This window comes from Schistocerca piceifrons, chromosome 2 (genome assembly GCF_021461385.2).
Source record: "Schistocerca piceifrons isolate TAMUIC-IGC-003096 chromosome 2, iqSchPice1.1, whole genome shotgun sequence".
Taxonomy (NCBI): domain Eukaryota; kingdom Metazoa; phylum Arthropoda; class Insecta; order Orthoptera; family Acrididae; genus Schistocerca; species Schistocerca piceifrons.
Window position 1 is genome coordinate 251,874,426 of NC_060139.1, and position 72,089 is coordinate 251,946,514.

General features: G+C 43.3%; 1 protein-coding gene across 1 annotated transcript; it reads right to left on the reverse strand.

The window, feature by feature from the left end:
• Positions 1 to 7,970: 7,970 nt before the first annotated feature.
• Positions 7,971 to 60,488, reverse strand: LOC124775298. The gene is made up of 4 exons (XM_047250135.1): positions 60,048 to 60,488; positions 52,733 to 52,834; positions 31,148 to 31,303; positions 7,971 to 8,045 (listed from the first exon to the last, which is right to left on the reverse strand). The coding sequence occupies exons 1-4, from the start codon at positions 60,486 to 60,488 to the stop codon at positions 7,971 to 7,973; spliced, it is 774 nt and encodes a 257-aa protein (XP_047106091.1).
• Between the last annotated feature and the right edge of the window lie 11,601 nt (positions 60,489 to 72,089).

Sequence of the window (72,089 nt, forward strand, 5' to 3'; positions counted from 1 at the left end):
TAACATTTGCCTACATATTTTGGTAATGCCCAAATATAACTCCACAATGCAAATGTACATGGCTAAAGATAATAGTGACACAAGCTTTCACACAGAGAGTTGATTCTTCAATATATCTTTGCACCACCGAGCTCTGATAGTGAACAAAAATTCCATTTTTGCACCAAAATAAAATTTCTTGCCAAAATAAATAATATTTTGAGCGCAAAACGCACGTGGCATTTCTTAACTTGACTGTTGTGTAAGATTTAAAAAATACACATAGCTTGCGTATTGCCACCACTGATAAAATTTACAGGTTAAGACACACTGACGCTCACCAAAGTTTGATTATTTTACCACACTGTGCAAGCACAATGGACCTTAAAATTAAACATTTCTATATCTAAATTGTATATATTACTTATCAAAGTACATATAGCTCACTTATTGACAACAATGAAATAAATTATAGTTTATTTGACGAGCTGAAGTCGATCTATGTACTATGTATTAAATAAACCAATATACACAAAAACATTTCTCGCAACAGTGGCATTGACAACATCTTGTGCTAGCTCACCACTCATTCGTACATTTCCCCACACTTGGAACGCATTTAGCACAGCAGTAAAATCGGAATGACTACCACCAGCGAATGCTGTATATACACACTTCAAACTACGATTGCTCGTACCAATAACGAAAACCTCTGGGAAAGTGGAGCCATTGGCAGACATGTTTGCTATTGCATCACTGCAAAAACCATGTTTCCCTGCGTCGTCACCTTACTCAATTTTTGATCAGTTCGTAACATAGAAGGAATCTAGTCCAACAGAGTAATTCTCTACGTAAGACTTCAGCTTCAATTACAGCATCAGTAGGTGGAGGCTAAATTGCCCTGCTAATATAATGTGTTATTGCTCCTAAATGTAGCAATTTTTCTGACAAAAACTCGTCTGAGTTCGGGTAAAGCTGATATCAAAGTCAACTAGACATTATATATTGACTCCATGCTAGGGTATTAACTTTACCTTGCAGTGCAAAACGTTTGACATATTCTATTGGCAATGCCAAATAAAGCTGTCACACAGTGGAGACTGCATGGCACGTTGATGAACAGTGGTAATACACATTCGTGTAGATATGGAACGAGGGTGGTTACGCTTCCTAATTATTTCTTAGACCCAGCCAAACTTTACAGTGATGAAATTTTAAGGTATTAATTTCATCTTAGTACAAAATGTGTGTCATTGGTTGCAATCACACAGTGGAAACATAAAGTTAAACGTAGAGATCAAAATCTTGATAACACAATGTATCTATTGGACCTATCAATGATTGGCTTCTGCAGGACATGACACATCTGAAGAAACTTTTAGACTATCTTTCTCGCTAAATTAAGGCCACTATCACAGCTGAAGACTCTGTTAAGTGGTATTAGCCTTATGTTTTGTGAGGCTGACTAATTTATTGTTCAGTGTCTTTTTATACATGAAAGTTTCTGTTGTTGCACTTGAGTGTTTATTTCAAGTAATTCTCTAACCTTTAAAAATCTTGAAGACACCTCAGTGTATGGTCCCAGTAGGGCAGAAATAAAACGCATTTAAATCTGAGGCCTCTAATCACGAAAATAAAGTGCTTCTCACACAGTATTTCTTTCCATTGTTATCATGGACTCAGGTAAGACGATTCCTCTAATTTTAAGTTCTTTTGGTAATACAAAAAGTTATGGAAAGGAACTCATCATAGTTTAATGGGTCATTAATGTTTGAAAAGTTGGTACATTCAGTGCCTCAAATCATGAATTAAATTGGCTTGCCCCATGGTTTTGGGTTGTCTTGCTGACGAATATAATAACTTTGCTCGTTTTAGCTTGCTCTTTTATTTATGTAAATAAGATTTAGGATTATCAGGTCACCTTACACATTTGGATGGTTTAACACAGCAGTAGTCAGTTTAAGACATGCAGCATCACATGTTTGTGGTACAGAGTTTATTTTCTTATGAATAAAGCTGAAATGTTTCACGTTCAGGATAACACTGACTGACTTCTATGTCTATCCAGAGAATTCATACTAAAGCAACATAGAACAGTCAAGGAACACAGGATAAGAATGCTCTACTCGAACAAATCAGGAATGCTGCCATCAGATTAATTCACACTCTCAATTTTTTCTACACCGCTAGTTTTGATGCAGATGAACTGACAACATTCGCTGTTGTTGCCTTCTGTCGCTCTTGAGTCTAGCGTTGATAGTAATGTTGGCTGTGGCGGGGCTCCTTAGCGGCTGTTGACCTGGCGAAACAGCGCGTAGCACGAGTAGGACGCATTCACAAGCTGCAACAGGCCACGACAAACCACTGCCTTAACTGAGAAGGAGCTAACGCACAAGAAAATAATACTATCTGCTAACGACATATCTGTAACATTTCACAAGTCTCTTAAAAAATCAACTTATCTACAGTCATTTAAGCTTTTCACCTATAGCACTGATAATATAGGTACGTTAAAACAAAATTTACTGTGTATTTACTTCATATTGTCAAGTAAGAAGAGTCCAGGTTTACAACTGTTACTACTCTGATGAGGCATTAAAGAGATAAATCTGTTTCGAGTTTCGTAAAAGAAATACACGGCAAATTCGTGAATATTTGTAAGACCATTTCCATCTTTTTTCTGTCCTCCCCCCCTCCCTCACTCCCTCCCCCCCCCCCTCTCTCTCTCTCTCTCTCTCTCTCTCTCTGTCTGTCTCTCTCTCTGTCTACATCTACATCTACATCCATACTCCGCAAAGCCACCTGACAGTGTGCGGCGGAGGGTACCTTGAGTACCTCTATCTGTTCTCCCTTCTATTCCAGTCTCGTACTGTTCGTGGAAAGAGGGATTGTCGGTATGCTTCTGTGTGAGCTCTAATCTCTCTGATTTTATCCTCATGGTCTCTTCGCGAGATATACGTAGGAGGGAGCAATATACTGCTTGACTCCTCGGTGAAGGTATGTTCTCGAAACTTCAACAAAAGCCCGTACCGAGCTACTGAGCGTCTCTCCTGCAGAGTCTTCCACTGGAGATTATCTATCGTCTCCGTAACGCTTTCGCGATTACTAAATGATCCTGTAACGAAGCGCGCTGCTCTCCATTGGATATTCTCTATCTCTTCTATCAACCCTATCTGGTACGGATCCCACACTACTGAGCAGTATTCAAGCAGTGGGTGAACAAGCGTTCTGTAACCTACTTCCTTTGTTTTCGGATTGCATTTCCATGGGATCCTTTCAATGAATCTCAATCTGGCATCTGCTTTACCGACGATCAACTTTATATGATCATTCCATTTTAAATCACTCCTAATGCCTACTCCCAGATAATTTATGGAATTAACTGCTTCTAGTTGCTTACCTGCTATATTGTAGCTAAATGATATGCGATCTTTCTTTCTATGTATTCGCAGCACATTACACTTGTCTACATTGAGATTCAATTGCCATTCCCTGCACCATGCGTCAATTCGCTGCAGATCCTCCTGCATTTCAGTACAATTTTCCATTGTTACAACCTCTCGATATACCACAGCATCATCCGCAAAAAGCCTCAGTGAACTTCCGATGTCATCCGCAAGGTCATTTATGTATATTGTGAATAGCAACGGTCCTACGACACTCCCCTGCGGCACAGCTGAAATCACTCTTACTTGAAGACTTCTCTCCATTGAGAATGACATGCTGCGTTTTGTATCTATCTCTCTCTCTCTCTCTCTCTCTCTCTCTCTCTCTCTCCCTCTCTCTCTCTCTCTCTCTCTCATTACAAAAAATTATGTATGTGTATGTATGTATGTTCCACATCTCCTCCTAAAACACAGGACCGATTTCAACCAAATTTGCTACACACATAACTTTCTGTCAAACAACAATCGCAGCAGGGGATAAGAACCACCTACCTATCATGGTTGAGGAGATATGTAAAAACTGCTGCATCACGCATGACGTTCAAATTTATTGCGTCTGTGCTTCTAACACCATTCACAATACATTTCCTAAACAATACCCACATATTCCGCTAAATGCATCTAAAAATTATATCATGATACCACACATAGTTGCGGAGATATGACGTCACAAACACTGAGATTGGTGAAAAACTGCCACATTGTGCATGACGTTTAAATTTATTACCTCTTTGCCATTAGTAATCACAAACTCCCTTTTTAAACATAAGAACATTCACCGGTATACTTGGGAAGGCAGGGGAACCAAATCTGTCATTGACTATATAATAACAGATCAGGAATTCAGGAAGGCTGTGAGGGACACACGTGTATTCAGGGGATTCTTTGATGACACTGATCATTATTTAATCTGCAGTGAAATTGGGATTGTGAGGCCGAAAGTGCAGGAGGTCAGGTCCATATGTAGGAGGATAAGAGTGGAGAAACTTCAGGATAAGGAAATCAGGCACAAGTACTTTTGTGGCGCTGTTCGTAGCGACAAACTATTCGCTGTAGAAACGGCTTACGAAGTCACCGCCACACTTTTAATAGCGGGCCGACCGGTCCGCTGGAACAGTGAACAGAAAGATGAAAACCCAAACACTCTGATTAAATAAAAGTCGGTACTTATCTTTATTGATGAAGATACAGAAACACAATAGTGAACTCCGTGTCTACAGAGATCTGTCTAGTTCGAGTCGGAGCGGCTAGGTCAGCGTCGGCTGACGACAACAACAACTCTGCTGCGATGAACACACAACTGACTAGCAAGTACACAATTCGGTGGCGAGTATACAACTGAGCGGCGAATACAGAACTCCTAGCGCTCGCGACTCCAGCGCTTAAGAAGCCAGAAGCCAGCGGTGGCGCGCGCAGACTTGCGGCGATTTGCTGTCTCGCTGGCGCTGCTTATGCGGACGGCGTCCGGACTTTGATGCTGCCAACCTTTTGGCAGCGGGCTCGGGTGGCATTACTGGCTAGGATATAACAAGTACATAACAGCGATCTCAGAAAGGTACCAGTTAGTTGAATGTAGTCAATTACAGTCATTGGAAAAGGAATGGACAAGGGACAGAGACACAGTACTAGAAGTGGCTAAAGAATGTCTTGGAACAGTAGTGTGTAAAAGTAGGATGAAGCAAACAGCTTGGTGGAATGATACAGTCAAGGCAGCCTGTAAAAGGAAAAAGAAGGCGCATCAAAAATGGCTACAAACCAGAACCCAGGTAGACAGAGAAAGTTATGTTGAAGAAAGAAACAAAGCCAAACAGATAATTGCAGCATCCAAGAAGAAATCGTGGGAAGACTTTGGAAACAGGTTGGAGACTATGGGTCAAGCTGCTGGAAAACCATTCTGGAGTGTAATTAGCAGTCTTCGAAAGGGAGGTAAGAAGGAAATGACAAGTATTTTGGACAGGTCAGTGCTGGTGAATCCTGTGGATGCCTTGGGCAGATGGAGGGAATATTTTGAAGAGTTGCTCAATGTAGGTGAAAATGCGATCAGTATTGTTTCAGATTTCGAGGTAGAATGGGATAGGAATGATGATGGAAATAGGATCACATTTGAGGAAGTGGAAAAAATGGTCAATAGATTGCAGTGCAATGAAGCGGCTGGGGTGGATGAAATTAAGTCGGAACTCATCAAATACAGTGGAATGTCAGGTCTTAAATGGCTACACAGGATAATTGAAATGGCCTGGGAGTCGGGACAGGTTCCATCAGACTGGACAAAAGCAGTAATCACACCAATCTTTAAACATGGAAACAGAAAAGATTGTAACAACTATAGAGGTATCTCTTTAATCAGCGTTGTGGGTAAAATCTTCTCAGGTATTGTTGAAAGGAAAGTGCGAGTATTAGTTGAGGACCAATTGGATGAAAATCAGTGTGGATTTAGGCCTCTTAGAGGTTGTCAGGACCAGATCTTTAGCTTACGGCAAATAATGGAGAAGTGTTATGAGTGGAACAGGGAATTGTATCTATGCTTTATAGATCTAGAAATGGCATATGACCGGGTTCCTAGGAGGAAGTTATTGTCTGTTCTACAAGATTATGGAATAGGAGGCAAACTTTTGCAAGCAATTAAAGGTCTTTACATGGATAGTCAGGCAGCAGTTAGAGTTGACGGTAAATTGAGTTCATGGTTCAGAGTAGTTTCAGGGGTAAGACAAGGCTGCAACCTGTCTCCACTGTTGTTCATATTATTTATGGATCATATGTTGAAAACAATAGACTGGCTGGGTGAGATTAAGATATGTGAACACAAAATAAGCAGTCTTGCATATGCGGATGACTTAGTTGTGATGGCAGATTCGATTGAAAGTTTGCAAAGTAATGCTTCAGAGCTAGATCAGAAATGTAAGGACTATGGTATGAAGATTAGCATCTCCAAAACGAAAGTAATGTCAGTGGGAAAGAAATATAAACGGATTGAGTGCCAAATAGGAGGAACAAAGTTAGAACAGGTGGACGGTTTCAAGTACTTAGGATGCATATTCTCACAGGATGGCAACATAGTGAAAGAACTGGAAGCGAGGTGTAGCAAAGCTAATGCAGTGAGTACTCAGCTACGATCTACTCTCTTCTGCAAGAAGGAAGTCAGTACCAAGACAAAGTTATCTGTGCACCGTTCAATCTTTCGACCAACTTTGTTGTATGGGAGCGAAAGCTGGATGGATTCAGGTTACCTTATCAACAAGGTTGAGATTACGGATATGAAAGTAGCTAGGATGATTGCAGGTACTAGTAGATGGGAACAATGGCAGGAGGGTGTCCACAATGAGGAAATCAAAGAAAAACTGGGAATGAACTGTATAGATGTAGCAGTCAGGGCGAACAGGCTTAGATGGTGGGGTCATGTTACACGCATGAGAGAAACAAGGTTACCCAAGAGACTCATGGATTCAGCAGTAAGGGGTAGGAGGAGTCGGGGCAGACTGAGGAGAAGGTACCTGTATTCGGTTAAGAATGATTTTGAAGTAATAGGTTTAACATCAGAAGAGGCACCAATGTTAGCACTGAATAGGGGATCATGGAGGAACTGTATAAGGGGGGCTATGCTCCAGACTGAACGCTGAAAGGCATAATCAGTCTTAAATGATGATGATGATGATTTGCCATTACCTCTGTTCGCAACACATTTTGCACACGCCGTCCACATATGCCGCTGAATGTACCTACAAAATTATATCATTACGACAAGTAGATCAGGAGATATTACGTCATAAATACTGAGATGCGTTAAAAATGGCCGCATCATGCATGAAGTTTTAATATACTAGACTTCACTTCTCTGACACTTCTACAGTCGAATAAACTTTATAATCTCTGTGTAGGTCCAAATAATTTCCCCTACCGTTTCTTCCAGTGCCAACTGAACTATCCCTGAATGCCATAGCTAAAATCTAAGTAATGTACCACATTGTGTGATAGTGGTTTCGCATTGACTTTTCGTATTATGGTATTTCCATAAAGCAGTTTGTCTTTCTACTGAATTGCCAAAGTTCTTTTGTTGCGCTACATTTCAAATTCTCCCAGTTTTTGCTCTGATCTCATCAGTAAACCAGTTTCAGTATCACAAAACGCTGTACTGCAAATTAACAGATTCAAAAGCTTCTTCCTCTATTCCTAATCTGTCTTAGTGCTCTATTGTGAGTAATTTTTTTCACCTGCGTCAGTATACTTCTGCTGTGCCTCGTACATCACCATCTCGTGTATTCCTGATTCCCGTATAAGCGAATTCGCTTTATCTGTCTTACCCATACACGTAGCTTAGCTAGATGCTGTTCTCCTCTGTCTGTGTTTTCATTAACTTAAACTCAAAGACTAAGTAAAAACTGTGAGCCCCATTCAGCAGTGTCCTGGAGTTCCATACTTGCAATCAGAATAGCTCTGTCGCCAGTGCACTTTTTCACTCGCATATGACTGCCCCGTACATTTATTCTTCTTCTGAAATTTCCTTTCGCCTCTTGCATTGAGTCCTCCACGACTACTTTACGATGACATTTAGCTGTTACCCTGCGTTACACCCTTCTTCACACGAACACCCATTTCTTGATTTTCATCTTCTATTCTGTCTACCTGTTTTTAGAGTATTTCGTTGATTACTTTTTCTGACACTTTTTGTTTGTTTCCAGCCTTCTCTAGAACGTCTTATTATCTTTTACTTTGTTTAAGTCTCTTTTCTTGATCCAAAAATTCGATGTAGGCTTCCTGATCTATTTTTATCCATCCTGCCACCCATAAGTGAGAGTATTTAATTATTGTAACTTAAAAGACCAGCTGGTTCGTTCCATAGGATGACAACAACACGGAGATTCTGGCTTGCACGTCCAGCTATTGGGATAGTGTTATCAAGGAAGCTGTTGAAATCAAACTATCAAGCAACCTTATTAACAGAGATGGTGGATTTTGTTTAAATGCTGCTTGGAAACCGGCTCTGTCTCTCATCAAAAAACAGAGGGACAGAATTAGTGCTACCTCACCTGTTGATTAACAGTAACTATCGATATTTCTGATGTTGGTTATCTTTGTGTTGACACTTGTTCTGTGTGTGGTATCTTCCTTGTTTCTCCACTGTGAACCGAGGTATTAAATTTCCTTGCACATTTCTTCCTCCTTGCATTTGTGCCTTGAGAATGGCAGGGTGTGCTCCTGTCGAAATATCGGCGGTGTTCGACGACGTCACCCAGCAGCAAACCCGTAACTTATTTGGACATGTAATGTGTGGTTTCCATGAGCAATAAAAAGGGCGGAAATGATGCTTACGTTGATCTCTATTCCAATTTCCGTACAGGTTCCGTAACTCTCGGAAACGAGGTTATGCAGAACTTTTTTGATGTGATGTGTGTACATCAGACTATCACTATCCTTCCGAGATAACATGCTGCGTCCTCCCTATCAAAGGGTCCTTATACCAGCCACAAATTATAGTATTTTTGGCAATAAGCGTTCCATAGCAAAAACATTGTTTGTAGAGTATGTAACGCTATTTTATACGAGCCAGAGCAACGTAAACATCATCTTCTCACTAAATTAATGGGACTGTCAGCATCTCAATGTAACTGTTTGCCAAGGAGTATTAGAACGAACCTGTTTTTCGTCACCAAAATTGTCCTTATACTGTGACTAGCTTCATCGAAAGTGCTCAGTTAAGTGGCAGTGAACGCTAATTTTTCTATAAAAGTGGTTCTTATTAACGTTTAAAATCCTGAAGCGACATTGATGACGCGGAGCCAAGTAATTTAACGTAAGACACACAGGGACGCAAATGTCGGGAAATGCTCCAAAAGTGGATGACTTAATGTTGAACATGTGACGTCGCCAGATGGCGTACCTCACCGCACGTGCAGCAGTTGAGCCTATCGGTGTGTCGCACCTGATCGTCCCTTCCCAAGTCCAGTATTCACGTCGGTGTGCTTCCGGGCGACTCGATAGCGTGCGGCTTAGGGTTCGAGTCTGCGGTATGACAGGCTGTATTACTTTCACTGCATTAGACAGTAATGGGTTTACATTGAGGTAAGATTTACAATTTTTTTCACCGGTCACGCGGCCTTCGCTGGTTTATTGCAGAGTACAGGAGATCAAAATCCAATGGTATTGCGTCACAAATAAAAGAGCATAAACTTCCGGAATGCGTCGCCACCAGTAAACGACCTTCGTTTTCTTTCGTAAATAAAGTCCGTAAGCAAAACAAGAAGGAACAAAAGAAAAGAAACATAAAATAGGAACAACTTTAGGCCGCCCGGTTAGCCGTGCGGTCTAAGGTACTGCTTTCCACGCGGAAAGGCGTGCCAGTCCCCGGCACGAAACCACCCGGCGGATTAGTGTCGAGGTCCGGTGTGCCGGCCAGTCTGCGGATGGTTTTTAAGGCGGTTTTCCATCTGCCTCGCCGAATGCGGGTTGGTTCCCCTTATTCCGCCTCAGTTACACTATGTCTGCGATTGCTGCGCAAATACAATCTTCACGTACATATACATCAGAATTACTGTACCACGCAAACAATGGGGTTACACTCGTCTGGTGTGAGATGTTCCCGGGGGCGTCCCCTGGGAGCCGAACCGCACAATAAACCTGGGTTCGGTGCGGGGTGGCGGTGGGGTGAATGGACTGCTGTAGCCTGTTGTGGGGTTGAGTACCACTGCGGGCTACGGCGGAGACGAAGTCTCTCTGCAGCAGATCACATCTACATAAGGTGTTAGCATTGCCCTCTACCGGCGAGGGTAAGATCCACGAGACCAGCCGCTGCGTGTGATCGAACTGCGTTTTCTTGTGACATTATAAGCTGAACACTTCTCATGCACTTTTGGGGTATTACCTGACATTCCCCCCATGAACCATCGACCTTGCCGTTGGTGGAGAGGCTTGCGTGCCTCACCGATACAAGTAGCAGTACTGTAGGTGCAACCACAATGGAGGGGTATCTATTGAGAGGCCAGACAAACGTGTGGTTCCTGAAGAGGGGCAGCAGCCTTTTCAGTAGTTGCAAGAAAAATAGTCTGGATGATTGACTGATCTGGCCTTGTAACATTAACCAAAACGGCCTTGCTGTGCTGGTAGTGCGAACGGCTGAAAGCAATGGGAAGCTACCGCCGTATTGTTTCCCGAGGGCATGCAGCTTTACTGTATGGTTAAATGATGATGGCATCCTCTTGGGTACGATATTTCAGAGGTAAAATAGTCCCCAGTTCGGATCTCTGGGCGGGGAATAGTCAGGAATACGTCATTATCGGGAGAAAAAAACTGGCGTTCTACGGATCGGAGCGTGGAATGTCAGATCCCTTAATCGGGAAAGTACGCTAGAAAATTTAAAAAGGGAAATGAATAGGTTAAAATTAGATATAGTGGGAATTAGAGAAGTTCGGTGGCAGGAAGAACAAATAAAAAATCAAATAGGGATAATGCAGGAGTAGGTTTAATAATGAATAAAAAAATAGGAGTGCGGGTAAGCTACTACGAACAGCATAGTGAACGCATCACTGTAGCCACTATAGACACGAAGCCCACACTTACCACAGAAGTACAAGTATATATGCCAACTAGCTCCGCAGATGACGAAGACATTGATGAAATGTATGATGAGATAGTGAAGGGAGACGAATATTTAATAGTCATGGGTGACTGGAATTCGATAGTAGGCAAAGGAAGAGAAGGAAAAGTAGTAGGTGAATATGGAATGGGGGTAAGGAATGAAAGAGGAAGAGGCCTGGTAGAATTTTGCACAGAGCATAACTTAATCGTAGCTAACACTTGGTTCAAGAATCATGAAAGAAGGCTGTACACATGGAAGAGGCATGGAGACACTGAAAGGTTTCAGACAGATTATATAATTGTAAGACAGAGATTTAGGAACCAGGTTTTAAATTATAAGACATTTACAAGGGCAGATGTGGACTCTGACCACAATCTATTGGTTATGAACTGTAGATTAAAACTGAAGAAACTGCCAAAAGTTTGGAATTTAAGGAGATGGGACCTGCATAAACTGTGTGAGAGTGTGGGTGCTATTCTGCCATTCTGCGCAATGGATTAATCTGAGATGTACTCTTGACCCTGTTGCTCCTGCAAGATGCAATTTCTACGCCCACACTACTACAGAAGTCAGACAGACGCTCCTAACGTTCTAAATAGAAATGCCTGAAAAACTTTCAGCAATAAATATCTTCTGGAGTCGTCCGCTGTAAGGAAATGATACAAAAATTCACAAAATTTCTTACGTAACTAGTGGGATGCTTGGGTACTGGAGTAATGTTAGTTAGTGTAAGAAAAACATGAAACTAACGAATAATACTTTTTTTTCTGCAAAAATTCTGAGAAATCACAATGGCACTTTTAGTTATGAACTAAACAAGTTATTTCTAGGTTCTTTTCAGAATGTGAAGTTACCTCTCAAAGATACGATTCGCTAATGAAATTTCTATACAAAGTTTATGACTGTTATTGACTTGGCAGAATGGCTGAGAGCCTTGCCTACTCAACTTGAATAATTATCCGTTAGAATATTGCTAGGTTTGGTCGAGGCTGTCGCGTGTGAAATGCAGTGAAGTGTACTGTTGCGGAGCAAATATGGCGCTCGCAAGAGCTGTAACGCACAATACCATAAGCTGCGATGACTGCTGTCTGTGCCGCTCGCTGCTGACAAATGAAGGTCAGGAGACCACGACGTCTTACAACTGAGAGAACCAGAGGTTGTAGAGAGTTCAGGGAGAGCATTAGGAAGGACTGACAACAATGGGGGAAAGAAATACAGTAGAAGAAGAATGGGTAGCTTTGAGAGATGAAATAGTGAAGGCAGTAGAGGATCAAGTAGGTAAAAAGACGAGGGCTAGTAGAAATCCTTAGGTAACAGAAGATATATTGAATGTAATTGATGAAAGGAGAAAATATAAAAATGCAGTAAATGAAGCAGACAAAAAGCAATACAAACGTCTCAAAAATGAGATCGACAGCAGGTGCAAAATGGCTAAGCAGGGATGCCTAGAGGACAAATGTAAGGTTGTAGAGGCATATATCACTAGGGGTAAGATAAATACTGCCTACAGGAAAATTAAAGAGACCTTTGGTGAAAAGTGAACGACTTGTATTAATATCATGAGCTCAGATGGAAAACCAGTTCTAAGCAAACAAGGGAAAGCAGAAAGGTGGAAGGAGTATATAGAGGGTCAATACAAGGGCGATGTACTTCAGGACAATATTATGGAAATGTAAGAGGATGTAGACGAAGATGAAATGGGGGATATAACACCGTGTGAGAGTTTGACAGAGCACTGAAAGACCTAAGTCGTAACAAGGCCCCAGGAGTAGACAACATTCCATTAGAACTACTAATAGCCTTGGGAGCGCCAATCCTGACAAAACTCTACCATTTGGTGAGCAAGATTTATGAGACAGGGGAAATACCCTCAGACTTCAAGAAAAATATAATAATTCCATTCCCAAAGAAAGCAGGTGTTGACAGATGTGAAAATTACCGAACTATCAGTTTAATAAGTCACGGCTGCAAAAAAATAATACGAATTGTTTACAGACGAATGGAAAAACTGGTAGAAGGCGACCTCGGGAAATATCAGTTTGGATTCTGCAGAAATGTTGGAACATGTGAGGCAATACTGACCCTACGACTTATCTTAGAAGATAGATTAAGGAAAGGCAAACCTACATTTCTAGCATTTGTAAACTTACAGAAAGCTTTTGACAATGTTACTGGAATGCTCTCTTTCAAATTCTGATGTTGGCAGGGGTCAAACACAGGGAGCGAAACGCTATTTACCATTTGTACAGAAACCAGGTGGCAGTTGTAAGAGTCGAGGGACATGAAAGGAAGCAGTGGTAGGGAATGGAGTGAGACAGGGTTGTAGCATATCCCCGATGTTATTCAATCTGTATATTGAGCAAGCAGTAAAGGAAACAAAAGAAAAATTCGGAGTAGGAATTAAAATCCATGCAAAAGAAATGAAAACTTTGAGGTTCGCCGATGACATCATAATTCTGTCAGAGACAGCAAAGGACCTGGAAGAGCAACTGAACGGAATGGACAGTGTCTTGAAAGGAGGATATAAGATGAACATCAACAAAAGCAAATCGAGGATAATGGAATGTAGACGAATTAAATCGGGTGATGCTGAGGGAATTAGATTAGGAAATGAGACACGTAAAGTAGTAGATGAGTTTTGCTAGTTGGCGAGCAAAATAACTGATGATGGTCGAAGTAGAGGGGATATAAAATGTAGACTCGTAATGGCAAGGAAAGTGTTTCTGAAGAAGTCAGTAATATATTAACATGAACAGCAAGGGTCCCATCGCACTTCCCTGGTGCACACCTAAAGTTTCTTCTACATCCGACGATGACTCTCCATCCAAGATAACACGCTGCGTCCTCCATATCAAAAAATCCTCACTCCAGTCACAAATTTCACTTGATACCCCATCTGATCGTTCTTTTGACAATAATTGTAGATGCGGTACTAAGTCAAATGCTTTTAGGAAATCGAGAAACACCGTATCTACCTGACTGCCTTGATCCAAAGCCTTCTGTATGTCAAGTGAGAAAAGTGAGAGTTGGTTTTCACATGATCGAAGTTTTCGGAACCCATGCTGGTTAACATTGAGGAGGTCACTCTGTTCAAGATATATCATTATGTTTGAGCTCAGAATATGTTCTAAGTTTCTCTACAACAAATCGATATCGAGGATACCGGACGGTAGTTCTGTGGATCACTTCTTGTAGACAGGTGTATGACCTGTGCTTTTTTCCAAGACGCTTATACGCTTTATTGTTTGATGGATCTACGATAGATTAGAAGGAGGAAGAAATTCATAGGGGATCTATATAAGGGAAACAAACTTGAAGAAAATAATATGTAATATTATAAAACGACGATAATGGAACTATCGAATTAAATCGGGGGTTCTGGTAGAATTAGATTAGAAAATGAGACACTAAAAGTAGTCGGCGAGTTTTGTTGTTTCGGCTGAAAAATACAGATGATGACCGAGGTAGGGAGGATATAAAATGCAGAGTAGCAATATCAAAAAAGCGTTTGTGGAAAAGAAGTATTTGTTATAGAAGTGCAATGTCGATGATAAGTTGTTCGGACAAGAAGAAAACGCTTTTCAAAAGTGGTGCTACAGAAAAATGTTGAAAATTAAATGGGTACATCTAACCGCTAATGAAGAGCTAATGAAAAAAACTGGGGAAAAAATAGGAATTTATGGCGTAACTTGACTAAAAGAGGAGATCGGTTGATATGACAGATCATGAGGCACCAAGGAACCGTCAGTTTGGTAGTGACTAGACGTGTATGTGTGAGTTTTTTGTGTGTGAAATGGGGGAGGGGGGAATAATTGTAGAGGGAGATCAAGGATTGATTACAATAACCAGTTTCAAACTGACACAGTTTGCAGTAGTTGAGCAGAGATGGAGAGGTTCTCACAGGACAGGTTATCATGGAGAGCTGCATCAGTCCAGTCTTCGGACTGAAGACCAGAACAACCACAATACATGATGAACGAAAACATTGTGACCACTGCCCAACACGAGACTGAATGGGTTTCGCTGAATTCCGGGCCAATGACACGGTAGGAATGACCCCTACGTGTTCCTGTGTTGACCCACCTACATCGTCAGTTATGATTCCAGTGGGCACAGTATAATCGAGTTTTCACCGCGGATTAAAAGAAACATGTCGCCTATCGAATATATTGCATTTTTTGTTTCACCATGTCGATGGTTTTGTCCCTACAAGCCGTCATCCAGGCGAATGGCTGCACGAAATACGCACCGCGCCACAGATGCAGGCCGGTGAGGGCAGAATTATGCTACGGGGTACACTTAGTTGGGCTACCAAGGGATCTGTGGCATTTGGTTGGTTGATTTGGGGGAGGACACCAAACTGCGAAGTCATCGGTCCCATCGGATTAGGGAAGGATAGGGACGGAAGTCGGCCGTGTCCTTTCAAAGGAACCATCCCGGCATTTGCCTGAAAGGATTTAGGGAATTCACGGAAAACCTAAATCAAGATGTCCGGACGCGGGTTTGAATCGTCGTCCTCCCGAATCCCAATCCAGTGTGCTAATGACTGCACCACCTCGCTCGGTATCTGTGCTAGTAACCGAAGGCATTATGACAACAGTTAGCTAGGTGAACATATTGCGGATCACCTGTTTCGCTTCATGCTTCCTCCTATGGCGATGATATCTTCCAGCAGGATAACTGCCCATGTTGCAAGGTCAGAATCGGGCTCCAGCAAATGTGCCACCGGAACACACATCGGGAGCTAGTTGCGTGCCCGTAAATCACCACGCCGTAGTTTGTGGGAATTGCTTGACCTGTGCGTAGACATGTGGTGCACATACTACTGGAATCCTGTCAAGGACTCGTAGAATCCATGCCAAGCAGAATCTCTGTTGTACTGTGTTTGACAAGAGAAACGACACGCTATTAAACAGTTGGTCATAACGTTTTGGATCATCGATTTATAAGCGGAGCAGCGACGAATGGGGAGCTGGTGTAGCGACGATGTAGGCCACATATAGGGAAATCCACCGACATAAGCGCCTTACGCAGAGGTGAGGTAGTTACGGCCCGGCGCCCGGGAAGGCCATCTCGGAAGTGGCTAAGCTGGTTGACTGTTTAGGTGTCACCGTCGTGAGAATCTGACGGTGAGAGCACGAGTAGGTGACCAGGTGTTGGACGTCCACGTGACTTAACAACCAGCTTCTCTCATTCGAAATGTTATTTATGAGAAGTGTGTAAATTTATTATCTTACAAGGTTATTCTGTTCAGCAATTGCGTCACCCGCACCTTACCTCCATGTCTTGAGTTACTTTATCGAATCACTGCCTTTTTTATTTACACAAATCAAAAGAAAACTTTTGCATCACCTCGTTTCCGAGAGTTCCGGATCCTGTACAGAAAATTGGAATAGAGATCAACATAAACATCACTTACGCCGTTTGTATTGCTCATGAAGACGACACATAGTATGTTGCACCACTATACAGCGAGACCTTCAGAGGTGGTGGTCCAGATTTCTGTACACACCGGTACCTCTAATACCCAGTAGCACGTCCTCTTGCATGAATGCCTGCCTGTATTCGCCGTTGCATACTATCCACACGTTTTTCAAGGCACTGTTGCTCCAGATTGTCCCACTCCTCAACGGTGATTCGGCGTAGATGCTTCAGAGTGGTTGGTGGATCATAAACAGCCATTTTCACATTATCCCAGGCATGTTCGATAGGATTCATGTCTGGAGAACATGCTGGCCACTCTAATCGAGCGATGTCGTTATCCTGAAGGAAGTCATTAACAAGATGTGCACGACGGGGGCGCGAATTGTCGTCCATAAAGACCAATGCATGGTCAATATGCTGCCGATATGGTTGCACTATCGGTCGGAGGATGGCACTCTTGTATCGTGCAGCCGTCACGGAGCCTTCCATGACAACCAGCGGCGTACGTCTAATTAATGCCACCCCAAAATAACAGGGAACCTCCACCTTGCTGCACTCGCTGGACAGTGTGTGTAAGGCGTTGAGCCTGACCGGTTCAAAAATGGTTCAAATGGCTCTGAGCACTATGGGACGTAACATCTATGGTCATCAGTCCCCTAGAACTTAGAACTACTTAAACATAACTAACCTCAGGACATCACACAACACCCAGTCATCACGAGGCAGAGAAAATCCCTGACCCCGCCGGGAATCGAACCCGGGAACCCGGGCGTGGGAAGGAGCCTGACCGGGGTGCCTCCAAACACGTCTCGGATGATGTCTGGTTGAAGGCATATGCCAGGCTCATCGGTGAAGTGAACGTGGTGCCAATCCTGAGCGGTCCATTCAGCATGTTGTTGGGCCCATCTGTACCGTGCTGTATGCTGTCGTGGTTGCAAAGATGGTCCTCGCCATGGACATAGAGAGTGGAGTTGAGCATCATCATCCTATTGTGCACAGTTTGAGTCGTAACACGACGTCCTGTGGCTGCACGAAAAGCATTATTCAATATGGTTGCGTTGCTGTCAGGGTTCCTCCGAACCATAATCCGTAGGTAGCAGACACTGCAGTAGCAGCCCTTGGGCGGCCTGAGCGAGGCATGTCACTGACAGTTCCTGTCTCTCTGTATCTCCTCCATGTCCGAACAACATCACTTTGGTTCACTCCGAGACGCCCGGACACTTCTCTTGTTAAGAGCCCTTCCTGGCACAAAGTAACAATGCGGACGTGATCGAACGGCGGTGTTGACCGTCTTGGCATGGTTGAACTATAGACAACACGATCCGTGTACCTCCTCCCTTGTGGAATGACTGAAACTAATCGGCTGTCGGACCCCCTCCGTCTAATAGGCGCTGCTTATGCACGTTTGTTTACATCTTTGGACGGATTTAGCGACATCTCTGAACAGTCAAAGGAACTGTGTCTGTGATAGAATCCACAGTCAACGTCTATCTTCAGGAGCTCTGAACCGGGGTGATGCAAAACTTTTTTGATGTGTGTATTTTCGTAGTCCATTAAACATTGCAAGTAAACGAAGTTGTTTTTTGTTTACCATAAAAGAAAACATGAAGTGTTAAGGAGACTGAACAATGGAGACAGTGCTACTAAATTATCACTCGAGTAGGGTGTCGGAATTGCATTAACATGGACACCCTGCGCCCGGAGCAATTCGGATTCAGGAACCACCACTCGACAACACAACTACGGAGAGTCGTAGAGTACATAACACACGGCTATAATACGAACAAAGCAACTGGGCAGGTGTTCCTTGACATCGAGAAAGCTTTCGATCGTCTATGGCACAATGGCCTCATCCGCAAACTCACGGACGCTGGGTTCCCCGACGGACTCGTATGTCTCGCACACTCATACCTCTCCAACAGATGTTTCAACACTGACATTAAGGGTAAACAATCGACACGACATATTATCCAAGCAGGGGTACCCCAAGGTAGCATCTTAGGGTCCCTCTACATTAATGATATTCCAACGACACAGAACACGACGGTTTCCATCTACACGGATGACACAGCCATCCTTGCGCAAGACTGGAAACTGTCAAACATTAATAACAGACTACAGACAGCACTCAGAACTGTCGATCCTTGGTTGGAGAAGTGGCGTATTAAAGTAAACGTTGGCAAGTGTGAGGCAGTTCTGTTCACTCGCAGGTCGAAATTACTGCGCAAACACCAAGACTTCAGACCAATAACACTATATGCAAGCCCAATACGCTTCACTTCGAAAGTCAGATACCTCGGTGTTTGGTTAGACCGGAAGCGTACACGGGGGGACCACATACAATACATGACCAACAGGGCAAACGCGAGGCTCAAACAACTCTATCCTATTCTCAACAGGAATAGTACACTGAATAGGAGGGTGTCTAGGACATTATACATGACACTGATTTGGCCGCTGATGACATACGCAGCGCCTGTCTGGGGATACGCGGCGTCCACACACCTGGACCGCCTCCAGAAAATACAGAACGTATCATAAGCAATGCTCCCCGATACACGCGGACAGCGGACCTTCACCGAGAATACCGACTGGAGACTCTCCAGGAGGTATTCAAAAAACTCGCCACCCGACTGTACAAGAAGTCAAGTCACTCGAACAATCCTCACATCCTACACCTGGGCAACTACGATCAGAACCATAGATGGAAACACAAGCGCCCAAAGACACTCCTTAGGGACTAACCATCTATGTAACTTCGTAACTACCAAACGACACAATGAGGCGAGCCCCTGCATAGCAGCCACTGACTAGCTTGCTAGCTGAGCCTCTGCCATGAGAATTGGCAATGGCAGGGAAGCCAAACACGACTCACAAACAAACTCCCAACACATATCACACTGCCAGTTCCTTTGAGGACCATCGAACAGACAAACCTACAACGACATGGCTATGTTACAGGAGCAGCAGCAGCAGCAGCAGCTGGCCCAGGAGACATCGTCAACCCAGCAGCAGCAGCGCTCACCTCCTCGACAGGACTGACCATTCTATGACAATCTGGCATTGCTTCTATGGTACTGATGCATGATACCCAACCACTAACATAACCTTACCTTGCACGATCTGTCGCAGATAGCAAGAAATCGCTACTGCCCTTACTGCCAGACCTGACACTGTCGCAGAGGTTTTTCTTTCCCTTGGCACTTGTATTCGCACTTTTTTCCCCTCTGCCCTTTAAACCGCTCTTCTTTCAAGCTTGATTCTGTCAAGCTTTTTCGACCACCTCGAACACCCAGATGCGCCTGTATTAATGGGTAATCTTACCCAGACGTATGGATAACATTTCAGTTCCTCCCTCCTGCGTTCTCCTCGATTCTAAATACTAACAATGCAGAGGTGATAGTAGACCTTTTGAGTTGGTCACCGTGCTTGTGCGAGCGTGGAGGGACTCACACTTAAAAGAAAAGAAAAAAAAGCGGTGTCGGAAAAGCAACGATTAGTAACTGAAAAAAAGTCGCGTTAAAATTGAGCAGTTTTGTTCTGCTTCAAATGAAATAACCCTCGAAAAGCGGCAAAAACCGACTGTGTTTTCGCATGACGAGGCCTTATTCTTGCGGTTCACTCAAAACAGACAGAAAGGAATCCCCATCACTGGTGCTTTGGTAAAAGAAAAGGCTTTTCAACTGAACAAGCTCATAGATAGTGACCGATCATTTTCAGCTGGCTGTGGTTTTTTTGGATCGTTGGAAGAAAAGACACGAAATTAGACAGCTCACTATTGTTTGGGAGTAGCTGTCAGCTGACAAAGAAGCAGCTGCAAATTACCTAAAAGAAAGAACTTGTTTCTTCTCAGAACTGTTCACCGCAGCAAATTTACAACACGACTGAAACCGGACTGAATTTTAAGGCTTTGCCTACCCAAAGTCTTGCGTCGCAAGAAGAGAAACGGGTCCCAAGGATTAAAATGGACAAATAATCTCTAACTGCCTTAGCTTGCAGCAACGCCTCGGCAACGAACAAACTTCCACTGATGGTAATAGTCAAATCGGCGAAAATCCGAGGGTCCAAAAACGTTAACATCAGCTCACTTCCTGTGTATTATAAGAATAAAAAAAATGCTCAGATAGAGCGCGACTTGTTCAAGGAATGGTTCGAGCACTGATTTAACCTTAAAGTGACTGCGTTCAATAGAGAAAATGGATTGCCTAATCATGCTCTGATGTTTATAGATGATGCTTCACCCTACCCAGAAGAAACGAAAGTTCCCAGAATGAGAATTTCACTCTGCAGTGGAGTGTGCGCTGATATGAAACTTCCTGGCAGATTAAAACTGTCTGCCGGACCGAGGCAGAAGCTCTCCTGCGTACCTTGCAAAACTAGCACTCGTGATAGAAAGGATATTGCGGAGACATGGCTTAGCCACAGCCTAGGGAATGTTTCCAGAATGAGTTGTTTGTGGAGACATTAAAGCACGTTTTCTGCCACCGAATGTAGCTTCAGTTCTTCAATTTATGGTCCAGGGTGTATTGCAGACCATTAAAAAAAATACAGAAAAATGCTGCTTCGCACATTACTAGTAGACGATCAAAATGAAATCTCAATCCTGTAGAAACTTAAGAAAATTACAATGAAAGATGTGATTTACTGATTGGCTGAAGCTTGGATTATCACCACTAAAGGCGAATTATAAAAATCATGGAAAAAATCTCTGACCTACATTGGAATTTGTTGAAAGAACTTTTACACCAGTGAAAGACTGGTATCTTCTTCTACTAGTCAAGAAAATCCCTAGCTGCGAAGACACAGAAGAAAGCCGTGTTGACGAGTGGACTGCTGTTAACGTCAACGGCACCAGGAGTACGGAAACGAAGACATCGCAGCAATGGTGCAGGGGTCATCGGTTCACATGTCCGCTTCCGGTAGCTGAATGGTCAGCGTGACGGACTGTCAATCTTCTGGGCCCGGGTTCGATTCCTGGCTGGATCGGGGAATTTTCTCCGCCCAAGGATTGGGTGTTGTGCTGTCCTCGTCATCATCCTATCATTCTTATCGACTGCAGGCCGCCGAAGTGGCGTCAAATTGAAAGACCGGCACCCGTCGAACGGCCTGCCCGGTGGGGGGCCCTAGCCATACGATTAAATAAATAAAATCGGTTCACATCGACTCTGAGGAAAGTGAGGGGGAGGTGAACGCTCGAACTGAACTCACATCAACACAGACGCGGCAAATGCTCTCGACCTCGCCTTACGCTACGTCGAACAGCACGCTTCATCAACACCAAATTATGTTACGTTCCAGCGGCGATGGCGGAATATTACATCCTCATGTCGATTCAGTGTTCTTCGTCAGACAGAAAGGACTGACTTCTTAAGTGTATGTAAATTGGTTGTTTTTTGTGTTTAGTAGTTATTAAAAATAATTCCACAGAACTGTATAAATGGATGCGACATGTACTGTATGTACTGTAGTGTAAGTAACGAGCTTTCATTACAATATAGTTTCAGGCGTTTTCATCAAACTTAGGGTCTATGTACGTCTTTATTTAACTTCTTTGTGTAATAATAAATGTACGATTTCTCCTGTTTTTAAGAAACCGGTGTGTACGGAATAGGCAGATTTTCGGAATAACGGGTTTCGGAACAGCGAGACTCTACTGTACGCCAACGGAGCTCATTCATCTTCCATAAGAAATTTCAGTAGTTCATGTTAGGCATCGCAAATGTAGTTCTTTCTAGATATGTGTCGACAGTGAAGGCATCATCGTAAATTACTGTTTCCTGCACATATACCGTCGATTTTCAGGATATTACATTGGGTGAGGCACAGATGATAAAAACATTTGTCCTGCACAAACCAACTCTATGAGATTCAACTTCAATACAGCTTAAGGTAGGTATGATGTTTGCGGTCGATGTTCTACTTCAAAACTGCGTTGTGCTACTTTCGAGTAATTCCTCCTTCCCCTTTCTCGTTGCGCTTTGCATAAGTGTAGCCGCCTTCGAAACATATAAGTTAAAGTCAGATTGCATTATTATTACGAGTCTTATTCAGTGAAACTCCCTGGAAGATTGAAACTGTGTGCCGGACCGAGAGTCGAACTCGGGATTTTTGCCTTTCCCGAGCAAGTGCTCTACCACCTACGCTACACAAGCACGAGTCACAACCCATCCTCACAGCTCTAATTCCACCAGTACCTCTTCTTCACAGAAGCTCTCCTGCAGACCATGCAGAAGTAGCACTCCTGGAAGAAAGGATATTACGGAGACATGGCTTGGCCACAGCCTGGGCGATGTTTCCAGAATGAATTTTCCCTCTGCAGCGGAGTGTGAGCTGATACGAAACCTCCTGTCAGATTAAAACTGTGGGTCGGACGTGAGGACGGGTCGTGAGTCGTACTTGGGTGGCTCAGATGGTAGAACACATGCTCGCGAAAGACAAATGACCCGAGTTCGAGTCTTGGTCCGACACACAATTTTAATCTGCCAGGAAGTTTCACATCAGCGCACACTCCGCTGCAGATTAAACATTCATCCTGTATTATTCAGTGCCTTGGGGTATATTTCAGGGCTGAAATCAGGTTCGTAATCACACGGGTTCAGAATCTTACATGAGCACTCTATGTTTTAGAGAAATCTATGACCATTTGGAATTCAGAGCTTGAAAATAAAGTAACATGTCCGGTGTACTTTGAAGATGACTTCGCGGTAATCTCGGAAAGTCCAGAGGAAGTGACCATCCAGGTCGACGTCCAAGAAAAGATTGCCAGCAGAACACGGGTGAGGATCTAGGCAGAAAAAATCGAATTCAACACTAAATATAAATATGAACCGAAATTCCTTGAAACATAGATAGTCCAGAGTACGAGGGCAAAGAAACTGAAGTACCTCTATGGGACCATACAGGAAAACAGATTGGAAAAATATGCGATTGGCGAACGGACCTCAAACGTGGAGAGATAATAAAAGCTAACTCAGAAGTTTTACGGCGAAAAACCGTATATTCGGCGACGCAAAACTATGACAGAAAGTCTGTACACCAGTGAATCTCTCTCGATGAACTACATTCTAGAAAAGTTGTATATCCTGGAAAGGAGAATACTACGAAAAATTAAGTCTGAGGCCGTCTGAAAATTTCGGAGCAATAAAGAATGTGTAGAGTGTCTAAGAGACCACTAGAAAAAGGAAGCTGATATTTCTTGGATACCGTAACGTGCCATGAAATATTTTGCGCAGTGGGTTACTGGTCAGTTGTCACTTCACCTCATTTCTGGCCGATCGAGGTGGCGCGTTATTTAGCACACTGGACTCGCATTCCGGAAGACCACGGTTCAAACCTACGTCCAGACATCCTGATTTATGTTTTCCGTGATTTCCTTTGAATGGGCATGGCCTACTTTTTCCCCATTTTTCGCTAATCCGGTGGGACCGATGACCTCGCTGTTTGCTCCTCTCCCCCAAATCAACCAACCAACCATTCTTAGGACAGCTTTATAGCCAAATGTGTAGCTGCAACTTGTGTATTATAGGACAGTTTATTATGATGTTATAGTTGTGTTGCCTGTATATTGTTGTATAGAAAGGTAGACCGTGTGGAGACTGGAAGCTACCGTCTCAGATGGAGCCACTGATTTTAGCCGTCCAGGATTGCTGCTGGCAAAGATGACGCACAACCAGCGTCTGGCCGCTATCCCACAGCGCAACGGCAGAGATGAAGAATTAAACTGTTGTTAGAAGTGAGCTATCGTTATTCATTTATGCAGAATAATGGCTCCAACTACTCTAATAAAGATACCTGGAGTCTACAGCATCAGCTGCGAGTGTGGCAAAAATGGTTCAAATGGCTCTGAGCACTATGGGACTAAACATCTGTGGTCATCAGTCCCCTAGAACTTAGAACTACTTAAACCTAACTAACCTAAGGACATCACACACATCCATGCCCGAGGCAGGATTCGAACCTGCGACTGCAGCGGTCACACGGTTCGAGACTGAAGCGCCTAGAACCGCACGGTCACACCGACCGGCGAGTGTGGCAAGCAGTACGTCGGCCAGAAGCAGCGATGTATGTTGCAGCGCTGCTCAGATCGCATAAGGAGCGTTCGCCTGGCCAAACGGAGAAATCTGCACTTGCGAAACGCAGCCTCAAGAAAATCCATATGTTTGATTTATAACAAACAAACCTATTGTGCAGGGCGAACGGGTTCTGGGATTCGATCTTTAAAGAGGCTGTCGAGATACGAGTCCATGATAACCTGGTCAACGGAAATAGCGGATTCGACCTTAGAACCGCAGTTCAAGTTTGCTCAGAGCTAAGTACGCATACGTCGCTCTGAACATAGTCGGTTTGGAGTGGTACTACCCTGCTCTGGCCAGTTTATAGCGAGGATTGAATTCCCACTGGAACTACTGATTCTATTATTGACAGTAGATAATTAGATAAGGTTTTATTCAGGTTCCAGAGGATATCGTCAGAAGAATAGTTCATTTAAAGTGTGGAACTTAGTGGCGGATCTTGTGCCACTTTGGAGCTATGCTAGGGTGTGTAGGGCTGGCTTAAATCCTAACTCGGTCTTTAAACGTGAAGCTGTATTATCGTGAATATTACGTGATTGTTTGAGGTTTGAATTGTTGCTTTTCGGAGTCGGCGTAGGTTCCGATTTTGGTCCAGTTTTCGAAACTAGTAACGTGCACAGAACAACCCACGCAGTGGAGAGGAGGTTCTGAATATTATGGGTTATAGTGTGTCGTAGCGCTGAGGTGTTGGGACGATTCATGTGCTAAATCTATTTAAATTTGTGGGACAGGCCCTAGATAAATAGTTCTGTCACTTCTGAAATTTGTGATACAGCATAGGTATCACGCTCCAAAGGAACCTGTAATGTGAATCACGGATAACGATAGTACTCACTTCAGAGATACCTGCGACAACTGTACATTTAATGGTAACAACTGGGGGAAGAAGAAAAGAGTAGGCGCCAGAGCACGAAGAGCCAGAGCTTCGATTAATCATGTTCATTTAGAGTCAAAGTGGATATGGCAATTAGGATTTTTTTGAATAAAATAATTTTAGGTGGCAGGTCGCGTCATTGTAAAACACTAAGGCAACTAAATTGACGACATTTCAACCGACTTACTGCGGTCCTTCTCAGAGCGTTTATCTGCACCGAGGAGTAACGTGGCAACTTGATAGAAACGTCTTCAGTTTAGTTGCCTTAGTCTTTTACAATGACGCCGCCTACCGCCCAAAATTATTTTATTCAAAACGACACTAGCAGTGGAAGCCTACGAACGTATATAGGTTCTCCGTTTTCTTCAGTATGCCAGTTTAGTACTAGTTTTTGTGGGATCCCAGGCACTCATCCGTAGTGGCGTGCTGTATGTATTTGTTTGTGGTAAATAAACAACATTCGTTATGGAAATTAAAAGAAAAAAGATAAAAATTGCAAACTTCAAATCTATTTGGAAATAAAAGGCCAGTTAACATAAGAAAAGTAATGGGAAAGAGTAAAGTACGATATTTCACTAAAAATGGCTACGTTTCGAAATGAAGCTTAATAGAGATATTCTTTAATACTGATATCCAAGTAGCACTAGGAGCTAATAATATTAAAGAAAATTAAAATCAAGAATAGCAGTGATAGATTTAAAATATTTATTTTGATCAGTGAAAAGAAGGATGAAGATAAGAGAAAAAATATATTTTCTTGATTTCACTGATAGAATACTTTTAAAAAAGTAATAAATTATTCCGATCAAAGAATTAGGAAAAGGGTTAATGCTACATCGCTGACTGAATATGGTTAGATCTTTGTTCCTGAGATTTAATTTTCTCGGAACAATGGACGGCATAGGGACCGGGAGTTGCTGACAGCAATAAGTACGAAATAGTAAGTAAATGTGAATGGTTTAGCACGTTTTTGACCATTAAGTAATGATCGATACTAACGAATTATATATACGTTGTTCGTGGAAGTTGCTGTATTCAGAGCCATAGCATCACAAGCGCAGTGCACTCTTTCGTTATTTATAAACCGAAAATATTTTACACTTTTTACAAAATAATGTCGTATTTAGATTTGAAAATAGAAGCTTATAGGATAATTAATTTAACACGAAGCTGCCTTATTGCCGCGCGGGGTAGGCGTGCGGTCTCAGGCGCCTTGCCACGATTCGTGCGGCTCCCCCCGTCGGAGGTTCGAGTCCTCCCTCGGGCATGGGTATGTGTGTTGTCCTTAGCGTAAGTTACTTTAAGTTAGACTAAGTAGTGTGTAAGGAACTTACCACAAATTTCCAAATTTGCTCCCTTGTTATTTATTAAAGTAAACATTCTCGAAAGTGTTAATTGTGCTTATTGATACATAAACTTGCACAGCTAACAGGTGTCCATTTGTACATTTGAACAAATAGCTCTAATTTATTGAAAGAAAATAAACTTTGGACACAACTTCATTAAAGTGGCTATCTGTACAGTACATATAAGAATATAATCATAAGAAAATAATACACAGTACAACATTGTTTTGAACGGCGGAAGGTTGTTCGTGGAATCGATATTAAGAACGGTGGCTGACAGCGTATTAAATATAAAGATTTTTACCTTTCTTGTGCAGTAATAATTCAAGCAGTTCACTCTAATAACACGAATGAGCAATGTTATGTAAAGATTCTGAAACCTAATAATTAGTCAATGTCAGCCTAGATTTCAAATCCATCTACATCAAAATAGATGCCTGCAAGTTGCCGTACGGTGCGTGGCGGAGGTCACCCTGTACCACTCACTACTAGTCAATTCCTTTCCTCTTCCTCCTCGGAAATAGAGTGGCTATCTTTACAGTACAGATATGAATATAATCATCAGAAAATAATACACAGTACAGCATTATTTTTAAAAACCGAAGGTTGATCGTGGAATCGATTTTAAGAACAGTGACTGTCTATATGCCTCCGTATGAACCCTAATTTCTCGAATCTTATCTTCGTGGTCCTCACACGTAGTGTATGTTGGCGGCAGTAGAATAGTTCAGTAGTCAGCTCCAAATGTTAGTTCTCTAAATTTTCTTAATACTGTTTCTCGAAATGAACGTCGGCTTTCCTCCAGGGATACACGTTTGAGTTCCCGAAGCACCTCCGTAATACTTACCTGTTATTCAAACCTATGAGTAACAAATCTAGCAGTCCGCCTCTGAATTGTTTCGATGTGTTCCTTCTATCTAACCCGGTACGGATCCCAAACAGTAGAGCAGTGCTCAAGAATAGGTCTCACCAGCGTCCTATATGCGGTCTCCTTTACAAATGGCTCTGAGCACTATGGGACTTAACATCTAAGGTCAGCAGTCCCCTAGAACTTAGAACTACTTAAACCTAGCTAACCTAAGGACAACACACACATCCATGCCCATGGCAGGATTCGAACCTGCGGCCGTAGCGGTCTCGTGGTTCCAGACTGAAGCGCCTAGAACCGCTCGGCCACACCGGCCGGCGGTCTCCTTTACAACTGAGTCACTCTGTCCTAAAATTCTCCCAATGAACTGAAGTCGACGATTCGCCTTCTCTACCACAGTTCTCACACGATCGTTCCATTTCACATCACTCTACAACGTTAGGCCCGGGTATTTAAACGACTTGACTACACTAAGTAGTATCCTATTAATACTGTAACGGAGGATAACAGGTTTGTTCTTCCTACTTATCCGCATTAGCTTACATTTTTCCACATTTAGAGCTAGCTGCCATTCATCACACCAACTAGAAATTGTATCTCCCTACAGTCACTCAACTTCGACACCACAGCATCATCAGCAAACAACAACTGCAGATTGCTGCCCACCCTGTCCTCCAAATATTTATGTTTATAGACAACAACGGCGATCCTATCACACTTCTCTGGGCATTCCTGACGATACCATTCTCTCTGATGAACATTCGCCATCTAGGACAATCAACTGGGTTCTATTATTTAAGAAATCTTCAAGGCACTCACATATCTGTGAACTTACTCCGTATGCTCGTACCTTCATTAACAAACTGCAATGGAGCACCGCGTCAAATATATCCGGGAATATAGAAATATGGAATCTGCTCGTTTCCCTTCATCCATAGTTCGCAGTATACCATATGAGAAAAGGGCAAGCAGAGTTTCACACGAGCGATGCTTTTTAAAACCATGCTGATGCGTGGACATAAGTTTCTTAGTGTCAACAAAGTTTATTATATTCGAACTGAGAATACGTTGAAGGATTTTCCAGCAAATCGAAGTTACGGGCATGGGTCTGTAATTTTGCGGGTCCGTTCTTTTACCCTTCTTATAAACTGGAGTCATCAGCACTTTTCTCCAGCCACTTGGGAATCTGTGCTGGGCGAGAGATTCACTACAAATTCAAGTTAGGTAAGGGGCCAGTGCCTGTATTGGACGAGAGATTCAGGATACATTCATGCTAAGTAAGGGGCCAGTGCCATAGAACATTCTTTGTAAAACCAAATGGGGATTCCATCTGGACCTGGTGATTTATTTGCTTTCACATCTTTCAGTGTTTCTCTGCGCCATGGATGCTTATTATTATGTCGTCCACACGAGAGTGTCCGATGGTCAGATGACGGTATGCTTGTGGGATTCTCCTGTGTGAACGATTTTTTGAACGTGAAATTTACAACTTCAGCTTTCGTTTTGCTATCTTCAACTGCCACCCCAGTGTGGTCAAAAAGGGGCTGAATGTAGGCGTTAGACCCGTTTGGCGATTACACACAGGACCACAATTTTCTCTGTTTCTCAATGGGAAAATTGGAAATAAGTTGTAAGTTCCTATGGGACGAAACTTTTGAGGTCATCGGTCCCTAAACTTGGACACTACTTACGCTAACTTAAACTAACTTACGCTAAGGACTACACACACACCCATGCCCGACGGAGGACTCGAACCTCCGAAGGGGGTAGCCGCGCGGACCGTGACAAGGCGCCTCATACCGTGCGACTACCCAGCGCGGAAGGTTTCCCAATAGATTGCTGTTATGTGCTGTTAAGTCCTACTGTATTGAGTAGGCGAGATGGTTATTTAAATAAGTTACAGGGCCTAAACTCTTAATATTTAATCACACTTTCCTCCACGGAAATCGGTTAGTGGTAGACACCTGACAGGAGGATTTCATCACCGATAGCTCGATTCTTAGACTGTCTGTACTCGCCACCTTCCGCACAATCCTTCCTCTTTCGACGCGTTATAAACAGCTGGACACAATGGATAAAAATGGACTATCCATACAAATATTTGATCACCTCTGCAACAAGAAGCAGACCGCGACGTGGATTGAAGTACACTAGTGGACATTACAATTGCTACACCAAGAAGAAATGCAGATGGTAAACGGGTATTCATTGAACAAATATATTATACTAGAACTGACATGTGGTTATATTTTCACGGAATTTGGGTGCATAGATCCTGAGAAACCAGTACGCAGAACAACCACGTCTGGCCGTAATAACGGCCATGATACCCCTGAGCATTGAGACAAACAGAGCTTGGATGGCGTGTACACCCCATGCAGCTTCAACACGACACCATAATTCATCAAGAGTAGTGACTGGTGTATTGTGACGAGCCAGTTCCTCTGCCACTATTGAGCAGACGTTTCCTTTTGGTGAGAGATCTGGAGAATGTGCTGGCCAGAAAGGCCTGTACAGGACCTGCAAAATGCGGTCGTGCATTATCCTGCTGAAATGTAGAGTTTCGCAGGGATCAAATGAAGGGTAGAGCCACGGGTCGTAACAGATCTGCAATGTAACGTCCGGCACCCCATACCATCACGCCGGGTGATATGTCAGTATGGCGATGACCAATACACGCTTCCGATGGGCGTTCACCGTGATGTCGCCAAACACGGATACGACCATCATGATGCTGTAAACAGAACCTGGAGTCATCCGAAAAAATGACGTTTTGCCATTCGTGCAACCAGGTTCGTCGTTGAGTACACCATCGCAGATGCTGCTGTCTGTGATGCAGCGTCAAGGGTAACAGCAGCAATGGTCTCCGAGCTGATAGTCCATGCTGCTGCAAACGTCGTCGAACTGTTCATGCAGATGGTTGTTGCCATCCAAACGTCCCCATCTGTTGACTCACGGATGGAGACGTGGCTGCACGATCGGCTACAGCCATGTGTATAAGATGCCTCTCATCTCGACTGCTAGTGATACGAGGCCGTTGGGATCCAGCACGGCGTTCCGTATTACCTTCCTGAACCCACCGATTCCATATTCTGCTAATAGTCATTGGATCTCGACCAACGCGAGCAGCAATGTCGCGATACGATTAACCGCAATCGCGGTAGGCTACAATCCGACCTTTATCAAAGTCGGAAACGTGATGGTACGCATTTCTCCTCCTTACACGAAGCATCACAACAACGTTTCACCAGGCAACGCCGGTCAACTGCTGTTTGTGTATGAGAAATCGGTTGGAAACTTTCCTCATGTCAGCACGTTGTAGGTGTCACCATCGGCGCCAACCTTGTGTGAATGCTCTGAAAAGCTAATGATTTGCGTATCGTAGCATCTTCTTGCTGTCGGTTAAATTTCGCGTCTGTAGCACGTCATCTTCGTGGTGTAGCAATTTTAATGGTCAGTAGTGTATTTTGATGTGGCTGCTTATCGTCATCACAACACAACCTTGTCGTCGGGCGTCAGAGAGTGAGGACCAGCGATGCTGTTTTGAGCGGTGCGGGGCGGCGCTCACCGAGAGGAAGGTGCCGCGGCTGATGGTGCACAGGCCGGCGGCGCTGAGCCTGCAGGGCGCGGCCGCGCGGCGCATCACCAGCAGCAGAGCACCGCGCAAGCGCCGGCTCGCAGACTCCCAGCCGCCGCAGTACACCGACAGCGACACCGCCTCGCTCTGCCGGCCGCGTGCAAACAACAACAACAGTGCCTGTTTACGTATCATCACTGGATTCTGCGTAGCTGCCGCACAACGCACGTCAGGGCTCCACACTAGCAAAAAACAATACCTGTCGTTTACTCACGTACCAATAATACAGGGTTTAACAAAAATGTGTGGTACAACTTTCACGGAAAATGCCTCACGGAAGGATGGGGAAAGAAGTCGCCCGTGCCCTTTGAAAGGAACCATCCCGGCATTTGCCTGGAGCGATTTAGGGAAATCTCGGAAAACCTAAATCAGGATGGCCGGACGCGGGATTGAACCGTCGTCCTCCCGAATGCGAGTCCAGTGTCTAACCACTGCGCCACCTCCCTCGGTAAAATGCCTCACGCCTAAAGAACGAGAATATGTTATATGGACGAGGGTCCGGAATCGCTTTGTTTCCATGTTACAGCTCAGTTTCTGTAGCTCTTCAGTACATTAATCGTGGCAAACACAAAGGAAAAGAACGTATCAGCACCTTATGAAACACTTTCTCGAAAATTTTTTTTGTTTATTTATAGACGCAATCACATTCCTATGACACAGTCATAACCGGTTTCGGCCATACAGAGACCATTTTCAGATTCTATAACATTACCAAAAAAAATTTACTTTAAAACCTAAAATAAATGCAGTATTTAACCAGGCTTATTAGTAATCTAACTGAATTTATGCGAAATACATATAGTTCATACGTAAAGGCGGCATACACTGAACACAGGTTCATGCGTTGTCAAACTAGCTATAAAATGTAAAACACCGGTCTTATACAGATACAAAATTTTTTTTAGATTTTGTTCACCTCTTTGCGCTAGATGCGCGCGTCCTCTATAAGATAGTCTTTATTTTTTAAAGCCTAAAATATGACAAATTTACTATTAATATTTAGGTAAAATGTATATAAAATTTAAAATTACAGAACAGATCGTTAAATCGGTGAAATAACATTTCAGAACAAGGAGGAAATATTGCTGTAGATGGAAATAGTAGTAGCACTTGTAGAATGTATTTCTGACGCCACAGGGCAATGATATTATGTACACATTTCGATATCCTACGGTGGTCTCTTAATGCTTAATGTTTTTCCTTATCGCTAAAGTGTACTTTCTGGATTGGTATGGATATCCACTATGTCTCTCTCTCTCTCTCTCTCTCTCTCTCTCTCTCTCTCTCTCTCTCTCTCTCTCTCTCTCTCTCACACACACACACACACACACACACACACACACTCATAAGCTTATTCATTAAAAACCTAGAGAATTTACTAGCCGTCAGGCTATTCAATGAAAATTCTTGTTTTTGGTACAGTATTTGTAACTAAGTCGTCACATTCAAATGACGCAGATTAAACATGTAAAATAAACCAGAACAACTGACTTTAGCCAGTAAGTATCAAATCTTCCCCACAACAAGATTTCAACCCAGATTAACAAGTCACAGACCTTCGGATTAAATTTCACACGTAACCTTTCCTACGGACCTACCACATTCTGGAGGAGTCATGCTCATCTCCCACTGCAATGTATCCCTCATTGCGTTGCTGGGCAGATGGCTAACTCAACTTTTTCTCTCTCAGAGTATCAACATTTCTAACTTGCTTCACACGAATGTAATTAATAACGGTAATTTTGGTATCATGATTAGTTAATTATCTTACACACGGATCGTCAACTGAAAGCTTCCACAAGCACTTCTGTTTTGCACTTTCTCCTGGTCAGATAGAGACAAAGTCAGTACTGCACACGTAATTCTTAAATATTCTCAGCTTAAACTTACACACGCAAGTATCTCAGTTTAAAATTACCACACGTGGTTTCATTGTGACCGTTGGTCACTACCAAAGAATCCTAAGTTCCCCTTGAGTCTTACCTGCCTACCTTTACAAGAATCTCCCACCAAAAAGTTTTGTTCTCGTTGATATTCTGAAAAGGGAAATCATCATTTCTAGCTACTCTTAAATAATCCAAATGCATATCATTTCCATATGTGTTTCAACCTCAGGAACCTGTGACAGAGTGTCGGAACATGGCCGTTCACCAGGCCATTCCATGCTTCCTCAGAAGTGAGGGAGGGTCCTGTTACCGTATTGCTCAGCCACACTCCAGGCCCTCAAGTGCTCTGGAATACTTCCTTTCTTTGGTTCTGTCAAAGGTGACTAGAGGACTGTCTCAAAGATAATTACAGATTATATATACACTATCTGTAGTCAGCAGACAACAAACCATTCACTCATTTCTCAAACATCACAAAACTGGATATAGGAATCTATTTTTGAAGAAAGTGCACATATGAATAATTAAATATACAAATTGTCCTTCTTTTATACATCACCATCCGGTTTCAGCGTATTGAATAAAATTGGGTTACCATAAAACCACTGTTCTGACAAGAACAACGAAGAATGTTGTTATACGACGGGTATTACTGTACCATATGAGACAAAACTTCCCTATGTCTGGTAGTACTGTACCCTTTCAGCTGTATCAAATTTAGTGGAACCTATTTCTGCTACATATATAAAGGTTTTGTTGTTTTCATTAACGTTTCTAATGATGGCACCATATTCGTCCCGAAGGTGGTGTGGTCATCTTAGAATAAGTCGGTACTAGGCTTTGTTGCTCGAATTTTCGATTTGTATATTTGCAGAGCTAGGAGTTTGTTGGTTGAACTTCCTTGCACTATATCGATATCATTCTTTAAGTCGCGATACACCGGTTAGTAGGTGAAGTCCTCGCGAGGGGTAGTCCAGAGGAGCCTGTTGCAGAGCTATTTGCTGAATTCCTTGCAGCCGTCAGATGTGGGTGTCGCCACCATGGCCCCAGGCCACTGCTGCACACTCGAGGAGATGTTGTACGAGGCATTGTAGATGGCAAGATCGGCATGGGTAGGCAGCATAGAGTCTGGGCTGAGAACCGGATATAGGTCCCTCAGTCGTCCAAGAACCCTACCACGCACTTCTTCTGTGCCTTGGCGTGAAGTCAGACGTCTGTCTTGCGTGACGCCAAGGTAACAGGCAGACGATGACCAGTTTACGGATGATGTCCTGACGATGACAGATGGAAGATATGCCGACACCAACCTCTTTGTGATGATGATGAGCTGCGTCTTGTTTAGGTGGAAAGGTAGCGGCCACTTTGTCGTACAGTGTGCACGCGTTAAGGCTCTTGGTACACAACGCTGTTTCACTAGCGTATAAAGCCAGCTTCACCCGGCGTGTTGTGGGGATGACTGCAGAATACAAGTTATATAGGATCGGGGCAAGCATCGACTCTTGGGGCAAACTGCCGGCGTTGGGACATGATGACACTCTGTCGGCAGCACGAACATGAAAGGTACTCCCATCCAAGTAGTTGCACGGTAATAACACGTGTGCTGTTGGGACTCCACGTGTTGCTCTTCATGCCACACGGAACCGAAAGCTCTCGTGACGTCGAGCAGCAGGAGTCCAAGGCCTCTGCCAAGTGCCGCACTTGATGGGTTTGCTGTTGTCCCCCTGTCCAAACCCCTGAATATTCCGCGGGCGGAAGGATACTGAGTAACTCTGTAGTTCCGCCCATGTAACCGGCGCAGCAAAATAGTACGGCAAAGGCGGAGCCGCCTGTGTCTCCTCTTTGCCCTCCGTACGCTGGACAAGAAGTCTAGTGTCACCCGGAGGGATACGCCTGTTGCGCAGACAACCTCGCACACTCTACTGTAACGCGTGGAGCCTCTGTGCCCCATGAATGCAGCAGATACGCAAACTGTTACGGTGACTGTGCGTAGTTCACACATTTCTCTGCCCCTTCTGTTTTCGGAATTGTGTGAATGATATTTTTCCGAAGGTCTGATGCTATCTTTCCAGCCTCAGAGATTCTACATATCAACTTGAACAGCCGTTTGGTTGTCAGTTCCCCCAACGATTATAGAAATTCTAAAGAAATGTTATTTATCTTGCCTGCCTTATTTTGTCGAAAGTCTAGCAAATCTATGTTACATTGTGACTCCAATAATGAACGCCGTATGTCTTCTTACCTCCCCTGATATTCACTGTAAATCAACCGAAATACTTTGTGCTTTCTGGATTCGATGGCAGTATTATTTGCAAGTACTGTAATAAATTTGTACACGCCCACTATTTTCAAAAGAAAAGTAATAGCTATTTTTTCCCGCGTGTTTATATTTGTTATCACTTACCTTCTGTTAGTGAAGTTGTTTTGACCACAGAAAAATTATACAATTGCGAATGGTCTGTAAATGAGCTCTCAAGGATACTTCTTTATAGTAAAGTTTTGGGGGGATTTTTATGATTTTTCTTTCGATGTTTTCTTTGTGTACAAAGTTTCCTGCCATGTGGCCAGTTGGAGTAATGGTCATGGCATTAAAGTATAGATTGGTTATCGCTTAGATGTTCAATTAGCTTCAGTACAGTTTCGCTAGGAAATTAATTCCGTGATTATAAATACGTGCCTAAAATTAAATTTGATGTTCGGAAGTGTGAGCGGGCTCATTTTGGCCCGAAACGGGATCAACGGCCATTTATAAGAAAACAGGTCAGATTTATCAATATGAGACCCAATTGAATAATTAAACAGTAGTGCACGACTGCAATGAAAGGTCGAGTTAATCTGGGGTGTCAAGATTTCGTGAATTTTCCTTGTTTTGAGTTACTCCAACTTAGCCATTTGTGCGAGCTGGGACCAATGTTAGTTGGTAGATGTGCGTGTGTCCTCCTCTTTAAACATTTTGTACTGCTAAGAATGAAGTTTACTGTGTAACTTGCAGAGTACAGTACTGTTTACCTGGTAATGAGCTCCGATTTTGCCGGCATTAATACTCGTGTGATTCTGGCACCACGTGGTAATAGGTAGATGTTCTTGAGTTCCTTTAATCACTTTGCTTTAGAATAATGGAGCTTGGCGCGAAATGTTCAGTGCGCGATACAGGTTATTAGAGAAATTTCCGTTTTTCGGTATAATTTGTGCTGCTATTAAGACTTGTATAACTCTCCCCGCCACGTGGTACGATGTAAACGTTATTGAGCTCCTCCAACCACTCTGCTTTAGAATAATGGTGGCTGCCACGCAATCTTCAGTGAACGATACCGTTTATCAGAGAGATTTACGATTTTTTTTATGGATAATTCTGCTGTCATTAACCTTCGCGTAACTTTACCGCCACGTGGTACTAGATAAGCGTTCTCCCGCCACTTTACCTTTTGCTTTATAATGATGTTTACCCTGAAACATGCATAGTAAGGTACTATCTATTTGAAAGAGCCCCGATTTTATGTATAGTTTTGATGGCCCTGATAGTTGCATCATTTCCCAGCCACTTGTTACGTAGTAAATGCGCGTGTGTGCCCCATTTTATCTAACAGTAAATGTGTCTGAAAATTATTTGCTCTAATTTACGGGTTACAATCAAGCCAGCTATATTTAGTAGGGAATGCTGAGTCCTGGAATGTGATAGTGTATCTGTGTAGTCTTAACACATAAATGTATGCGAATTGCCACACCAAATATAAGCAGACAACTTGCTATATCCTTATGAAACACATGTTAGCATATCGGGCATCCTGTTGGTACTGACCAGTATACTTGAGTTTTCGATAGTTGGACTTGCTCTGCGTTTCAGTTGTAGTACTTAGTAATAATACCAAAGCAAAGCACGGGTCTAGGCATGACTGTATGGTTAAATATGTACTTACACTGAAGCCAGGTCAGCACTCCATCCCCCCTTCCCACAATTGCGTGGTAATAACCATAGGCTTATTTTGTTAGAGAGACCTTCTTTGTGAGTAAATAGGGCTGATGCCCTTGCAGTTGTATGACTTTGGTTCTTGCTTAGTACTAATGTGTTAACAATTGTCTTGGTATCATTTAGACTATAAATTCCAATCAGTATAGAACTGCCAATAGTTTATCCTCAAACCTGTGATCAATAATTTAAAGCCATAGTCAAATTTCAAATTGCTCAAATGCCCTAGCACAGAAAATAAGAAATTAATTAATCTTCCCTAAGAGATGAGAGACAAATGAATCCCATTAGCTAGTCACATTTTTGATCTAATCAACAAATATTGAAAGATCAGATGCCCCCTAATAAGCTCTATTTAGGTACTTTCTGTAGCGGCTTTTATAGATGTGTTATCCGTTGGTGGGTTAATCAAACCACCTTGCTGATTCATTAACACCCCAGTATTAAGTCTCAGGCCTGTTGTTTCGTGAACCACGCGAATTTTGAGCCAAAGTTACAGAGGGAAACTTGCATAAGCTCTGGACTCGTTAAGTAACGGTAATCCTCCCACTGGGTAGAGTTCTACTCACACTCAACCCAACGCACAACCTGAGGGTTACGTTGCAGGAGTAATGAAATTTCGGGAATATATTTGTCTAGGTAACATGTTTAAGTGATTAACATTGCAATGTTAATGCAAACGTGAGATAAGCCATTGCAAATGTCAACTGCTGGTACATTAAGAAGCGATGTACTCGCTACAATGTTCGGTGCAAGCATGCAAATGTGTGTGCATTATGTTGTACAGGTACCGGAAGTGACATAGTCGGATGGAGTTTTATGCCTGTTTCATCTGGTCAGTCAATACAGGGACGGATAATGTTGTTCGGCATGACGCTGGAATTGTCACCGATGGTGTCCCTTATGTGATCGAATGGAGACTGACTGGTGATCGAGCACTCCAACGCAATATTCCAACACTATGTGCATGTTGGGTTGCTACAGCGGCAGTGGGCGAGCGTTATTCTGTTTGAAAACACCTCCTGGAATGCTGTTCATGAATCCCAGCATGGCAGGTCGAATCATCAGATTACCATACAGTTTTGCCATCGAGGTGCTGTCATACGAAATCACACCGCAGACCATAAGTCCACGTATGGGTCCAGTGTGTATCACGCAGACTGGTTGGTTGCAGGCCCTCAACAGCCTTTCTTCTAACCAAGACACAGACGTCCCTGACACTGAGGCAGAACCAGCTTTCATCAGAAAACACAACAGACCTCCATCCTGCCCTTCTATGAGCTATCGCGTGACGCCGCTGAAATCGCAAATGGAAGTGGTTTGGGGCCGGTGGAATGCACGCTACAGGGCATCTGGCTCGGAGCTGTTCTTGAAATGCTGCTGCAGATGCAGTGCGGTGTGCCAGAGCCATACGCCGAACACGGCGGTTTTCCCAATCGCCAGTGCAACGTGCTTGTCCTGAACTCAAGTCTTCCTGCGACTGTACATATTCTCGCGAACACCGATGCCATCAATCATGTGCAGTGGCTGCATTCCCGCCAAATCTTTCTGCAGTATCGCAGAAGGAACCTCCAACATCTTTTAGCCCTATTACAAGCTCTCATTCAAGCTCAGTGATGTGGTGGTAATGGCATCTTTGTCGCCTTAAAGGCATTGTTGACTAACATCAACCGACAAAGTCGAATCTCAAAGGTAACTAATGCTCATGACCGTTACACCGTGGTGTATTTGAAGCAAACCTGATTTGTATCTTTACAGTGTTGCTACTAGCGCCACTCTTATGCGACTGGCACGAAATTTGACTAGATATCATCTTTCAAATGTAGAAACACCCCTACCAACTTTCATTTATGTCGCGCAACTCCTTGTTGTTGCGCTTTTTTCCTCTCTGTGTATTATATAAATTCTTAAAACACACACATATTCTACTATTAGGTGTTGATTCCCTTCGCTTGAACATTTGTTTTCTTCTTAGCATATCTCATTCACGAAATGACTTGAAAATTTCTGTGTGTATAATAGACCTTTTTTCTGATACATGCCTACCAATGGTGAAAAGATTTAATTATATTATTTTCTTCTTGCTATGGAAATTGGATATTTGTGGTAAGTTCTATGGAACCAAACTGCTGACGTCACCGGTCCCTAAGCTTTTACACTACTTAATCTAACTGAAACTAACTTACTCTACGGCCTACACACGCACCCATGCCCGAGAGAGGACTCGAACCTCCGACGGGGGGGGAGCCGCGCGAACTGTGACAGAGCGCCTCGGACCACGTGGCGACCCCGCGCGCCTCTTGCTATGTCTCCCTCTGAATTGCTGCCATTCAATGACAATATATGACCATTTGGAGGCCAGTCTTTCTTCTGATTCATCTCTTTCAACTCTAAATGCCACCTTGTCTCTTTGTGTTTTCACTTGAGGTTACCCAAATACTTTTTGTACGTTTTGGATGTAGACATCACTTACTCATTACGTATGAATTTTGTAAATTTACACTCTGAGTTTTCATTTATTAGTAACGTTTTGAGCAGAACTTAGGTGCCTTATATGCACCCAGATATCGACTATTTCTAGAAAATAGCAATGATTTTTAGAGTTCCAAAACATTATACTACACATTTCTAAATCCAGAACGTTGCAGACGTTGTCAGAACATCCAAGAAAACTTTCCAGAATTTTTAGAGCATTGTAAAGCTTTCCTGAAAAGTAGTGAACGGTTCCTAACAGAACCAGATCGTTTCAATATGTTCAGCATCAAAATACACGTTCCTGTTATTTAAAGAATAAGGAAGAGTGGTTTGGCATATTATGCTAGAAGGCTTCGAAAAGAAGAAGGAAGATTAAGGTTTAACGTCCCGTCGATATCGAAGTCATTAGAGGTGGTGCGGAAGCTCGGAATGTTTCAAGAATGCGGAAGGAAGGCGGCCGTGCCCTTTCAGAGGAACCATTCCGGCATTTGCCTGGAGCGATTTAGCGAAATCACGGAAAACCTAAATCTGGATGGCCGGACATGGATATGAACCGTCATCCTCCCGAAATCGAGTCCAGTGTGCTAACTACTGGGCGGCCTCGCTCCGTGCCCTCGTGGGCCAGAGACAGCCGCCTCATCGGACACAGTTTCTTCCTCAGCTCACGAGCTTTCCGTGCGATGTTTGAGAGTTGTGTCTTAACCTCTTCGTTCCCTCGTACCACACGTTGGATCTCCGTTTATTATTTTTTTAATCCGCAAACAGGCGTATTTTTCCGCTTATAGACCGTCTGTCCGTGAGTGTAGGTCCTAGTTTTTACTTTCAAAATCAGGCCACACTACCTTTCAAGGACCCATTCGTGTGTTAGTTTACAGCTAGTCGTACGCGGAAAAAGGGTGCTTCAACAAATCGAAAAGGCACTTAATAGTAATTATTGTGCCTGAATAATAGACTAAGAATCTGTGACTTATACCTAACGTTTGCATACTGTTCTACATGTTGAGAATTAGTCCAGAACTGTATAAATTTTCTTCGTTACTACACACATCAAAAAGTTTTGTATCACCCCGGTTCCCAGAACTACTAAGGATAGACGTTAACTGTGGATATTTTATCACAGACAGAGTCCCTTTGACTGTTCAGAGATGTCACTAAACCCGCTCAAAGGAGTAAACAACCATGCTCGAGCAGCGCCTGTTAGACGGAGGGTGTCCGACGGCCGATCAGTTCCAGTCATTCCACCGGAAAGGAGGTACATGGCGCGTGTTGTCAGTTGTTCAACCATGACTAGATGGTCAATACCGCGGTTCGATCACGTCAGTATTGTTACTGCCAGGAAGGTCCCTCAACAAGGGAAGTGTCCAGGCGTCTCGGAGTGAGCCAAAGCGATGTTTTTCGGACATGGAGGAGATACAGAGAGACAGGAACTGTCGATGACATGCCTCGCTCAGGCCGCCCAAGGGCTACTACTGCAGTAGATGACCGCTACCTACCGATTATGGCTCGGAGGAACCCTGACGACACCGCCACCATGTTTAATAATGCTTTTCGCGCAGCCACAGGACGTCGTGTTACGACTCAAACTGTGCGCAATAGGTTGCATGATCAGTGTCTCACATACCTTCAACCAGACAATCATCGGAGACGTGTTTGGAGGCAACCCGGTCAGGCTGAACGCGTTAGACACACTGTCCTGCGAGTGCAGTAAGGTGGAGGTTCCGTGCTGTTTTGGGGTGGCACTATATGGGGCCGACGTACGCCGCTGGTGGTCATGGAAGGTACTGTACGATACGTGAATGACATCCTCCAACCAATAGTGCAACCATATCGGCAGCATACTGACGAGGCATTCGTCTTCATGGATGACAATTCCCGCCCCCATCGTGCACATCTTGTGAATGACTTCCTTCAGGATAACGACATCGCTCAACTAGAATGGCCACCATGTTCTCCAGACATGAACACTATCGAACTTGCCTGAGATAGATTGAAAACTCTGTTTATGGACGACAGGACCCACCAACCACATTGAGGGATCAACGCCGTTGAGGAATGGGACAATCCGCACCGACAGTGCGTTGATGAACTTGTGGGTAGTATGCCACAACGAATACAGGCATGCATCAATGCAAGAGGACGTGCTACAGGGTATTAGAGGTACCGTTGTGTACAGTAATCTGGTCCACCACCTCTGAAAGTGTCACTGTATGGTGGTACAACGTGCAACGTGTGGTTTTCATGAACAATAAAACGGGCGGAAATGATGTTTACGTTGATCTCTGTTCCAATTTTCTGTACAGGTTCGGGAACTCTCGGAACCGAGGTGACGCAAAACTTTTTTGATGTGTGTATGAAATGACCTCAGGTCATATCGCCTATTTACTAATTTCAATTTAGTCTTCGATAATGGAATACTGAAATAACCATTATGTCTACACTCTATAGCAATGTGTGAAACATTAACTGATGAGCAATTAGAAGCTCTGCTTAATGACAACAAAACAGAATTATCTGATTAGAAAGATGGCGAATTCTCGTCTCTGACTGAAGACTGTCCTGCTGAGTTGATGAAACTGACTGGTAAACAATAAGGACATTAAGATGACGTGTCAGCAGCTAGAAGAAGAGGAGTTCCTCTGTGCAGAGAAGATGTAGATGCTGCAGAAAATGTGTCTAAGAAACCAAGAAGCGCTATTTTGGACCAATTTTCAGAAGTTAGGTTTTACAATGTTGGTCAACTACTAAAATTTGTTGAGTCAAGGAACGCCTCAAAATGCAGAAAACTTTGCTTCAATTCCAAGAAAAGAGGCATATGCATCAAATGTGTACATTTGTGTATTGTGAAAAATAATTATTTTGAGGCATATCGTAAAAAGTGCTATAAAGATTAATTTACTGCAGTAGCATATTAAACTGAAGAGCCAAAGAAATTGGTACACCTGCCTAACATCGTGTAGGTCGCCCGCGAGCACGCAAAAGCGCCGCAACACGACGTGGCATGGACTCGACTAATGTCTGAAGGCGTGCTGGAGGGAAATGACACCATGAAGTCTGCAGGGCGTGGAGATCTGTCCTGAATAGCACGTTGCAAGGCATCCCAGATATGCTCAATAATGTCCATACCTGGGGAATTTGGTGGCCAGCGGCAGTGTTTAAACTCAGAAGAGTGGTCCTGGAGCCATTCTGAAGCAATTCTGGCTTGTCCTGCTGTAGTTGCCCAAGTCCGTCGGTATGCGCTACGGACATGAATGACTGCAGGTGATCAGACAGGATGCTTATGTGCGTGTCACCTGTCAGATTCGTATCTAGACGTATCAAGAGTCCCATATCACTCCAACTGTACACGGCCCACACCATTACAGAGCCTCCGAAAGCTTGAACAGTCCCCTGCTGACATTCAGGATCCATGGACTCATGAGGTTGTCTCTATATTTGTGCACGTCCATCCGCTTGATGCAATTTGAAACGAGACCCGTCCTATTAGGCAACATGTTTCCAGTCATCAACAGTCCATTGTCGGTGTTGACGGGCCGAGGCGAAGCGTAAAGCTTTGTGTCGTGTAGTCGTCAAGAGTACAAGAGTGGGCCTTCGGCTCTGAAAGCGCATTGTTTCGTTGAATGGTTCTCACGCTCACACTTGTTGATGGTCCAGCATTGAAATCTGCAGCAATTTAGGGAAGTGTTCCACTTGTATCTGTCTGAACGTTTCTCTTCGGTCGTCGTTGATTCCGTTCTTGCAGAATCTTTTTCCGGCCACAGCTAAGTCGGAGATTTGTTGTTTTACTGGATGCCATATTCACAGCACACTCGTGAAATGGTCGTACGGGAAAATCCCATATCATCTCTACCTCGGAGATTCTGTGTTCCATCGCTCGTGCGCCGACTATAACACTACGTTAAAACTCACTTAAATCTTGATAACCTGCCGTTGTAGCAGCAGTAACCGATCTAACAACTGCAACACACTTGTTGTCATATATAGGCGTTGCCGACCACAGCGCCGTATTCTGCCTGTTTAAATATCTCGGTATTTGAATACGCATGCCTATACCAGTTTCTTTGGCGCTTCTGTGGTGTTATAGTCGATGCACGAGTGATGGAACACAGCATCTCCGAGGTAGCGATGATGTGGGATTTTCCCGTACGACCATTTCACGACTGTACCGCGAATATGGCATCCAGTAAAACAACAAATCTCCGACGTCACTGCGGCCGGAAAAAGATCCTGCAAGAACGGAATGAATGACGACTGAAGAGAAACCTTCAGACAGAAAATGTGAATCAAAAGCCAAGAAGAGCTGCGCTGCGACCATTTTCAGAACTTAAGTTTTTCAATTTTCGTCAACTGTTCCGATATAAAAGACATGTGCGCCAATTCTGTGTATTCATGAACAGTGAAAAATAATGATTTTGAAGCTTATCATAAAACTTGCCATAAAGATTTATTTACTGCAGACGCAAATTTTTAATTTCCACAAATTTTGTGTGATTATTATTTACTTCCATTTATAAAGTTGCTTTAGAGCACTAGCAAAACCTGTATTGGAGATCACATGTTTCAAAAACATTAACATTAATATTCTTATTTTCTTTGTGCATCAGCACATACAGTTTATTAATACTCTTTCACGATAAGCTACACATGTTCTTCCACTTATGCCTCTTCTTTTCACTCTATGGAACACTACAGAGTGATCTGGAATATAATCCTGCACATTGGCGCAAACTTTGTTGATCAGGCTGTTAACACCACTGCCTCTCCTCCACTAAATATCCAGTCATTTAAATCTCGCGGGAAATAAACAGAAAGCTGTGACTTCGATCACCCCTTATCCTCATAATATCCGCGAAAATCAAACCTACCCCAACGGAACTACCGTAACATTACAATGTTGCACCTGTACACACAAATCAATATCTTAAATACGCAGACAGGCTAAAAAGTGATTTTTCAAAAAAACTGGTGCCCCTCTTTATCTTTTCAGGCTATGTGGAATTAATAGTGATTTCTTTCACTAGACAGATCAGCCATAGTACTGGTATGTGGCCTTGGGACACAGACAGTTATCCAGCTGGAAGATGGCTCCGCCGCCAGATAAGACATGGAGCGTGAAAGAATGCAGATGGTCCGCAATATTGATCACGTAGTCAAAATAGTTCGAAATGGCTCTGAGCACTATGGGACTTAACTTCTGAGGTCATCAGTCCCCTAGAACTTAGAACTACTTAAACCTAACTAACGTAAGGACATCACACACATCCATGCCCGAGGCAGGATTCGAACCTGCGACCGTAGCGGTCGCGCTGTTCCAGACTGTAGCGCCTAGAACCGCTCGGCCACACCGGCCAGCGGGAAAGGTATATTAGATGCAATTGAACTGATGAGAATTACAGGTGAGAGATACACTGAAAGACTGGAGGAAGGCTTTGATAGAGTACAGTGGAATAAATTCTAAGGAAGAATGGTGGCTGGAGGGATAGAAGGCTGATTAAAAACCTATACCTACAACAGAATATAGCTCCTTCTCCTTTTTGTAGTCTTTCGTAGGTGCTAAGCTTTATTTTATTAAGTTGGCGGGTGACGATGTCTTCGATCTCCAGAGTACTGTCCACTTTATTTTTATTTAAAGCTGGGAGGACGAGTCACAAACTTCATTAAAATCTCTTGAAACAATAATAGCGGACGTAACGTAGCTTGATATCGTCGTAAATTGTTTATTCATAAGCTTTGTTACTAAGCAAGCTCAGTCTAATTCGGTGAAAAAACACTATTTGTTTTTAATTAGAATTAATTTCAAGCATTTAGAGTCGAAATAAATGTCTTAACACCTTATATTCGTCGTAATTAAGTTTTCAAGTCAGATTACACGCTGAAAGTCAGATAGGTTGTTGATGTAGGCGGTGAAATTCCTCAAGTAAATGACAGTCAGCCGGTCGCTCTATGCTGCGATCGGAAGTTAACTTCTTATGAAAATTGTTTAACTGCTGTTGAATTGAGACTGACTTCAAAATTGTAGTAAGTACAATCTAGTATTTTTAAACCAAACAGTCTCAGATGTAAAATCGTAACACTTCAGTAACTGCACATATTAAAATCCATAAATAACGAAGCTGAACCAGAGACTACTTTTGATTCTGTGCTATTCGTAACTCGTACTAAACGAAACTTCCACAAATAACGATTTTCAATAACAAGCATAAATGCGACCGAGATTCTAATTGAGAGAGAGCTAACAGGACATAAGATATCGCTATGGTCTAAAATACATACTAGTAAAAAAGTGAACAATTTAAATTATTTTATTATATTAATAAAATTATAAATTTCAAACAAAAATTGGCATTATAACTCATCCAAATAACTCAAATAAAATAAAAATAAGCATTTCAATTACTATACCACACCGGCCTGCTTCACGTAGTCCACAACTGTCTCGGTACTTTCGATTACTACCACAGGTCTCATGCAAAGCCATGTGACTACCTCCCGTAGCATAACACTGCCCGCTCGGACGTGCGTCTGTGGCGCGATACATGTTTTTCTGAATGACGGCGTTTCCAAATACTACCATCGACGTAGTGTAGCAATAAAGGTTATTCCTGAGACCAGGCGACGCATCTCCGTTGATCCACGGTCCAGTGTTGATCATTCCGTCAGCAACGCAATCAGAATTAACGACGTCGTTGGGTCAATATCGGAACAGTTACGAATCTTCTGCTGCGGAGGCCCGTCTTCAGTGATGTTCTCTGAAAAGTTAACTTCGAAATATGTGATCCGACACTATTATCGTACATTGTCGTCAGATCTTCCACAGACCTTTACCAATCCTGCTTTACAGAGCCGGCAAGCCTCCAAACTCCACTTTGTGTGATGAGACGTGGACGTCCAACACCTTGTCATGCACCCCTAGTTTTAGCATCCTTCCACCACTATCTATAGATGCTCACGACAGCAGCACACAAACAGTCGACAAGTTTCTTCGTTTTCGAGATGCTCTTTCCCACGTGCCGGGCATAACACTCTGCTCTTCTTTGAAGTCACTTACGTCAGCCGAGTTCCCCATTTGCGGTCCTCTTCGTGGCCAGAATGATTCTCTGTTCGTTTGTGTTCCGTTTATGTGTTTTGAAACCCGTCTGCTGTTGGCGCCTTGTCCAGAACGATTTGTGACCAAGCGCCACCACAAGGAAGCCACACGGAGCCTCAGCAGATTGGCCCTAGTATGACGACCGGCCAGAAGTCACGACAGCCAACGTACACCTAACAGGGAAGCCAGCCGCACGAGGCAGAGCAGGAGTTCGTACAGCAAAGCAACGGAGGCAGCATGATGGAGTTGCGGGTCTAACAGCAACAAACAGACCTGACCTCTTTGGGGAAGTCCACATCGAAACTGGTATCAATGACCATGAGACAGTTATAGCAGCAATGAATACCAAGCTGCAAAGAGTAACTGAAACAAGCAGCAAGATTTACATGTACAGTAGACAGAGAAGCGGTAGTGTCATGTGTCACTGAGGAACTTGTGACGTTTAAATGTTTAGCTCAAGACAAGAGCTGGAAGGTGAACTATGCCTCAAGTTCAAAAGAATACTTGACCATGTATTGGATAGTTATGTATCCAATAGTACAGCTTGTAACAACAACGACGCTGTACTATTGTACATATAAATAATTTTTTTCTTCTGATTTTTCGATACATTTGTGTAATTGATGTTCTGATTTCATTTTTTTTTTTTTTTGTTTCATGCCATTGTGTTAAGAAAACTGTAAACAAGTTTCAATGTGAAGATTAATGTTTATGTCAAATGTCAAGTAATATTGTGATAGAATTGAAATGTAACAAATGTTGAAACTGTTGTAAGATGTTTAAAATTGTAACTGTGCGTCTGGTCCATACGTAGGCAATGTGTTAGGATATATAGAATGCAAAACCTCGGGTGAATACCCTGTCTGTAAGAGAGCGGTAAAAGGTGGATGGCAGGCGAGCGCGGGAAAATACACACGGGCACTGCACGGCACAACGGGATCAGCAGTTGTAGTTGGAGTTTGGCATTGGTCTGAGCAACACCTTCTGGAGCGAGGTGGCTCTCCTGGAAGACGTATTTTCACTGAGCCTCGGGTATGCTGTTCCAACGCCCACATAGCATGGCAAAATTCCATAGGCACTAAATGGAAAATTATTGCGACGCTAAGAAGAATTAAAGTGACGATACATCAAGAGCCATAGCTGTGATTGTATGTGTGCTCTTTGCCTCGCCATCTCGCCGCCCGCCAACCGCCGCATCGATACAAGCAGGTTGAAACTTTTAGTACTGTATTCGTATGGACCCTAGAGTGAACTGTTCAATAATAACCTAAATTTTACCAGAACTTTCCCATCATTTAATTATCCTCACAACTAACCTAGACAGGGTCCTTTCCAAATGTTGTGCAATCCGAGTGTCCCGAAATGAAAAGTTAAATTTTGTGTTAATAATAATTACTTGCAGACCTAACTATGTTAGAATGGTGTTTAAAGAACTGTTTCGTTAATGAACCAGTAAATGAATAACGAAAGTCTAACGAAGTTGAAAGATAACTTTAATATTGATATAGTAATGAAGTTTAATTATTTCGAGGCAGATATAAAGGTTTTTAAAGGAGCAGTAAATAAGATAAAAAGAGTAGTAACTTATATACTGGAAATTTTGAACGCATAATAAATTCAGTAATCATTTTTTTAATACAGTGATCATAACAGCTTCAGGGTCCCCCCCCCCTTTTATTCATTTGAATTCTGAAGTGTTCTAAATTGGTTTGACCAGCAAAAGTCAAAGTCAATATAAAAGTCAAAATTTATCAGTGTTTTATCTTTATCAAAATTGACATTTTGTGTGTGGTACGAAAGTGATATTTCTAGGGTAACCTATTCCCGATTTTAATCAGATTAATAGACAGTATAAAGTTTTGTAGTATACATTACAGTGTAGTGTTATGTCTTCATGGTTTTTCCATATCAATACAGAACTTAAAACTATCAGTTCAATAGATTTTTTGGTTCTAAAATTCTACTATATTATGCAGTGTTACAACTTGTTGTTTTGCATGAATATATACCAACTTGTACAGGGAAGAAATTCAGTTAACGCCTAATTAGGCTGGCGATCGTATTATTATCAAATTGGTAGCATCTTCAGTGTTGCTTTTGGTCCATCCTGGCGTGTAATTGCATTTCGAACTTGCTTGACGGATCATTGTTGTTACAGAGTGGGTGTAAGTCTGATTTGCCACCATTCAGGTACACGCGGTCGATATCTATACAAAAATACTTTCTCATAAGGTGAACGCCGCTCAATTACCATAGTACAGGCTTTAACGAGTACTGTGTCACGCGCACATTACAAGCTCATAATAGGAGGGAAACCCTATGATATACAGTGACTGTAAAGAAACTTCTAAACAAACAGAGATTACTGCATAACAAATTTAAAAGGAAGCCTAGGACTATAGATAAATGCTGAATGCGACGCGTTTGGCTGTCAGGAGACCAATGCGTGATGCCTTCAATGACTACCATAGCAAAATAATGTAAAGTGGTCCTTCACAAAACCCAAAGAAATTCTGTTCATATGTGAAGGCTGTTAGTGGCACTATAGTTAGTGTCCAGTCACACATCCACAAAGCACGAGCTGAAATTAAGAGTAAAACGCTTTATTCTGTTTTCAAATATTCCTTTACAAAGAAAAACCCAGGAGTATTGCCTCAACTTAATCTTGTACCTCTGTAAATATGAGTGAAATAGATATTAGTGTCAGTGGCATTGAGAAACAGCTGCAATCGCTAAAATTTAACAAGGTCTCAGGGTCTGATAGAATCCCTGTCAGATTTTGTACCCAATTTGCTGCTGGGTTAGCCCCTCTCTTAACTACACTCTACTGCAGGTCCCTCGAATAAAACAACCGTGCCCAGTAGCTGGAAGAAAGCGCAGGTCGTACCTGTGTAAAAGAAGTAATCTAATTATTTAGCTTTCTCTCAGATCTCTCTGAAGACTGGACTAAAAAACCGTGAGGCGGAAGTCTCAAAAGTTGTTTCTTACTACTACTTAAGTGAACTCCTGCTCAGTATTACGAAGTGGCATTCTGTTGTGCATTTCTGACATTGCATTATCCAGATCCGGGTTGTAGTTCAGTTCTTACGACATACTGCACAGCTTCTGAAGCACAGCAAATAAAATCTATTTCTCTTTCTTAGAATGAATTATCTGTACATGTAGGAAAGGCAGTGTCCTGACTGATTATTATCGCCCGGCCCAAGCAACTAACGATAAAAACTCGGAATTTGGGGAGGGTGCTGATCTTACACTGCAGTAGTCGCTTAAGAAGGTATTTTTCGAAGTTCCACCTCTACGGGAGTGAAACAAGAGATGAAAGATTTTTTGAAAAATGTCGCTCTTAAGGCATTTTTGAAGCTTGACCTACGAAAATTGGTATTTGGTTCTTCGGTCACAAATAAATAAATACGTGTTTCGGCATTTTCGAAAATGGGGGAGAAACAGCGGGTTAAAGGTTTTTAAATAAACAACTATTAAAGTACTGCTATAATATTTTTAAAGCTATGTCTATGAAAATTGGTATTTGACTTCTCGGTTACAGATAAAAATGGAAGTGCCTGAGATTCCGGAAATCCAACCCCTACGGGGATGAAATAGAGGATGAAATGTTTTATGAAATATTTCATTATGAGAGCATATGTAAAGCTAAATCTACGAAAATTTAAAGTTGGCTTCCCTGTTAGAAATTTTAAAAAATCGTGTTTCACTGTTCTTGAAAATTCAACCTCTAGGGGGGTGAAATAGGGGATGAAAGTTTTTATGGAACTCATGCAAGCATTTGTTAAATAAATCCATGAAAATTTGTATTTGGTTTCTCTGTTAGAAGTAAAAAGACGGGCATTTCACTCTTTTTGGAAATTCAGTCCATAAGGACTTGAAATAGGAGGCGTAATTTTTTATGAAAATATTTCATTGTGAAACCATTTTTAAAGCTAAATACAAGAAAACTGGTATTTGGCTTCTCGGTTAGAAATGAGAAAAAATACGTGTTTCCCGTTCTAGGAAATTCACCCCCTAAGGCGGAGAAATAGAGCAAGGCTGATTCTCTGATTCGTCATCATCCAGCTCAAACCGCTAAGAACAGAAACCTGCAATTTGGATAGGGTGTGGATCTTATAGTGTAGACATCATTTGAAAAGGGCTTGTTCAAATTCAACTCCTAGGGGAGGGGGGGGGGTGAAACAGGAAATGAAAGGTTTTTTGAAAAGATCTCGCTATTAAGGCCCCTTGAAGCTAGAACTAGGAATGTTGGTGTTTCGTTTGTCAGTCATAAATTTTAAAAAAATACGTGTTTCAGAATATTTCGGAATGCAACTACTAAGGGGGTTAAACAGTGGATTAAAGTTCTTTATTTGAAAATAAATCAGTGTTAAGGAAGTTCTAAAGCATTTTAAGGCTACATCTACGAAAATGGTATTTGACTTCTCGGTTAGAAATAAGAAATATCTCGTTTCAGTGTTTTTGGAAGTTCAGCCCTCTAAGGGAGTGAAACACGGGATGAAAAGTTTTACGAAATTATTTCGTTATGAAAGCATTTGCAAAGCTAAATCTATGAAAATTTGTATTTGGTTTCTCTGTCAAAAATTTAAAAATACGCGTTTCATTTTTGAAGCAAATTCTCTGAATGTTAGTATTTCACTTCTCGGTTAGAAATACGTATTTTTAAGAGACTGTTTCGTTATGTTAAAACAATTTTGAAGATAATTCTGTGAAATTTGGTATTTTACTTCTTGGTTGGAAGTATGTATTTGGGGCTGAAAGTTTCTACGGAAATATCACAGGAAGAACGCAAAAGGCACGATTAAGAAAAACCTTCCAGAATGAGATTTTCACTCTGCAGCGGAGTGTGCGCTGATATGAAACTTCCTGGCAGATTAAAACTGTGTGCCCGACCAAGACTCGAACTCGGGACCTTTGCCTTTCGCGGGCAAGTGCTCTACCAACTGAGCTACCGAAGCACGACTCACGCCCGGTACTCACAGCTTTACTTCTGCCAGTATCTCGTCTCCTACCTTCCAAACTTTACAGAAGCTCTCCTGCGAACCTTGCAGAACTAGCACTCCTGAAAGAAAGGATATTGCGGAGACATGGCTTAGCCATAGCCTGGGGGATGTTTCCAGAATGCCCGCGAAAGGCAAAGGTCCCGAGTTCGAGTCTCGGTCGGGCACACAGTTTTAATCTGCCAGGAAGTTTCATATCAGCGCACACTCCGCTGCAGAGTGAAAATCTCATTCTGGAAACATCCCCCAGGCTGTGGCTAAGCCATGTCTCCGCAATATCCTTTATTTCAGGAGTGCTAGTCCTGCAAGGTTCGCAGGAGAGCTTCTGTAAAGTTTGGAAGGTAGGAGACGAGGTACTGGCAGAAGTAAAGCTGTGAGTACCGGGCGTGAGTTGTGCTTCGGTAGCTCAGTTGGTAGAGCACTTGCCCGCGAAAGGCAAAGGTCCCGAGTTCGAGTCTCGGTCGGGCACACAGTTTTAATCTGCCAGGAAGTTTCAAGAAAAACATTGTATTCCAGCTCCACAATCGCACTTTGTTCAGAAGTACATTAGGAAAAGACCATGCTTCAAAGGTCTTAATTAGCGTGAAATGTTTGGAAGATGTTGCAATTTGAGAACAGCATATAAATTCGATTAAAGAAAAACAAAAGTATCTATGCAGATCATACGGTCTACGCAAGCAAAGCAGCGGACGCTAAGCTAGTATTTTACAAACACAGGCACATTTTCTGTTTTGATCCGTTTGTGTGTAAAGATACTGTGCGAAGTTTTATGTGCAATACTTCTTAATTGCGCGTTGTATAAATCATTACCAGTTCGCTTTGTGTGTGAGTACTGTTTGCGGCTGTGCATAAGCAGACACACTGTAAGAGAAAGCCGGCCGGAGTGGCCGAGCGGTTCTAGGCGCTACAGCCTGGAACCGCGCGACCGCTAAGGTTGCAGGTTCGAATCCTGCCTCGGGCATGGATGTGTGTGATATCCTTAGGTTAGTTTGGTTTAAGTAGTTCTAAGTTCTAGGGGACTGATGACCTCAGAAGTTAAGTCCCATAGTGCTCAGACCCATTTGAACCATTTTTTGTAAGAGAAAACAAATCACTGTGAGATACCTGTTCCATGATGTCGTGGGCGAACCAGCAGTAGAGGTAGACCTGAATGGCGGGTATTGGCAAATAGACAGCAGCCTTCATTGCGCTGCCTGTGTCCGGATTCTGAAAAATTTACCAACAATTGAGAGCACCGTAAAACCAATCTTAAATTAAATTTAGACACACAAAACATATTACAATGAGTTGAAAACAACGGAATAAGAAACTCGATGCTCCGTACACAACATTCCAGCCGTCCGATTACGAACCTAAAATAAAAGCAGTACAGAATTAATATGGAAATTACAATAGCTAGATCTGGGTTCGTTAATGGGAAACAATTTATTTAAGGAACTCGGGATATTCACAATACCTTCGCAATAATATATTCACTTATGAAATCTTTTATTAATAACATATCCCAATTCAAAAATAACAGCGAAGTGCATAGCTACAACACTAGAAGAAAGGATGATCTTCTCTATTCTGGGTTAAATCTGGCAGAGAAAAGGGTGAATTATGCTGCCACAAAAATCTTTGGTCATTTGCCAAATAGCATTAAAGGTCTGACAGATAGCAAAACAACATTTAAAAACAAGTTAAAAGGATTTCTGAATGACAACTCCTTCTACTCAACAGCTGAAGTTTTAGATATGAAGTAGTAACTCTAAAAAAATTATTTTATGTAAAGAAAAATTATGTTAAAGTGACACGTTCCTCATCATTACGAAATGTCGTATTCATGATCTATGGAACAAGTATTTGTGTATGTCTGTGCACGCCTCTGAAAATAGATTGAATAAATAAGAAATGTTGCAGCGTTTTCGGAAATCTGAGAGAAAGCCCATGACATGGCGCGTTGCTGTTCTTTACATCCTCTGTATCCAGCCTGGTAGATATCCCATACCGACGAATAGTACTCAAGAATTGATCGAACAATAGTGTGTGGTGTGCGAGACGACTTTCTGCGTTAACGTATTACGCTATCTTGTGTTCCACCCGGGAGAGTTCAGTCTGGTATGCTCACAGATAGACTTACATGTTCGCTCTATTATAAACATCTTCCTTCCTCCCTCCATCCCCCCTTCTGAGATTTATTCACAGAAACACAATACTTCGGAGTTCTGAACAATATTAGCAACTGCAGCAATATAAATTTGTACTTACGAAAGTAGATATGCATAAAGTCATACAAGCCACGGTCACACTCGATGCGAACTGTATCAGCACAACTGCACTCATTGCCTCCTGGAGATGGCGCACGAAACTGTAAAAAAATCACGTATGCATGAAAGGGAAGCATTCAATGTCGACTTGGTGATAACAACACAAATATTATAATTAGCATTGTTATTAGAATTACGCGAACCGCCACAACAGAACGCAAATAAGAAAGAAACAGTTGTTCTGAAATGTGCCCAAAAACAGGTTCTACCATAAAGAAAGGAACTACCAAAAGTTTTGTACTTAAGAACAACTATTACATCAAATTTCTACGTTTAAGATTTCTCAACCCCAAAACACCAATATTTTTACAGCACTGTCGTAAGCTTCCCAATTATTTTTACTGTAGTTTAGCGACATCAGACGACGATTTAAAAAAATCATGAAGTAAGGTATGTCGGAGCGCGTTTTCAGACTTCCTACTTTCCATCTAACGTAAGCTCATCATACAAAAAGCTAGTACCCCAGTGAGCTCACACAAATCAATCGCCGATCGAGGTGGCGCAATGGTTAGCACACTGGATTCGCATTTGGGAGGACGACGGTTCAAACCTGCGTCCAGCCATCCCGATTTAGGTTTTCCGTGATTTCCCTAAATCACTTCAGGCATGTGCCGGAATGTTTCCTTTGAAAGAACACGGCCGACTTTCTTCTCCATCCTTCCCTAACCCGATGTCATCGATGACCTCGCTGTTTGGTCCGCTCCCCCGAATCAACCAACCAACAGAGATCAACCTTTAAGCCTTTACATACGGCGCAACAATCGAGTCACGTGCTTAAACGTGCGAGCACTGCCTCTCTTATAAGGCAGTAGCGATCAGTGATGCATTTATGTTTCAAGAGAACATCACACAGAAACATGGGTAAATTGTAAGGAGACGTGACAGAGTAGGAGAAAGGGACAATCGTGTTTGGCCCTGCCCGTGGCCATACGTTTTGTGAAGTTGCTGGATTTGTTGGTGTTTCGCGGCGGGCTGTTCAACGTGACTTCAAGCAGTGGTATAAAACACGTGGCTACGAAACACTACGTTAGAACTGCGGTCGGAGAAAGCTCCTAACTGAAAGGTGCCGGAGACGTGTTTCACGCACTGTGAAAGGTGGCTACACTGAGCCACTGCGCCAGAGATTGCGCCAAAGAGTATTATTCAGCCGCCTACACAGTGCTTGTCGAGAGCTCGTAGTAGTCAGTGCCTGTCGAGGACTCGTGGTAGTCAGTACTTGTTAAGAACTCGTAGCAGAGATGAGCTAGTAGGCAGTGCTTGCTGAGATGCGATATTGGAGAGTCTTGTTGAGATGTGGTAGTAGAGAATCGGTGTGGAGATATATTGTAAGGATTAGAGTGATTTTCATCAATATAAGTGAGGTAACAAACTCCGTTACTTTTTTTCTCATTATTTCAGTGTCCTAAATAATGCGTCATTACAGGTTCAGTCAACAAAGCATCTGGCGTGTGTTCTTGTATTAGAGTTTAATTCTGCTTTCCTTACGCAATGATAGTATTTCTAATTTTCTTTTATCACGTCAGTAAAATTGGTATTTAAAAATTCTTGTCTTGTTGAAGAAGAACCGTGCCAGATGTGTGTTGAGTCATACTTCCACATACAGAACAGTTATACTTGTGCTTGGTTTCGTAGGTTTCATAGTTGCTGGGGACTTAATTAATTAATTGTGTTAACGAAAATTTTCATTTCATTCTTTGTTGTTGTTCTTTGCAGTCAGATAGCGTAATAATACTAGTCAGGGCCAACCGTTTACGAAACAGCGTAATCGGACAAACAGCTACCAAAAATTAAAAAATATTTGCATTTTAAATAATTAAGCCCCCATGCAACTGTGAATCACAATTGCTTCCAAACCCAATATGAATTGCTGCCGGCAGTGTATGAAGGTCCATCCCCATCTATTAGCAAGAGAACATTGCGACGGGAACTGCATGTAATGGACATTTGGAGTCGGTCACCTAGCAGGCGGCCACTGCTCAAACAGGCGCTTAGAGACGACAGCAGAGAAAGTCATCGGTGTGAACTGAAGGGGATCACTGCTGTTAGCTGTGGTGGGACATTACGCGGACGACTGAAAACGTGTAACGAATTGGGATTCGAACCCGGGATCTCCTGCTTACTAGGCAGGTGCCTTAACCACTGAACCATCTACGACACAAGGTTATCGCAACTGCACGGACTATCTCGGCACGCTTCAACGGAGCGCAACCCATCCGCAGTCAATGTCCATTGACTTCATGTTCACTACTCTGAGATTCCCACAGGAGATAGGACGTACTCGTGCATCGGCACTGAAGAAGGTGGATCCATTGCCTAGCTAGGCGTATGAACTATATGTATGCATGGTGTCTGTTCTTTCGGACACGTCCGTGAAAAAAGACACCACACATTCATAAAATTCATAGGACTGTAAGTGTATGTAACTGGTTGTCTGAACACTTCCCCACCCTATTACATCTCGACTGGCCTGCAAAAACATCTGCCTCGACCCCACACAAAATCTGTGGGACATGTTGGAAACTTCAACATCGCAGCGCGTCAGCAATCGTTGGTTAATATATTAAAAACCAAAAACCGGCCTCGATTGCGAAACAAGCACCTAGTGTTAAGTGTTAACCCAGGTTTCGGCGTAGATAACTACACCTGCTTCAGAACAACAATAAAACCCACATGTGACTAAGAAGACCTTTATAAATGATTAAAAGAACACCATAGCTATACATTTATAAACGAAACAGAAAAGGAAAACAAAAACAGTACATATGTACAAAGTCAAAACCACTACTTAACTTAATGGTGTACGCTCCACCTCACATTGGGCTATGTTCGATGGGCCACGACCCGCCATAATCTGCAGCTATAAACGGTTGCTCACTTACAAGCCTCACCCGCTATCTATGCACATGCGCAAGACAAGGGAAGTTACTTGAATGCGCATGCGCATACGTATACGAGAAAGTTTATACATGGGTCGGGGCTAAATAGCCCATATATTCCCAATCGTGGATCAACGTATATAAAAAACTGAAATGGATAGAACAAGAGACGAGCTAAATAGGAAGTGAAACCTAAAAATAACCGCACACAGTTGCTTATGCTAGTAAAGAAACTTATATATGAAGCTACCTATGACAACAGGAGGAACTCTTAAAAACCATACCTAAAGCCAGTAGTTAGCCTGGGAGAGGGCGGTGGGCTCAGGGGACGTAATCTAAAGACGTCGTGGTAATAAAGATATAGGGATTAAACGTGAGCTGTTCAACGGTCTAAAATCACCTTCATCGTAAAAGGAAAATGAGGATACAAAGAAAGAAGATGAACAGCTTGACCAACCGCGCTCGCCAATCAGCACGCGCATGTGATAATCGCCAGATCATCAGATTTACAAGTATGAAGAACAAAGTAAAGGCGCGAAACCTTCAAAAAATTTTCTATTTCTTAGTAGGAGTTGGTCATTGAGGATGTTGTCTCTAACATGTTGCAGATGCTTAAAGATCTGCATTTCTTCCAAAACATCCAGTTTTAAGCCCTTAACCTCGGCATGAAGTAAATCGATATTAACTGGATGGCTCGGCGCATGAACCGTTTCCACAAGGTTTTCCGCATAAGTAGAGCCCTTAGTACCGTCACCGCTTGTAGTAGGAATATGCTCTTTATACCTGAGACCCAGAGCTCGCCCCGTTTGCCCGATGTATGACTTTGTACATATGTGTGGTGTCTCCGCCAGACACCACACTTACTGGGTGGTAGCCATTAAATCGGCCGCGGTTCGTTAGTATACGTCGGACCCGCGTGTCGCCACTATCAGTGATTACAGACCGAGCGCCGCCACACGGCAGGTCTAGAGAGACTTCCTAGCACTCGCCCAGTTGTACAACCGACTTTGCTAGCGATGGTTCACTGACAAAATACGCTCTCATTTGCCGAGACGATAGTTAGCATAGCCTTCAGCTACGTCATTTGCTACGACCTAGCAAGGCGCCATGTTCAGTTACTATTGATATTATGAATAATGTACAGTCAAGAGCGACGTTCACCATTTATGGATTAAAGTTAAGTATTCCACCAGGTACGTCCGTTTTTTCTAAAGTCTAATTTCCTTGTCCTGTTCCAGACCTCACGCCAGCCTGCGTGAGCTAAAACGCGTGCCTTTCGGCTTCCTCTAGTAACCCGGTGTTAGCTCTCCTGCCAACCCACAACAATATGTACTGTTTGTGTTTTCCTTTTCTTTTTCGTTTATAAATATGTAGCTTAGGTGTTCTTTTAATCATTGACAAAGGTCTTCTTAAGCACTTGTGGGTTTTATTGCTGTTCTGAAGAAGGTGTAGTTATCTACGCCGAAACCTGGGTTAACACTTAACACTAGGTGCTTTTTTCGCAATCGAGGCGGGTTTTTAGTTTTTTAATATGTTAACCAACGATTGCTGACGCGATGCGATGTTGAAGGTTCTTAAATTCGTCCCAGCCGAGGTGTCATATGCAGCAAGTAGATACTTAGATGTTATTCTGAAAATAGCTAAGGCAAGCATGGCTATTCACTTTATTAAACAGTGTAGAGTGCTCAATCTCTCCCCAAGTTTTATTGGTGGTTTCATAGGTAAATCCTGCCGTAAAATGCCAGTCCTTAGAAAGAAGCTGCGTTACCAGGTATTTAATGCTAGAATCTCTGATTTATATGCCAAGAAAGATATTTTGAATGAAAGAGCATATATGATGTACGGAGGTGAACTTTACCGCTTTGTGTAGCATTATTGTTTTCCAGCGTATTTACAACCAACATGTTGTTTGTTTACGTGTACTTTCTTTATTTCCTGTAAGGGAACAAGGAAGACTAACCTGATTATCAGGAAGTTATGATGCAGGTTTTGTTTACTTTACTTGTCCATAAGGTGGCTGTGTTGTATCGTATTTACATTGTCCCATGACAGAACTTGCTATGACTCAACGACAGACCCATTCATTGCTCAGTGCTATACAGAGACTTACAGTGCAATACGATGGAGCGTTAGCGGTATAGTATTTCCTGGTCGCTGGATTGGAAGGGGAGGGGACCTGCAAGGTCATCTGACCTGAATCCCCTTGATTATTTCCTAAGGGGATATCTAAAGTCACTTGTGTATGAGGCCCCAGTGGATACGGAGATGGAATTAATCGCCAGAATTGTAGCTGCTTGTTAAGTGATTCAAAACACACAATATTTGTCAAGATTCGTCAGAATCTCGTTCGCCGCTGTCATACTTGCATTGAGGTTTATGGTCGTCGGTTTCAGCACAATTTGCCCAAATGGTACGTTTATTTTGTCAATGATGACATTTGCAGTTAACTAATGTAAAAAAAGTACTCAGTACTGTGATTTTATTCCTATTATCTCCTTAAGCTGGGTTATCCGACCCCAGGTTCCCTGTCTCAAACTGTTCAGTGAGACACCCTCTGTGTCCTGTCAAATTTTTGGCCGCTCTTACGGAAACACCCTGAATATCTAAAATACTCATCTCTCTCTTGTGTCATTCCCACTCATTTTTAAAAGCTGGTGACGATAGATCGCTAGACTGCCCCTTTTTGTGCAGACAGCCACTGGACCTGTGAACGTGCTTCATATCAAGAACAAACAGCGAAACAGAGCTGACATCACGATTCTGCCGATGTGAAGAGAGTTGTGCAGACCGAAAAATGTCGCACTGCAATGCTAAGCGAAATGTCGCGCAGTGCCATGTACTTTCGGGAGGGACCGAGCAAAGCCTAGTGACGGGCCGTGGTTTGGCCAGCCCATGGCCCGGATACGTTGCACGCGTAATTTGGCACGCCGTGGCCGGCCCTGTTTTAATCGGCTATAGTCATACCAGTGAATGTTGAAATGATTTAAATGGCTCCGAGCACTATGGGACTTAACGTCTGAGGTCATCAGTCCCCTAGAACTTAGAACTATTTAAACCTAACTAAGCTAAGGACATCACACACATCCATGCCCGAGGCAGGATTCGCACCTGCGACCGTGGCGGACGCGCGGTTCCAGACTGTAGCGCCTAGAACCGCTCGGCCATTCAGGCCGGCCCAGTGAATGTGGTGAGTACTTACTTTAAAATCTGTTGATGAGTGCGGATACAGTTTACCAGTGTCGTGTACCCGACACGGTCTGTAGCGGCCGTCTTTTGCGGCTGGTGCGCTTCGCACGAGGCTACGGGCCCGTCGGTGATTTCGGGACGGCCGTCGCTCTGGTGGTCCCTCCCCAGGCTAGACAGACGCCAGTTGAGCAGTCGGAACTGGGCCGTGACGTGCGTCATGATGCTGGCGAAGAAGCAGTCGAGGCCGACGCTGATGTAGATCCAGTAGAAGGTGGACGCGAACTCGACGCCGTAGGCGAACTCGTAGAGCGGCAGAGGGCCGGCGTCGAGCCCGCGGATCTGGCTGAAGGGCAGTAGCCGCTGGGCGGAGGCGCCTCGTAGGACGAGCGGGAGGGCCGCCCACAGGAGGAAGATGGTCGTCACGTAGCCCACCAGCAGCAGCGTCAGCCGCGGGGCCAGGCGGCGGCGCCGCTCGTACGCCTCGCCCATCTGTCTGGCACAGGACGACGTACTTTCTAAATTTTTTTTTTTAGTTTGATTTCATTCTCCTGCCCCATATGGGCAGGGAAGGACTGGCAGCGGTACAATCCCCCGCTCTTCAGCCGGGTGATACATTTAATAAAAAGATGAAAATGATACATATACGGGGCGATAAAGGGGGACATAAGAACATACACTACTGGCCATTAAAATTGCTACACCAACAAGAAATGCAGATGATAAACCGGTATTCATTGGACAACTATATAATACTAGAACTGATTTGTGATTACATTTTCACGAAATTCGGGTGCATAGATCCTGAGAAATCAGTACCCAGAACAACCACCTCTGGCCGTAATAACGGCCTTGATACGCCTGGGCATTGAGTCAAACAGAGCTTGTATGGCGTGTACAGGTACAGCTGCCCATGCACCTTCAACACGATACCGCAGTTCATCAACAGTAGTGACTGGCGTATTGTGACGAGCCAGTTGCTTGGCCACCATTAACCAGACGTTTTCAATTGGTGAGAGATCTGGAGAATGTGCTGGCCAGGGCAGCAGTCAAATATTTTCTGTATCCAGAAAGGCCCGTACAGGACCTGCAACATGCGGTCGTGCATTATCCTGCTGAAATGTAGGGTTTCGCAGGGATCGATTGAATGGTAGAGCCAAGGGTCGTAACACATCTGAAATGTAACGTCCACTGTTCAGTGCCGTCATTGCGAACAAGAGGTGACCGAGACGTATAACCAATGGCACCCCATACCATCACGCCGGGTGATACGCCAGTATGGTGATGACGAACACACGCTTCCAATGTGCGTTCACCGCGATGTCGCCAAACACGAAATCGACCATGATGATTCTGTAAACAGAACCTGAATTCATCCGAAAAATGACGTTTTACCATTCGTGCTCCCAGGTTCGTCGTTGAGTACACCATCGCAGGCGCTCCGGTCTGTGATGCTGCGTCAAGGGTAACAGCAGCCATGGTCTCCGAGCTGATAGTCCATGCTCCTGCAAACGTCGTCGAACTGTTCGTGCTGATGGTTGTTGTCTTGCAAAAGTTCCCATCTGTTGACTCAGGGATCGAGACGTGGCTGCACGATCCGTTACAGCCATCCGCATAAGATGCCTGTCATCTCGACTGCTAGTGATACGAGGCCGTTGGGATCCAGCACGGAGTTCCGTATTACTCTACTGAGCCCACCGATTCCATATTCTGCTATCATTGGATCTCGACCGACGCGAGCAGCAGTGTCGCGATATGATAAACCGCAATCACGATAGGCTACAATCCGACCTTTATCAAAGTCGGAAATGTGATGGTACGCATTTCTCCTCCTTACACGAGGCATCACAACAACTTTTCGCCAGGCAACGGCGGTCAACTGCTGTTTATGTATGGGAAATCGGTTCGAAAGTTTCCTCATGTCAGCACGTTGTAGGTGTCGTCACCGGCGCCAACCTTGTGTGAATGCTCTGAAAATCTAATCATTTGCATATCACAGCATCTTCTTCCTGTCGGTTAAATTTCGCGTCTGTAGCACATCATCTTCCTGGTGTAGCAATTTTAATGGCCAGTAGTGTAACAAGGAGAGACAGTGGGGGTTGAAATATACACGTACACGTAGACGTTTATTGTGAGACAGTTAAAGAAAGTCGACATAAAGTAAAAAAACGTACAGTCGGCGATTTGTATAGCACGTAAAAAACACTGAAGTCACACACACAAGATAAAAATTGGCCACAAGAATTAAAACACTCCTAAACGACGACACTTAAAAACCACTGTACGAGACGGAGCACATACCATGGAGAGTAAAACCTGACAGGAGGGACCTGCCGACGGAGGGGAGGCCTGAGAGGAGGGAAAAGACTGAACAGGAGGGGACAGAGGGGTGGGAGGAAAAGCAAGGGGGGTCGGGGGCTGCACCAAGGGGTAGGAGACGGGCGTGGTGGGAGATGGGGATGGAAGGCAAGTCAGGAGGAAGCTCCGAGATGCAGATGGGGTTCACTGAAAAACGAGGGGTGAAGGAGGAGGAAGAAACCGCTCAGAGGAAGGGGTGAGGAAGGGAGAGGGAGCTCTGAGGAGGTGGGGAAGCTGAGGTTTGAGTTGGTAGGAGGGGTAGATATCAGGGCGAAGATCACCATCCTGGAAGGGTAGGAGCTGGAAGTTGCATTGGGTAAAGAGGTGGAGGATGTGGAGATGGAGGGAGGGCGAGACACAATGGTAAAGGCGTAGCAACAGGCTGAGGAGTAAGAGGGTACGAGGCACCAGGGGATGGGGAGGTCGAGTCTGGGACTGATGTACAGGGTGCAGAATATGTTCGGCGGCCGCTGTGGCCGAGCGGTTATAGGCGCTTCAGTCTGGAACCGCGTGACAGCTACGATCGCAGGTTGGAATCCTGCCTGGGGGTATGGATGCGTGTGATGTCCTTAGGTTAGTTAGGTTTAAGTAGTTCTAAGTTCTAGGGGACTGATGACCTCAGATGTAAAGTCCCATAGTTCAAAATTGCTTCAAATGGCTCTGAGCACCATGGGACGTAACCTAAGAACAGCACACACATCCATGCCCGAGGCAGGATTCGAACCTGCGACCGTAGCGGTTGCGCGGTTCCAGACTGTAGGGCCTAGAATCGCTCGGCCACCCCGACCGGCAGTCCCATAGTGCTCAGAGCCATTTGAACCATTTTGCAGATGTGTTCGAGTAAAAGGAGAAGATGTGGAAAGGGGATGAGGTCTTATCAACGTGTAAATTCAAACTGTTAGTTGTAGCAGCACACACGTCAAAAAGAACTGAGTATAAAAATGAAGAACGGAAAGAGGAATAAGCCTCCTGGAGTCAGCTTATGAATTAAATGTCAAAATCCCGAATGCAAGACTTAAAAATGTCATGGAAAAGGCTAATACCCGAAGAACAATCAGGTTTTAGAAAAGGTAGATCAACTATTGACAATGATTTTACTGTTGGGTGTAGCCACAGTAATACAAAACTTTTTGCAAGATATAACCGCCATTTGTCTGTACAACAGGATTTGTTCCACAATCTAGTTTTCGGCCTTAGCCATTTCCAAGTGTAACAAGTATCAAAAACCATTAGACTTGAGAAGAACACAAGCGATTATTCCACAACCATACCAAGTGATGAAGTCATGCTAACTGCCAGTAAATTAGCCTATTACACAAATGTTCTCGCATTTACTTTTGACGAAATTGGTTTATATAACCGAGGATACATAGCTTGATGATGACTAGTGTTCTACTTAAGTGTAATGATTTATAATGCTTCTGAACCGTGAAAATGGCCTAAGATCGAAATCTAGATTGTGGAAAAGGACTTGTTGTGCACTCAAATGGCGGTTACATGTAGCAAGTAAAAAACTGGCAATGTTTTTATTTTCCCACAAGTTACAGAAAACAGACGAGAGTTCAGTAGGGAAAATTATTTCGCCTTTTTGGATTTTGAGAAAGCTTTCGATAATGTGAATAGAGAAATTCTGTGGAAAATCGTGGCTGAACGAGGTTATCCAATTGGAGGAGTAGAAACATCACAATATTTGCTCAGTGTTAATTACCTGCACACCTTCCCATCTTTGGGAGTACGGACGTGCAACTGGACGATAAATGTTGCAAACAAAGAAGAAAAAATTGCAATGTTGCTAATTTATGGAGGATGTAGGAGAAATGATGAGACTGCTGTTGCCTTACATGCCGAGCGTTTTCCAGAGAAAGGTCGCTCTCGTTCGTTCTTTTACAAGGCTGTGAACGCCTTTATGTCTAGTGGCAGTCTGCAGACTGGCAAAAGGAAACGAAGCAAAAGTGTTACAGGAAAAGTTAATGAAACAGCTATACTAGCACTAGTGCACCACAACCCACGGGAAAGCGCACGGCAGTTTCTCCCTAGATTCCGGTATGTTGTAGGTAGTATTGTCATAATACTGCATCGTCATAAGTATCATCCATACCACTTGTCACTGCATCAAGAACTTCATGGCGCCGATTTGCACATCTGGGTAGTGTTCTGTGAATGGGTGCGTCAACAAATGCAAACGCCCCCCACGTTCTTTTCCGAGGTACTGTTTTCCGATGAGTCTACATTCACAAACCATGGTAGCGTTAACCGGCATAACATGCATTACTGGTTACGGAAAGTTGACCATCAACGTTCTTGGTCGGCTAACGTATGCTGTGGTATCATGAGGAACAAACTCATTGCTTCGTTTTATCAACGGCTCGTTACATGGACGTAAATATCGAACTTTTTGGAACAGGAACTACCGGTTCTACTCCAGGATGTTGTCCTGGACGTTCGACAACGTATATGGTTTCAGCATCACGATTGCCCAGTGCGTTACTCAATTGAAGCATAGGAAGTATTAGACCCTGTTTACAGTAGTCGGTGCATCGGGAGAAGTGACTCTATTAATTGACCTGCTAGGTCGCCGGATGTCATGTCGCAGGATTTATTTCTGTGGGTATATTTGAAAGATAATGAGCAGCAGCAAGTGCCAACGTTTACCCTCGCAGCATGGTGGTGGGGTCCCACGTGCCATTGGATATGCAATGGCCATTGAATAGTATGTCGTACATAAAGGTTATGTATCCATTTCTATTACTCCGATTGCAGAGCGAGCTGTGGCAAAACGAAGAAAATGTTTCACACAAAACGTTAGCCTTCTGCCGCCGAGCAGTGTGTCAGCAGTGCCGCAAGTAGCAGCAAGTGGCCTATTTAGCGTTCATCTAAGTGTAGTAGTCAAGTTGACAATTTGTTTGAGTGTTCTTAGCGCACTTGTTTAGTTAAATCCGCCAAATCATTGTGTAGTTTCGTATTTAGCAGGGGCAGATTTGCATTTTAATATCTGTGACGTGTAAAGTCGCGTAGTCGTCTGTCATTTGTTTACTTCTTTCAAATAGTCTTTGTACGTTACTGACAGTACAGTTAGCCTTGTGCCGCTGAGCAGTGTGTCAGCAGTGCGCAAGTAGCAGCATTACTACATTTGCTAGGCAGTCTTGTATTTTAATAACCGTTTAAATTTTGTGTCGAATTGTTTGTGCTCTCTGTAGATTAGTTGGTTGGTTGGTTGGTTTAGGGGAAGGAGACCAGACAGCGTGGTCATCGGTCTCATCGGATTAGGGAAGGATGGGGAAGGAAGTCGGCCGTGCCCTTTCGGAGGAACCATCCCGGCATTTGCCTGGAGTGATTTAGGGAAATCACGGAAATCCTAAATCAGGATGGCCGGACGCGGGATTGAACCGTCGTCCTCCCGAATGCGAGTCCAGTGTCTAACCACTGCGCCACCTCGCTCGTTGTAGATTAGTTCAGACGTTCTTTGCACAACAGTATTTAGCATGGATAGCGACTGCGAGTGTTGTGTTCGGATGCGGGCTGAGTTGGCATCCCTTCGCTCCCAGCTTGAAGCAGTGTTGGCTTCGGTCACACAGCTTGAGGCTGTTGCCAATGGGGATCATTGTGGGGGTCCGGATGGGGGTTTGTCGGGGGCGGCCAGCTCGTCCCACGCATCCCCCAATCGGACTACGGCTGTGGCTGCCCGGGATACTGCCCACATTGAGACTGACCCCTCACCCGTGGTAGAGTGGGAGGTCGTCTCGAGGTGTGGCAGGGGGCGAAAGACATTCCGGAGGGCTGAACGGAAGTCCTCTCCAGTTTGTCTGACGAACCGGTTTCAGGCTCTTTCTCCGGCTGATACTGATCTTCAGCCGGACATGGCTGCTTGTCCTGTTCCAGAGGTTGCCCCTCAGTCTGCAAGATCCGGGCGGTCGCAGAGGGTGGGCTTACTGGTAGTTGGGAGCTCCAACGTCAGGCGCGTAATGGGGCCCCTTAGGGATATGACTGCAAGGGAGGAGAAGAAAACCAATGTGCACTCCGTGTGCATACCGGGGGGAGTCATTCCAGATGTGTAAAGGGTCCTTCCGGATGCCATGAAGGGTACAGGGTGCACCCATCTGCAGGTGGTCGCTCATGTCAGCACCAATGATGTGTGTCGCTATGGATCAGAGGCAATCCTCTCCGGCTTCCGGCGAATATCTGATTTGTTGAAGATTGCCAGTCTCGCTAGCAGGATGAAAGCAGAGCTCACCATCTGCAGCATCGTCGACAGGACTGACTGTGGACTTTTGGTACAGAGCCGAGTGGAGGGTCTGAATCAGAGGCTGAGACGGTTCTGCGACCGTGTGGGATGCAGATTCCTCGACTTGCGCCATAGGGTGGTGGAGTTTCGGGTTCCGCTGGATAGGTCAGGAGTCCACTACACACAGCAGGCGGCTACACGGATAGCAGGGGTTGTGTAGCGCAGACTGGGCGGTTTTTTAGGTTACATGGCCTCAGGCAAGTGCAGAAAGGGCAACAGCCTCAAAGGGTGCAGGACAAAGACAGGGCATGCGGGGACCAAAAAGCAATCGGTATGGTAATTGTAAACTGTCAAAGCTGCGTTGGTAAAGTACCGGAACTTCAAGCGCTGATAGAAAGCACCGAAGCTGAAATCGTTATAGGTACAGAAAGCTGGCGGTGCATGCAACCGGTGGTGACGTGTTTGTCACTGTTAGTAGTAGTTTATCCTGTAGTGAAATAGAAGTGGATAGTTCCTGTGAATTATTATGGGTGGAGGTTATACTCAACAACCGAGCTAGGTTAATAATTGGCTCCTTTTACCGACCTCCCGACTCAGCAGCATTAGTGACAGAATAACTGAGAGAAAATTTGGAATACATTTCACATAAATTTCCTCAGCATGTTATAGTCTTAGGTGGAGATTTCAATTTACCAGATACAGACTGGGACACTCAGATGTTTAGGACGGGTGGTAGGGACCGAGCATCGAGTGACATTATACTGAGTGCACTATCCGAAAATTACCTCGAGCAATTAAACAGAGAACCGACTCGTGGAGATAACATCTTGGACCTACTGATAACAAACAGACCCGAACTTTTCGACTCTGTAAGCGCAGAACAGGGAATCAGTGATCATAAGGCCGTTGCAGCATCCATGAATGTGGAAGTAAATAGGAATATAGAAAAAGGGGGGAAGGTTTATCTGTTTAGCAAGAGTAATAGTGTAACAACAACGACGCTGTACTATTGTACCTATTGTACATATAAGTAATTTTTTTTCCATCTGATTTTTCGATGACCTAGTGTAATTGATGTTCTGATTTCATTTCTTTTTTTTGTTTCATGTCATTGTGTTAAGAAAACTGTAAACAAGTTTCAATGTGAAGATTAATGTTTATGTCAAATGTCAAGTAATATTGTGATAGAATTGAAATGTAACAAATTTTGGAACTGTTGTAAGATGTTTAAAATTGTAACTGTGCGTCTGGTCCATACGTAGGCAATGTGTTAGGATATATAGAATGCAAAACCTCGGGTGAATACCCTGTCTGTAAGGGAGCGGTAAAAGGTGGATGGCAGGCGAGCGCGGGAAAATACACACGGGCACTGCACGGCACAACGGGCTCAGCAGTTGTAGTTGGAGTTTGGCATTAGTCTGAGCAACACCTTCTGGAGCGAGGAGGCTCTCCTGGAAGACGTATTTTCACTGAGCCTCGGGTATGCCGTTCCAACGCCCACACAGCATGGCAAAATTCCATAGGCACTAAATGGAAAAGTATTCCGACGCCAAGAAGAATTAAAGTGACGATACCTCAAGAGCCATAGCTGTGGTTGTATGTGTGCTCTGTGCCTCGCCATCTCGCCGCCCGCCAACCGCCGCATCGATACAAGCAGATTGAAACTTTTAGTACTGTATTCGTATGGACCATAGAGTGAACTGTTCAATAATAACCCAAATTTTACCAGAACTTTCCCATCATTTAATTATCCTCACAACTAACCTAGACAGGGTCCTTTCCAAATGTTGTGCAATCCGAGTGCCCCGAAATGAAAAATTAAATTTTGTGTTAATAATAATTACTTGTAGACCTAACTATGTTAGAATGGTGTTTAAAGAACTGTTTTGTTAATGAACCAGTAAATGAATAACGAAGGTCTAACGAAGTTGAAAGATAACTTTAATATTGATATAGTAATGAAGTTTAATTATTTCGATACAGATATAAAGGTATTTAAATGAGAAGTAAATGAGATAAAAAGAGTAGTAACTCATATACTGGAAATCTTGAACGCATGATAATTTCAGTAATCAATTTTTTTAATAAAGTGATCATAACGGTTTCAGGGTCCCCCCCCCCTTTTTCCATTTGAATTCTGAAGTGTTCCACATTGGTTTGACCAGCAAAAGTTAAAGTCAATATATAAGTCAAAATTTATCAGTGTTTTATCTTTATCAAAATTGACATTTTGTGTGTGGCTCGAAAGTGCTACTTCTAGGGTAACCTATGCCCGATTTTAATCAGATCAATAGACAGTACGAAGCTTTGTAGTATACATTATAGTGTGGTGTTATGTATTCATGGTTTTTCCATATCAGTACAGAAGGTGAAACTATCAGTTCAATAGATTTCCTGGTTCTAAAATTTTACTATATTATGCAGTGTTACTACGTGTTGTTTTGTATGAATATACATCAACTTGTACAGGGAAGAAACTCAGTTAATGCCTAATTAGGCTGGCGTCCGTATTATTATCAAATTGGTAGCATCTTCAGTGTTGCTTTTGGTACATACTGACGTGTAATTGCATTTTGAACTTACTTGACGGATCATTGTTATTACAGAGTGGGTGTAAGTCTGATTTGCCACCATTCAGGTACACGCGGTGGATATCGATACGAAAATCCTGTCTCGTAAGGTGAACCCCGCTCACTTACCATAGTACAGGCTTTAATGAGTATTGTGTGCCCCACGCGCACGTTACAATAGGAGCTACATTTCAGACTACCTAACAGATCAAAACGAAAATTTCTGTTCCGACACTGACAATGTTGAGTGTTTATGGAAAAAGTTCAAGGCAATCGTAAAATGCGTTTTAGACAGGTACGTGCCGAGTAAAACTGTGAGGGACGGGAAAAACCCACCGTAGTTCAACAACAAAGTTAGGAAACTACTGCGAAAGCAAAGAGAGCTTCATTGCAAATTTAAACGCAGCCAATACTTCTCAGACAAACAGAAGCTAAACGATGTCAAAGTTACCGTAAGGACGGCTATTCGTGAAGCGTTTAGTGAATTCGAAAGTAAAATTCTATGTGCCGACTTGACGGAAAATCCTAGGAAGTTCTGGTCTTAGGTTAAATCAGTAACTGGATCGAAACATCGTATCCAGACACTCTGGGATGATAATGGCATGGAAACAAAGGATGACACGCGTAAAGCTCAAATACTAAACACCTTTCTCCAAAGCTGTTTCACAGAGGAAGGCCGCACTGCAGTTCCTTCTCTAAATCCTCACACGAACGAAAAAATGGCTGACGTCGAAATAAGTTTCCAAGGAATAGAAAAGCAACTGAAATCAGTCAACAGAGGAAAGTCCATTGGACCTGACGGGATACCAATTCGATTCTACACAGAGTACGCGAAAGAACTTGCCCCCATTCTAACAGCCGTGTACCGCATGTCTCTAGAGGAACGGAAGGTTCCAAATGATTGGAAAAGAGCACAGGTAGTCCCAGTTTTCAGGAAGGGTCGTCAAGCAGATGCGCAAAACTATAGACCTATATCTCTGACATCGATCTGTTATAGATTTTTAGAACATGTTTTTTGCTCGCGTATCATGTCATTTCTGGAAACCCAGAATCTACTCTGTAGGAATCAACATGCATTCCTGAAACAGCGATCGTGTGAGACCCAACTCGCTTTATTTGTTCATAAGACCCAGAAAATATTAGATACAGGCTCCCAGGTAGATGCTACTTTCCTTGATTTCCGGAAGGCGTTCAATACAGTTCCGCACTGTCGCCTGATAAACAAAGTAAGAGCCTACGGAATATCAGATCAGCTGTGTGGCTGGATTGAAGAGTTTTTAGCAAACAGAACACAGCATGTTGTTATCAATGGGGAAACGTCTACAGACGTTAAAGTAACCTCTGGCGTGTCACAGGGGAGTGTTATGGGACCATTGCTTTCCACAATATATATAAATTGTAAGTAGGCTGTTTAGGTTTTTTTATTGGTAACGCCACGTAGCGCTCTGTGTGAGAATCACTGGCTGTGCTGTGTTCAGTCTGTGGCTAGTTTGCATTGTTGTCTGCCATTGTAGTGTTGGGCAGCGGCAGCTGGATGTGAACAGCGCGTAGCGTTGCGCAGTTGGAAGTGAGCCGCCAGCAGTGGTGGATATGGGGAGAGAGATGGGGGAGTTTTGTAATTTGTCATGAACTGCTATATATATTATGACTATTAAGGTAAATACATTGTTTGTTCTCTATTAATATCTTTCATTTGCTAACTATCCCTATCAGTAGTTAGTGCCTTCCGTAGTTTGAATCTTTTATTTAGCTGGCAGTAGTGGTGCTCGCTGTATTGCAGTAGTTCGAGTAACCAAAATTTTTGTGAGGTAAGTGATTTGTGAAAGGTATAGTTTAATGTTAGTCAGGGCCATTCTTTTGTAGGGATTTTTGAAAGTCAGATTGCGTTGCGCTAAAAATATTGTGTGTCAGTTTAAGGACAGTCGTGTATAATTGTTCTAAGGGGACGTTTCATATGGCGACCCTGCCAGGGTCTCCATTTGCGACCTTCACAAAACTGTGCAACCATCGGTGGGTGGTGAGAAACCTGCTCCGATACAGCACACCATCCCAAATCCTCTGTTCGATCACATTCAAAAGTCTCTCCTAGAAGAGGATTGAATGGCTTTCCAGTGCGTACACTTGTTGTGGCATAACTGGAAACTGTAAATGCTGCAACATACGCCAGTTGCTCACAACCATCTGCACACTCTGCGGCCTTATCCAGTATCTCGGCATATTCATAATCTTCTGTCAGCCTTTGTAGCATTGAAAGTGGCTCTGAGAAGTTAACCGGCAGGGGAATCTTTGTCAACTCCTTGCCAATACAATTCTTCATTATACTCCACAAGTTCAGTGGATAATTAGGTTTATCTGGAACATGTGTCCTCCTCTGTCTTCTCTTGCCTGTGGTGGGTAATGTCCCAAGACCAATCTGGTAACTGCTCACATGTCCACTGCAAATGGTGGTGGTTGTGGTGGAGGTTTGATCCACACAGCCATTGCCTGTGGAGTTGGCCGTGCTGATAACCAGCACCTTGGTCTCAGTAGTGTCGTCCACCTAACTACTAGAACCAGACGCTTCGTCTTGACCGTCAAAATGAGGCAGACGTGTGTCGGAAACCTGGTGTCTTTCTACATCGGGATTCACTGTTCCGGTAAGTCTCAGCACTCGTTATGCACGCTATTAATGAGCGACAAAAGAAACGTTTGCCGCATATACAACAAATGAAATGAATGTCATTTCTACAACTGTCAAATTCAAAACTTCTTGCTATTTTTATGATAATATGCTCACAGTAGTTTAAATCCCACAGTGATTTCACATACAGCAAACTTTCGCATTTATTCTTTCCTTTGTGCTGGTTATTAGGAAACAATGTTACAAGTACTGTCAAACTAGTTACATAACCTTACAAACCACAACAAATGGACTACAGTGCTCAATTCTTGGCAGAAAACTAA

Bases quoted from the DNA above. Each gene is read 5' to 3' on its own strand.
- LOC124775298 (XM_047250135.1), bottom strand. From the start codon at position 60,488: ATGGGCGAGGCGTACGAGCGGCGCCGCCGCCTGGCCCCGCGGCTGACG. The intron at 31,304-52,732 runs GTATCTCACAGT...CGCGGCCGGCAG, and splicing joins CCCACGACATCATGGAACAG to AGCGAGGCGGTGTCGCTGTC. The intron at 8,046-31,147 runs GTGAGCGCCGCC...CTCTAAAAACAG, and splicing joins GCCGCGGCACCTTCCTCTCG to GTAGACAGAATAGAAGATGA.